Genomic DNA, 72,089 nt, shown 5'->3' on the forward strand with positions numbered 1-72,089 from the left:
TGGCCACAATACAGTCTGTGTGGGCCTGACACACACTGGCTTGCAACTGTGATTATATCACAGAAAAATATTAAATATAATTTTTTTTGATCTGCGAGGTATTTGTGAGTGACACCCTGTAACGGTATAAGTGGAGGACTAGCCACTAGCCAGTGGCCACAATACAGTCTGTGTGGGCCTGACACACACTGGCTTGCAACTGTGATTATATCACAGAAAAATATTAAATATAATTTTTTTTTATCTGCGAGGTATTTGTGAGTGAGTGACACCCTGTAACGGTATAAGTGGAGGCCTAGCCACTAGCCAGTGGCCACAATACAGTCTGTGTGGGCCTGACACACACTGGCTTGCAAATGTGATTAGATCACAGAATAATATTAAATAGAATTTTTTTTATCTGAAAGGTATTTGAGTGAGTGACACCCTGTAACGGTATAAGTGGAGGCCTAGCCAGTGGCCACAATACAGTCTGTGTGGGCCTGACACACACGGGCTTGCAACTGTGATTATATCACAGAAAAATATTAAACATAATTTTTTTTTATCTGCGAGGTATTTGTGAGTGAGTGACACCCTGTAACGGTATAAGTGGAGGCCTAGCCACTAGCCAGTGGCCACAATACAGTCTGTGTGGGCCTGACACACACTGGCTTGAAACTGTGATTAGATCACAGAAAAAGATTAAATAGATTTTTTTTTTTATCTGCGAGGTATTTTCTGTCACACCCTGTATGAATGGTGTGCACACAGTACTGTCTGTGACTGAGCCTGCAGCCTCTCACACACGGGCAGGCAACTGCAATATATATATATATATATATATATATATATAAAAAAATGCAGACTGATGTACCAGCCCTGAAAAGGGCTTTTTGGGGTGCTGTCAGGACACTGTCCTTACAGCAGATGAGTCTGTGGACACAGAACACTGCCCTAGCTAACGCTTTCCCTATTGAATCAGCAGCAGCTACACTGTCCCTCCTCTCACTGAGAATGCAGATTCCGAATGAATCTAAAATGGATGCTGTCCAGGAGGTGGGAGGGTCTGAGAGGGAGGGTCTGCTGCTGATTGGCTGGAATGTGTCTGCTGACTGTGAGGTACAGGGTCAAAGTTTACTCAATGATGATGTATAGGGGGCGGACCGAACATCGCATATGTTCGCCCGCCGCGGCGAACGCAAACAAGCTATGTTCGCCGGGAACTATTCGCCGGCGAACTATTCGGGCCATCTCTATAGGTTAGTCTTTCTAACATTCACGCTGCTCTTAAAATCTCTGTGTTTATGCACAATACTTTCATACCTTGATGATGGTGTCACTGAAGCTGTAGTATTGAACTCCAGAAAGTCGAGACTGGGGTCATTCCTCATCTGGGACTGTTCATCGATGAACCTACAGAAATGAATAAATGGGGGAAAAGTGACGTTATGCACTCTTTTGTACCTTGAGACTGATGCCGCCCACTTCTCTTGCAGGCTGTATGGTAACTTCACGACAATTGGGTTCACCCCATGGGCAGCCCCTCCCTCCCTCTATTGTATTATTTTCATTGGTGGCCAGTGTGCGCCCCCCCGGCCCCCCTCCCTCCCTCTATTGTATTATTTTCATTGGTGGCACAGTGTGCGGCCCCCCTCCCTCCCTCTATTGTATTATTTTCATTGGTGGCACAGTGTGCGGCCTCCCCTCTCCCCCCCGATCATTGGTGGCAGCGGAGAGTTCCGATCTGAGTCCCAGTTTAATCGCTGGGGCTCCGATCGGTAACCATGGCAACCAGGATGCTACTGCAGTCCTGGTTGCCATGGTTAATTAGCAATATTAGAAGCATTATACTTACCTGCTGCGCTGTCTGTGACCTGCCGGGAGCTCCTCCTACTGGTAAGTGACAGGTCTGTGCGGCGCATTGCTTAATGATCTGTCACTTACCAGTAGGAGGAGCTCCCGGCCGGTCACAGACAGCGTATTATGCTTCTAATATTGCTAAGTAACCATGGCAACCAGGACTGCAGTAGCGTCCTGGTTGCCATGGTTACCAATCGGAGCTCCAGCGATTAAACTGGGACTCCGATCAGAACTCTCCGCTGCCACCAATGATGGGGGGGGGGGTGAGGGGAGGCCGCACACTGTGCCACCAATGAAAATAATACAATAGAGGGAGGGAGGTGGGGCCGGGGGGGCCGCACACTGTGCCACCAATGAAAATAATACAATAGAGGGAGGGAGGGAGGGCTGCACTGGCCACCAATGAAACTGGGGAGGGAGGGGGGTCTGCCCCCTGCTGCCTGGCAGCCCCTGATCTCTTATAGTGGGCTATGATATGCACAATTAACCCTTTAGGTGCAGCACCTGAGGGGTTAATTGTGTGGATCACAGCCCCCTGTAAGAGATCGGGTGCTGCCAGGCAGCAGGGGGCAGTCATGTACACAGTTCGTAGTATATTCTAACTAGAAGCGTCCCCATCACTATGGGAACGCCTCTGTGTTAGAATATACTGTCAGATATGAGTTTTCACAAAGTGAAAACTCAGCTCTGAAAAAGCTTTTATGCAGACGGATCTTCGGATCCGTCTGTATGAAAGTAACCTACGGCCACGGATCACGGACGCGGATGCCAATCTTGTGTGCATCCATGTTCTTTCACGGACCCATTGACTTGAATGGGTCCGTGAACCGTTGTCCGTCAAAAAAATAGGACAGGTCCTATTTTTTTGACGGACAGGGAACACGGATCACGGCGGCTGATGAACAACGGTGCATTTTCCGAGTTTTCAACGGTCCCATTGAAATTTAATCACGGAAAACGGAACAACGGCCACGGATGCACACAACGGTCGTGTGCATGAGGCCTTAGGCTGTAAATGTTAACCTGCTGGTTCTTGGGTTTGATTCCTGCTATACATTTGGCCTAAAAAATAAAGCATTAAATTAAGGCAATTTTTTCTTGAGTTGTGTCAAGCTTTGCAGCAGTAGCCATTTTATTTCTCCAGACGCTCATGTCCTCTGCTCATGACTTTGGTGACTGTTTTCATATGTTAAACAAAAATCTGTTTCCGCCTTACAGAGTACAAGAGTTTTTACTGGCCCTCAAGAGGAAGTACAAGCTGTAATCCAGAATTTATAAAAACTTCTTTACTGTAAATTAATTAAAAGTGTGATGTAAGAGGAAAACTGTTCTTGGTGCCTACATGTTTCAAATACAAATATTCATAATCATGGCATATGACACAGCAGGCATGTAGAAACATCTAAATGGTTGTACATGATTCTACATGTCTGCTGTGATGTACGCCATGATTAAGAACATTTAAGTTATAAATGTGTAGGCGCCTGGAACAGTGTTTTCCTCTTGCATCATGCTTTTAATGAGCTTCGATTAAGTACTTTTTAACATATAATATTCAAATGAGAGAATATTTTTGTCATTTGACAATGTAACAAAAACTTTCATTGTAATTTCATTGTACTATTTTGCCCTTGATTAGAGCAGCATACTATACAAAACCCCCTAAATATTAACAATATGAACATAGAGAAGGAAATATGTATATCATGTAGGACTGCAGGAACCACTGGATTGGAGATATTAAAGGGGTTTTCCAAGACCCCAAACATGTTGGATAACATGAAGGATTGTTATAAAATAACAAAAGAACTACCTTTCTGCTCCCTCTCTATTCCAGCTCGGTAGACAGCACTGGAGTGGTAGCTCTGGAATAGAGGGGGAATGGATAGGTACAGCAAGTAAGTCTTCTGTTATTTTAGAACAATCCCTAATGTTATCTAAAATGTTTGAGGTCTCAGAAAACTCCTTCAAAGATATTTTACCACAGTCCAAGAAGTCCAATAGAAATGTTCATTACTAAGGACCATTTTATTTTCAGTTCACAATCTTAATTCAACCCTACCAGCATCCTTGACAGCAGCAGTGCTCATACCATACAGAAGGGGTACTAAAGTACTTTTTGTAAAGGTCCATATACCTGGATCTGCTGTAGGGTAAAGATCTGAGCGGAACAAATGTAAGGCGGGACAACACCAATGGATTGTATTCACTGCAGCAATCTGTGTATTACAATAAATCACATCTCTAATCCTGCTCAATCCCCTTTGTGCACCTAAACAGTAATGGAGCCCCCCTTAGTGTCCCCACACAGTAAGGATTCTCCTTTAGTGCCTCAACACAGTAATAATATCCCCTAGTGCAGGGCTCGACAAATCCCAGGCGCCAGGTCGCCATGGCGATCAGGAATTTTGTCCTGGCGCCTGGGTATTTGCCCCTGCTTGAAAATAGGCCCAGCACACTAGCAGCCGGGCGCAGTATCACTTTAAGTTTAGAGTAGACGCAGCGTCATGCAGAAGTCTGCGTCTACTAGGTCCGCCCCTCTCGCTTCCCGCCCCAGACTACATTGAAGAGAACCGCTACTGGCTCAGGCTGTCCTCGTCGTACCGCTCAGGCTCCTCATCGCTGCGGCACTTCTCCTCCTCCTCAGAACTGTGACTCTGCGACTGCAGGATGAAGTGAGCTGCTTGGGAGATGTCAGATGGAGACGGGGAGGTGCCGGAGAGGGACGGAGCAGGTAGGAGCCGCTGCTGTCATGGTGTCTGGGACGCCCCTTACCTTACACATGAGGGCAAATTCTACATATCTTGAGGTGCCATATACCCTCAGTCTCCCCTGACTCCCCCATATATGTATGAACAGTATGTGCTTTCAGTGGGGGGAGAGGAGAATAGCCAGTGGTGGTTATCTCCTGAGACAGCAAATGGATCAACCGCTAATATTTTGGGGGCGAGTCGTGAGGTCCCTATAGACATTGCTCCACTGAAAACACTGTATCTATGCAGTCCTTTAGCTCTGTGCACCCGAACGATGAGTGGGGGGCTGGATCCACAAACTGCATTTGGTATCATGCGCTCGGCGGAGCCTTGAATTTGGAGGTTATACTGGTCTCTAGTATGGAACCTCTTGGCCTCCCCACACTGCCAGACAGGCTCCATACGTTCCTGTTTGCAAAATTTTCTGCTTCTGAAAATCAGTTCCATTCGTTTGAATGGGGCAGCGAGCACATGGGTTTCTGCTTGCCCCATTTCAGATGAATGGAACTGATTTTCAATTACGGAAAATTCGGCAATTTGCAGCGTGTGGATTATGTTCAGATGTCGGATTTTGAGCGCAGGTTTCAGTGTAACTTGGCTAAAGCCACCTGTCATTGTTGCCAATAGGAGGCTGTGCTGCAGTTTCTATGTGGCCCGGGGTTTTGCCTCACGGTTTTTAAGACCCCGCCTAAAATGTACAGGCACCTCGTTTTTGGCACTGTACCCTCACAATAGAATTAACCCTATAGCAGATCCGCATGAAAACCCACAGCAGAAACCCAATCCGTGATGAAATCTACTGCGCATCTGACGGCAGAAACAGCTGCTGTGGGTTTTCACCCGGACCCACTGTAGGTTTAGCTCCATTTGAATGGAGCTAAACCGTGAGCATACTCCCACTGCGGCTTTGTGAGGGGTCCGTGCAGAGTGGCAAAAATCCTTGGCCACGTGAACTGTGGCGCAGCCTCGTATTGAAAACGGTGGGAGGCAATTTCAGCGCATGTTCAGTCCAGTTTTCAGCATCAGATCTGCGCCCCAAAATCCTTCTTCTGAACATGCCCTAATACGCGGGCGGCAAAGTAGGATGTGGTTAGTTATAATAATAAGGTAACCGGATTCGTCACAAACACATTTGTGTAAACACGTTCTGTGTAAGGAGGCAACGTGCAGCGTTTGGTTAACTTGGCTGCTGTTACGGCAGAGCAGACAAAACAAAACTGGCATAAGTTTGGAGCATTGATTGGGGAAATACTCATTTGTCTAGTCATCTTCAGTCAGCGAAAACCGAGCATGATGTCACTTCTGCAAATAGTTTGGGTATAAAACCAACACATTTTCCACAAACGTCTGATAGATTTTCTCCATGGAGAAATGTTAGTAATGTTGTGAACTGGTTATGGTGACTGGTGAGGTGCTGCCGCTATCCTTCATGGGTCATGTTATTTGGCACGGGGCAGCCACAGGGAGATGCTATACTGTACGGGGAGAAGGGGACCCACAAGGAGACGTTACTTATTAGTCCGATCAGTGGCGTTGCGAGGGGGGTGCGGTCCGCACCGGGTGACACCAGTCTGATGGGGTGTCACCCGCCGGCCGCCGGAGTTCTTCTTACTCACTAACAAGTACGTCGCCCCGGTGGTGAAGGGGGTGTGACTGCCTGGTGAGTAGCGCCGCGGCGGCTGCACTGCAGGAGCAGCCAGCAGGCCCAGGAATGGAGTCTGGAGCTAATGGATTGGGTGGTGAGTCACGTGACAGCAGTGACTCACTCACACAGCCAACCAGACCTGTCACTGCCGCGCCTGAGGGAGGAAGAGGTGTGGTAGGTAGCGCAGAGAACTCATATTGACTTTATATTTAAATGATTTAATTTAATACCCCATTATAGTATTTATTATATTTAGGGGGGGTTGGAGCCTCCAGGTCCAGCCAGGTTAAAGCTTGAACAGAAGGTGGAAATGCACTTTAATGCTCCATGACTCATGGAGCATTAAAGTGCATTTCCTGGAAATGCCGCAAACTACATAATGGAGGGCAGTGTGGGGGGCAAATTACTTAGTGGGGGGCAAATTACATAATGGAGGGCAGTGTGGGGGGCAAATGACTTAATGTGAGGCAGTGCGGGGGGGCATATTACTTAAAGGGGTTCTGCACTTTGTTTTAACTGATGATCTATCCTCTGGATAGACCATCAGCATCTGATCGGCGGGGGTCCGACACCCGGGACCCCCGCCGATCAGCTGTTTGAGAAGGCAGCGCCGCTATAGGGGAAGGGGCAGCTGTGCTGGGGAGAAAGATGGCTAGAAGGTTGGAGGAGTGTTTAAACTAGGGACTGGGGGGGAGGGAAATTACACTATAGGAGGGAAGATAGTGCAGATAGAGACCGGGGGCAAGGTAGTGGGACTGGGGGAGAAATGGAAGGAGGGACTAGAACAGTTCAGAAGGAAAGGTGTAGGGTAAAAAATATACATAAACCTCTCAAATGTATGTATACTAATGCCAGAAGCCTGACTAATAAAACTGGGGAGCTGGAATTAGTGATGTGTGAGGAGGACTATGACATAGTGGGAATAACTGAGACATGGCTGGCTGATAGCTATGACTGGGCAGTTCATGTACAAGGTTACAGTCTGTTTAGAAAGGATCATCAAAACCAGAGAGGGGGAGGGGTTTTCCTTTATGTAAAGACCTTTCTAAAGCCCACACTCCGGGAATATATAAGTGAGAGACATGAACATGTGGAGTCACTGTGGGTAGAGATACATGGAGCTAAAAACAACAATAAATTACTAATAGGAGTTTACTATAAACCACCTAATATATCAGAGTCCACAGAAAATCTACTACTAAGGGTCCATTCACACGTCCGTTTTCTGATCTGTTCCGTTTTTTTCTGGAACAGATCTGGACCAGATCTGGACCAATTAATTTTCAGTGGGTCCTGGAAAAAAACGGACAGCACAATGTGTGCTGTCCGTTTCCGTTGTTCCGTTCCGCATGTCCGTTTAAATATAAAACATGTCCTATTCTTTTCCTGAAAAATCGGATCCTGGTACAATACAAAGTCAATGGATCCGCAAAAAACGGAAGACATTCGGATGTCATTACGTATGTCATCCGTTTTATACGGAATCCGTTCCTGGAAATTACATTTTAATTTTATTTATTTTTTTTAAAGAAATCCAAACAACTTTATTTGCTTATTGAAATTTATACATGTTTACGTTTTTTGCGGATCCGCAAAAAACGGATGACATACGGATGACATATGGAAACATTTTCAGGAACAACGGATCCGCAAAAAACGGACCGAAAATCGGATTATAGAAAAATACTGACGTGTGAATGTAGCCTAAACGAGATAGACGAGGCAGCAAATCATAATGAGGTGGTTATTATGGGGGACTTCAACTACCCAGATATATAGACTGGGAAACTCAGACCTGTACATCTCATAAGGGAAACAGGTTCTTGGCAATAACCAAAGACAATTACCTCTCCCAACTGGTTCAGGCCCCGACTAGAGGGATGGCCATACTGGACTTAGTATTAACCAATAGGCCTGACAGAACAACAGACGTGCAGGTTGGTGGACACCTGGGAAATAGTGACCATAAAATAATAACCTTCCAATTATCATTAAAAATTTCTACAGGGAGGAACAAAAATACCAAACTTCAAAAAAGCTAAATTTAGCCAACTAAGGGTACTTTCACACTTGCGTTGTTTGATTCCGGCAGGCAGTTCCGTTGCCTGAACTGACTGCCTGATCAGGCAAACTGTATGCAAACGGATGTCATTTTTTCTGACTGATCAGGCATTTTTCAGACTGATCAGGATCCTGATCAGTCAGAAAAATGCCTGATCAGTCTGAAAAATGCATTGCAATACCGGATCCGTTTTTCCGGTGTCATCAGGCAAAACGGATCCGTTTTTTTTTTTTTTTTTCATTTTTAAAGGTCTGCGCATGCGCAGACCGGAAGGACGGATCCGGCATTCCGGTATTTTGAATGCCGGATCCGGCACTAATACATTCCTATGGAAAAAAATGCCGGATCCGGCATTCAGGCAAGTCTTCAGTTTTTTTCGCCGGAGATAAAACCGTAGCATGCTACGGTTTTCTCTTTTGCCTGATCAGTCAAAACGACTGAACTGAAGACATCCTGATGCAAACTGAACGGATTACTCTCCATTCAGAGTGCATGGGGATATGCCTGATCAGTTATTTTCCGGTATAGAGCCCCTGTGACGGAACTCTATGCCGGAAAAGAAAAACGCAAGTGTGAAAGTAGCCTAAGAGAGGCCATAGGCCTAACTAACTAGGACAGTCCTCAAAAATAAAAATACAGCCACAAAATGGGATATCTTTAAAAACATCTTAAAATCTCATTGTGAGAGGTACATACCGTATGGTAATAAAAGGTTAAGGAACAAAAAGAAACCAATGTGGATAAATAGAACTGTAAAGAAAGCAATAAATGACAAAAAGAAAGCATATAAATCACTAAAACAGAAGGGTAGCATGGAAGCACTGAAAAACTAAAAGGAAGAAAATAGAACATGTAAAACACAAATAAAAGCGGCCAAACTAGAGACCGAGAGATTAATTGCCAGAGTAAAACTAACCCTAAAATGTTCTTCAATTATATAAATGTTAAAAAGTATAAATCTGAAGGTGTCGGCCCTTTAAAGAGTAATGAGTGGGGAGTCGCAGAGAGCGACGAGGAGAAAGCAAAACTGTTAAATATTTTTTTCTCCAGTGTATTCACTGAGGAAAATAAACTGTCAGATGACATGCAGAATGTAAAAATAAATTCCCCATTAAAAGTGTCCTGTCTGACCCAGGAAGAAGTACATCAGCGACTTAAAAAGATTAAGATAGACAAATCGCCAGGATCGGATGGCATACACCCCCGTACCCTAAGGGAATTAAGTAATGTCATTGCCAGGCCCTTATTTCTGATATTTGCGGACTCTATACTGACAGGGAATGTCCCACAGGATTGGCGCATGGCAAATGTGAAGCCAATATTCAAAAAGGGTCCAAAAACAGAGCCTGGAAACTATAGGCCGGTAAGTTTAACATCTGTTGTGGGTAAACTGTTTGAAGGTTTTCGGAGAAATGCTATGTTAGAGCATCTCAATGGAAATAAGCAAATAACGCCATATCAGCATGGCTTCGTGAGGGATCGGTCATGCCAAACTAATTTAATCAGTTTCTATGAGGAGGTAAGTTCTAGACTTGACAGCGGCGAATCAATGGATGTCATATATCTGGACTTCTCCAAAGCATTTGACTCTGTACCACATAAAACGTTAGTATATAAAATGAGAATGCTCGGACTGGGAGAAAACGTCTGTATGTGGGTAAGTAACTGGCTCAATGATAGAAAACAGAGGGTGGTTATTAACGGTACACACTCAGATTGGATCACTGTCACTAGTGGGGTACCTCAGGGGTCAGTATTGGGCCCTATTCTCTTCAATATATTTATTAATGATCTTGTAGAAGGCTTTCACACTGAAGAGGACAGTATACTACTACAGAGGGATCTGGATAGATTGGAGGCTTGGGCAGATAAGTGGCAGATGAGGTTTAACACTGACAAATGTAAAGTTATGCACATGGGAAGGAATAATGCAAGTCACCCATACATACTAAATGCTAAAACACTCGGAAACACTGACATGGAAAAGGATCTAGGAATTTTAATAAACAGCAAACTAAGCTGCAAAAGCCAGTGTCAGGCAGCTGCTGCCAAGTCCAATAAGATAATGGGTTGCATCAGAAGGGGCATTGATGCCCGTGATAAGAACATAGTCCTACTAGTCCTATAAGAACATAGTCGCTCCTGTAAACAAGGCAGACATAGCAGAGCTGGAGAAGGTCCAGAGGAGGGCAACTAAAGTAATAACTGGAATGGGGCAACTACAGTACCCTGAAAGATTATCAAAATTAGGGTTATTCACTTTAGAAAAAAGACGACTGAGGGGAGATCTAATTAATATGTATAAATATATCAGGGGTCAGTACAGAGATCTATCCCATCATCTATTTATCCCCAGGACTGTGACTGTGACGAGGGGACATCCTCTGCGTCTAGAGGAAAGAAGGTTTGCACACAAACATAGAAAAGGATTCTTTACGGTAAGAGCAGTGAGACTATGGAACTCTCTGCCTGAGGAGGTGGTGATGGTGAGCACAATAAAGGAATTCAAGAGGGGCCTGGAGGTATTTCTGGAGCGTAATAATATTACAGGCTATAGCTACTAGAGAGGGGTCGTTGATCCAGGGAGTTATTCTGATTGCCTGATTGGAGTCGGGAAGGAATTTTTTATTCCCCTAAAGTGGGGAAAATTGGCTTCTACCTCACAGTTTTTTCTTTGCCTTCCTCTGGATCAACTTGCAGGATAACAGGCCGAACTGGATGGACAGATGTCTTTTTTCGGCCTTATGTACTATGTTACTATGCTACTATAGCAGCGCTGCGGCCTTCTCACTGTTTACCGCTGGCCCAGTGACATCACGACTAGTATCAACTGGCCTGGGCGCGGCTAAGCTCCTTTCAAGTGAACAGAGCTTGGCCCCGCCCACGTTAGTTGATACAAGTCGTGACCTCACTGGGCCAGCGGTAAACAGTGAGAAGGCCGCGGCGCTGCCTTCTCAAACAGCTGATCGGTGGGGGTCCCGCGTGTCGGACCCCCGCTGATCAGATGCTGATGATCTATCCAGAGGATAGATCATCTTTTAAAACAAAGTGCAGAACCCCTTTAATATGGGGCAGTGTGGGGGGGCATATAACTTAATGTGGGGCAGTGTAGGGGGGCATATTACTTAATGTGGGGCAGTGTAGGGGGGCATATTACTTATTGTGGGGCAGTGTAGGGGGCATATTTCTTAATGTGGGGCAGTGTAGGGGGGCATATTACTTAATGTGGGGCAGTGTAGGGGGGCATATTACTTAATGTGGGGCAGTGTGGGGGGCATATTACTTAATGTGGGGCAGTGTGGGGGGGCATATTACGTAATGTGGGGCAGTGTAGGGGGGCATATTACTTTATGTGGGGCAGTGTGGGGGGGCATATTACTTAATGTGGGGCAGTGTAGGGGGCAGTATTTCTAATTATGGCACTCTAGAAGGGAATTACTATTAGTGGGACTATGAGGAGCACTATTACTATAGGGGGCACTCATTTTCCTTCAGGATAGTATTTGGGGGTATTGGGGAGCACAGCGAGCAGCAGGATAACACTGTGGGGACTCCAGGTTGGGGGATGATGATAGAAAAGTGAGGACACTAAGATGTCCGTGTGTCACATTCTGCAGAGACAAGACACGGCTGAAAGAAGTGCCTGGACCAAATTGAGAAGATGATGACAGAGAAGATCTACATCGGAGGAGACGTCACCTGGGAGGCCCTGCATGTGAGAGGTATGTGCTGCGGTATAGTATAGTGTATTTATGTATGTGTACCATGTATATGGTGTATTTATGTGTATGTGTGTTGGATATATATGGTGTACTTGTCGTGACGCTGCGCGTCCGCTGTTGAGTAGGGAACCTGTTCTCAAAAATTTGATTCCGACCCCCCACCATTGTCGATCTGCCTGCTAGCACCCCCAACCCCCCCAAAAAAATCCCCCCCCCGTTGGCAATCTGTCTGCTTAGCCCCCCCTCCCACGTCAGCGGTCTGTTTACTATCCAAACCCCCCACCCGCGTTACCGCTTGGGTCGGTCGGCAGGCTCAGTGAAGGACGTGTAGGGATGTCAGTGGCGCCAGGGCGGAGCTTGATGGACGCCCCCTACGTGACTCGTCCCGGGAAGGGGTGACACCATTTTCTACTGCACCGGGTGACACCAGCCTTAGCAACGCCACTGGGTCCGATGTGACACGTGCAAGTTGATTCACTGATTTTGCATTTTTTTTTTATCTACTTTGGCATCTTAGAAAGTTAATGGGCAAAAGCCGAGAGGCAAATGTTTGTGTAAACCTGTGTGCATCTGTAAAGATACACATCAGGGTTACTAACAAGAAGGGGTGCAGTGCTTTTTTTTTAAAAAAAAAGGAAATTATTTTTTTGGAGACCATGCCGCTAAGTAATAACATACTAAAATGCAAACATCTTTCTTTGGGACTTCAGAAAATGAAAATAAGTTCAGATCATCAATGCAGCAAGAAAATGTTGGTGATTTGTTAATGATCAACATGAATGGACCATCTGTGAAGGAGTTTGATCCTGCAAAGGCTGTTGACCATTGGTACTTTAATTAAAAAAATACAAGGCATGTTCATGGCCACAAAAAGCCAAGTGAAAAAAAAAAGATCTATTTCATAAAAATAATCTGGTGTGTCACATCATAATATTTTCATTATCTTGTTAATGCCCATGTTGTTTGGTTCTAGACTTCTTTATATGTTAATTTAAGAGTAGAGTTGAGCGAACACCTGGATGTTCGGGTTCGAGAAGTTCGGCCGAACATCCCTGAAATGTTCGGGTTCGGGATCCGAACCCAACCCAAACTTCGTCCCGAACCCGAACCCCATTGAAGTCAATGGGGACCCAAACTTTTCGGCACTAAAAAGGATGTAAAACAGCCCAGGAAAGGGCTAGAGGGCTGCAAAAGGCAGCAAAATGTAGTTAAATCCCCTGCAAACAAATGTGGATAGAGAAATGAATAAAAATAAAAATAAAATAAATAAAAATTAACCAATATCAATTGGAGAGAGGTCCCATAGCAGAGAATCTGGCTTCATGTCAGCAGAGAATCAGTCTTCATGTCATAGCAGAGAATCAGGCTTCACGTCACCCACCACTGGAACAGTCCATTGTTAGATATTTAGGCCCCGGCACCCAGGCAGAGGAGAGAGGTCCCATAGCAGAGATTCAGGCTTGGGTGTGTCTGGTGTCTGCAGCTGAGGTGAAAGGGTGTGTCTGCTGCAGCTCCTGAACCTCCACAGCACAGGCCTCTCCGGGGAGTTTCCTACCATCTGCTCCCCAGGAGGAGTTCCAGGCTTGCGGGGGAGTGTGACACCTTTTCCCCCAGCCCAGGCCCTGCCTCTCCCTAGGGAGCTGGTGGGGTCCTGTGGCCATGAGCTCCCGGAAGGGTGCCCCTGCTCCCCGGCTTGGGTCGGAGGGGAGCATGGACGGGCGGCGACCGACTCTGAGCGATGGCGGCGAGGGGGTGAAAACATCTGGACGCGGTGGTAGCCAAGTCCCCCCTGAGGACCCGAAGACATCAAAAGGAAAAAGGCTACCAGCAGGAAGCCGAGAGGTGTCGTCCCAGGTAGGTTGGGGGTCTCGGTGGGAGGGAGAGAGTACCCTCACCTACAGCTCTCGTATAGCTGCCCACCTGCGAGAATACGATGAGCTGGGACGGCACCTCAAAGCCGTAAGGAAGGATCTGAAGGAGACGAGGGCCAGGTCCACTATCTCCTCTAATTCGAAGAGGCCCCCACTCAGAGAAAAAATTAGGGTCCTGAAAGAGGACCTGGAGGCCTCCCTGAAGCGGCAGGACCAGTTGCTTGAGGGCAGTGGGCCCTTCAGAGAAAAGTTATTAAACGGGGATCGATTTAGGGAGATGGAGGCTGCGAGGAGAGGGGAGCCGTGCGGGGGTGTGGAGAGCGAGGTGGAGGAGTTGGAAAACTCCAAATCTCTGGCATCCCAGGCAGGTCCCCAAACCTCGCAGTCTGAACCGGCCCTCCCGGTAACCCCAGTAACGGAGGCATACAGTGGCATTCCGCCAGAGCAAGAACAATTGCGCTTACCAGCATTGCCATCTTCGGATGAGGCATCAGCTATGGAGGGCAGCGATGAGGATGGTGGTCTGCTAAGAGAGATCCGGATGTTGGAGTCGCCCGCGGTGGACTTTCGGGGTTTTGCATTCGGAGAAGACCTGCTGGACGAGGACGAGAGCTGCGGCAAGAAGAAAAAGAACAAGAAGAACAAGAAAAAGAGTGAAGAAAACATCCAGACACGTTATGTCTATACACGCTTGGTGGGGGCTGAAAAGTCCTCACCAGGCGTGTATCCCGCTAAACTCCCTGGCTCGGCATCTGAGGTGGTGCCTGAGCGGAGGAGCGGGGAGATTGTGCAGCCCAAAATGGCGCAGGACGCCGTCCCTGCATGCGGAGGCAGGGAGGAGGTGCCGGCAGAAAGCGGGATCCGGCAGTCATCTGTTGAAAGTGGAGGGGGCGGGCAAAAACATCAGGAGGCCCCGCCCACCACTCTGCCAGCCGCTCCGTCCACTGCTCTGGCTACCGCCCTGCCTGCCGTTCAGGTATGTGGGGTGGTGCTGGAGCGGTGTGACGATGAGGTCACCGTCCCTCCTACCCACGGCGGTGATAGTTCTGGGTCCCCGCCTGCAGCTGCCAACGTGCGGCGGGGATCAAGGGAGGCGGCGGCGGTGAATGAAGAAGGAGGCGTGGCCAGGGGTGTGTCTGGACGCGCACCCGAAGCTGGGAGTACAGGTGCAGGCAGTAAGCGCCTGCGTATTGAAGAGTCGGGGGCCGGAGCTGCCGGGGAGGATATGACTACGGTGCTCCGGTCCACTAAGAAAGGTTGTGTTGCACCAGAACAGGTGGCCATGTACATTGCCACTGGACACGCCCCCTCTGTCTCGGCCTCCTCCTCCAGCGCTGAATTAAGTGCTGGGGAGGGGAGGAGTGTGATGATCACTGCCCAGGTCTCAAGGGCAGCAGGGGGGGGCTTGACCAGTGGCAATGAGGGTGGCAAGGAGCATAGTAGAGGAAAAAATAAGGCAAATAATAATAAAAAAAATAAAGGTAAAATGACACCTGCTGCACCTGCTGCACCATCTGTCCCAGCAGAGAGAAAGGGTGCATGTGAGCAGGGTAGTAGTAGGGGTGTTGGTGGAGGTGTTGCATCTGGTCCCAAAGGTGGGATGGATGCTGGGAGTCAGCGGACCGTCGCTGAGAAAGCGATGGCTGCGGCTCCTGGTGTCCGCCCTCCGGAGGGGTCCGGTGTGGTGTCTGGTGCTAGTGTAGTGGGGGGGGCCGGTTCGGTTGCCCCTCCTGCGGCCGTAACACCTGGCAGAAGTTATGCCAGTGTGGCTGCGGCCGTGGGGGGGGAGGGGCTATCCTCGTTGGCTTCCTCATTCCCAGGAGTCGCGGTTGGTGACTTGCAGCGGCGGCTCCTGGAGGCCCTGAAAAAGGGGGAGAGTTCAATGACAGTAGAGGGTGAGAAGGTGGACCTATCCTTATGGATAGACAGGCACGGCCTGCGAGCTTTCCGAGAGGAAAGGGGGGGCGAGACCACCTGGTCCCTGCCCACAACCGGCCCTGGGACCAGACGGAATGTAGTCTGTCTCAAGTGGAGAAGCAATGATGCCTGCCCTACGAGAAAGAGGGTGGTGGAGCTCCTGCTTGAGATGGGTTTCAGGGTGGCTGACATCTTCGCCCTGATACATCCCTATGGTTCCAGGGAGTTTGACATCAGCTTTGCCCGGCCGGAGGGCCTAGAGCTTTTCTGGTCCGGGTATGAGCTGGTAAAGAACTTACCGGATTGGAAGGGTTTTTTCGCTCAGGCGATAACCCGGCAGAACAACGTCAAGAAAGTGACCGTTTTGACCCGTAATGAATCGCTTTCTTGCGTTGATATTCTGACGTGGCTAAGTAGGTATGGGGACGTCCAGGGTGTACCATCGAAAAACCTGGACGAATTTGGCATTTGGTCGGGAGCCTGGACTTTCAATGTGAAGTTGAAATGTCTAGGAAGCACGGTTTCCCACATTCCATCCTCTGCCTTCATCGGCCGGGATAGGATTCTCGTTTTCTACAGGGGGCAGCCTAAGCTCTGTCACAAGTGTGGCAGCCCTTCACACTTCAGCGCCAGCTGCCAAGTGCAGAAGTGCGCGTTGTGTGGAGGGACAGGTCACCTTGCCGCATCTTGTGTGGAAATTAGGTGCAACTTGTGTGGTGTGCTCGGACACCCATTTAGTCGCTGTCCCCTCTCAGAGGTCAATGCGGCCCGAGCTCACGCAGGAGTGGGCCGGGAGGTCTCTTCGGCTGAGGCGGGTGCTGGCGGAGACAGTCGAGTTAAGGGGTCAGTGAAGACCAAGAGCGGTCCGTCCCGGCAGAGGCGGAGGGAGAGGCGCCAGGCGGAGAGGGAACAGAAGGAACCCCACCAAAATGGGGTGATGTCTGCCCCTCCCCAAGTGGCGGGCTCCCGTAGTTCGGAGACCCTAGGGGACAGGGAGCTAAGTGTGGAGATCAGGAGACTAGACCGGGCCGATGAGACCCAGTCTTCAAACTACGAAAGTGCAGAGGGTAGTGAGACTGGGTCTAATATCAATAGACGGAAACGGTTCTCAAAAAAAAAGAGCCCGACCAAAGTAGCCAGGGAAGGCGTAACTGGCTCCCCTCTTGAGCTCTCCAACCGGTATCTCACTTTGGATGAGACCTCTGCCTCCTCTTCATGCGGGGAGGAGGTAAGAAGTGGGGTACCGGGGGCGAAGGTGGGAGGGCTTCCAGGAGGCCCCGTGCCCCTCTCTGGTGTGGATGTAAGGTCCCCAGAAGAGGAGGCAAATCTGATTCCTGGAACTGAGAAAGACAGGGGCGGTACGCAAGAGGGAGCGGTGGTGACAGATGGAATGGACACCACCGTCTCTCTCAAAAGAGGACGCGCCGCCTTAGAGGATAGCCCCGGGAGGGGTAAGAGGGTCGGGAAGGAAGGAGGACATTCAGCTTAAACACCAAGTATGGCGGTACCCACTCAGCTGACACTGGCGACCATTAATGTCGCCAGCGTTAAATCTGATGCGGCTCGCTACACAGCCTTTGATTTTTTCAGCCGAGTTGAAGCTGATGTTTTATTTTTGCAGGAGACCAGACTGTCAAACTTGGCAGAAGTCCACAATGCGAAGAGGGAGTGGAGATCTGGGCCCTCCTTCTGGTCTCTTGCGGCTGAGTCGTATAGCGGAGTGGCGGTTCTTTTCACCGTACCGGTAGAATGCCGACGGGTGGTTGAGCTGGAAATGGGGAGGTGTTTGATCTTGGATATCCTCATGAAGGGACAGGAACTGCGCCTGATCAATATCTATGGGCCCCAGTCCAGGTGGGACAGGAAATGTCTCTTTATGAGGATCAAGCCTTTCCTTTTTACAAGCCGGCAAGTGGTCTTTGGTGGGGACTTTAACACCATCATAAGGTCCCAAGATAGGGGAGGCACCAGAAACCCGCTGGCTTATGATAGTATAGCTTTAAATAGCATAGCTAGTGAGGCTTGTCTGGTGGATGTCCACATTAGGCACACCCCAGACCACGGGGGTTTCACTTTCTATAGAGGAGATAGGATTAGGTCTAGAATAGACAGGTTTTTTTTGAAGGAGGAGGCTACTTTCTCGCCCTTGAGGGTTGTGGAGGTAGAATTCTCCGACCACTGTCTGATTATGTTCTCTCTGAATATTTCAGAATCCCCCCAAATGGGAAGAGGTTACTGGAAGCTGAATGCGGGAGTCCTGGAGGAAGCAGAGGTAAGACAATCCTTTGAGGACTTTCTTCAGAGTCAGGTAGCTTTGCTGGATCTCTGTGACACTAAGTCAGAGTGGTGGGAGATATTCAAAGACCGGGCCGCAAAATTCTTCCGCCAGCTCTCGAGCCTCAGGTCCCTGGACAGGTACCGCCTGTATCAGGGTCTGAGGAGGAAACTCGAAGATCTGGTCTCGACTGGAGGTAGCCGCGAGGATATCTCCAGGGTGAAATCTTTGCTCAAGAGGTGCCAGTATGATAGGCACACATCTTTAGTTTTTGAGAGGGACTTCGGGAGGTACCGCTCGCCCGACCCCTACAGAAACTGTAAGATGTCAGTGAAGAGTAAGTTAGTGACAGGACTGGTTGACAGTACGGGTTCCCTGAACAGGTCCAGATCAGGGATCCTGGAAGTCGTCAGATCCTTTTACTCGTGCCTCTTGGGAAAGAGGGATCTGGATCGGGACAAGATGTCGGATTTCCTGGCTGAAATCACCCCTGAGTCAGAAGCTCACCTCTCTTTTGACGGTTTGGTAGAAGAGATCAGGAAGGAGGAAGTTATCCTGGCGGTGGAAGGGTTAGCTCTGAAGAAGTCGCCAGGCCCGGATGGCTTAACATCCGAGTTTTATAAGACCTTTAAGGACTCTTTATGTCCCCTCTTGACTGAGGTATTCAATGAGTGTCTATCCTCGGGCACTCTGCCTCAGTCAATGAGGAGGTCAGCCCTGATCCTCCTATCAAAAGGTAAAGATCCGAGCCGTATTGAGAACTGGCGTCCCATAGCACTTCTCAATACGGACAGAAAGATTCTGGCCAAGATACTGTTTAACAGGCTGGTGAAATTTGCGCCTCAACTCCTTTCGGTGGCTCAGCATTGCTCGGTTCCAGGCCGCAGCACTTTTAGTGCTGTGCTCGGTGTCCGAGAGGCAGTGGAACAGAGTAGAGCAGGCCACTGGAGGGGGTACATGCTGTCCTTAGATCAAGCAAAGGCATTTGATCGGGTGAACCATGAGTACCTCTGGTCGGTCCTTCTGAAGTATGGCCTGCCGGGGGGGTTTGTCGATTGGTTAAAGATCTTGTATGCGGGGGCGGAGAGTTTCCCGCTTGTGAACGGTTGGTCTGGCTGCCCTTTTGAGGTTGGGTCCGGCGTTCGCCAGGGTTGTCCTTTGAGCCCGCTTTTATACGTGTTCGCGATTGATCCCTTTCTTAAGAGGGTCAATCGTGGACCGTTGGCGGGAGTCGGGATGGATCCGGCGGCGCCGGAAGCCACTCTGAGGTCAGTAGCGTACGCCGACGATGTCACCATTTTCGTGTCCTCGAAAGGGGAGGCGGAATATGTGATGTCTGAGGTGGATCGCTACTCGGAAGCATCCGGGTCCATGATCAACCGGGATAAGTGTGAGAGTCTCTGGCTGGGAGGGGGTGATCCAGCTTTTGATCTCCCGGACACCCTCCCAGGGCCCCAGTCGTCAGCCAAAGTCCTAGGCATCCATTTCGGTCATGGGGATTATCCCACTCAAAATTGGGACGACAGGCTTAAGATCGCCGCTCAGAAGGTCGACCAGTGGAAGGGCTGGTCTTTGACCCTCAGGGAAAGGGTGCACCTGATCAAGGCTTTCCTGCTCCCTCTGCTTATCTATTTGGGCAGTGTGTGTATCTTGCCAGAGCCTCTCTGGACTCGGGTTTACAGTCTGTTCTTCCAGCTCTTATGGGGGAATAGACTGAACCTGATCAAGAGGGAGGTGACTTACCGCACAAGGAGATTAGGGGGGTTATCTATGGTCAACCCCGTGGTGTTTCTTGTAAACACATTTGTTAAAGTAAATCTGGCGAACCTCTGGATGGAGAGGGCTTCTCCGTGGGTAGTCTCCTGCCGGGGGTGGTTTCGGCCTTTCTTCCAGGAATGGGAGACAGGAGGGCAAGTGAAGGACTTGCGTACGCCTCACGGATATCTTCCGGCTTACGTCACCCCGATTCTGAAGGTAATCCGCCGGTGGGGTTTGGAGGTAGGGGAAATCAGGACTCTGTCAAGGAGGTCCCTTGACGAGAGGGTCTTGTTGTCCCACTTCCAGAAGCCCCTGGCCCTCAAGGATTGCCCAAGCCGGGATCTAGACAAGGGGTTACAGTTGCTAAATTCTGCAAGGATCCCCTTGAAGTTTTGGGACTTGGCTTGGCGCTGCTTTCACGGGAGGCTGTATGTAAGGGACAATCTGAAGTACAGGAACTCTGATGAAAGGGGTTGTCCCCGGGAGGAGTGCGGCTCCATACTGGAAAGTATGGAGCACTTCCTGCTCCAGTGTCCCTTTAATACAGAGGTGTACAAACGGGTGGGAGCTTCCATTGGCTGGCCTAGGCTAGCCAGCCTCTCCTATGCGGAGTGGGCCTATGGAGTGCTCAGAGACCTGGGCAGAAGGGACCTGTGCACATGTTTTTTAGTTAGCATAGTGGTTAGGTACTACACGTGGAACGCACGGTGTTTAGTTTCAACAAGGCAGAAAGTCCTCCCAGTGGATGAGGTGTGTAGGAACATTCTGGGAGACCTGGTGAAGGTACGTTCTCTCGAGTACGAAAGACTGGGTACCAGCAGGGCCTCTCTCCTCTGGAGAGGTTTTGCTTTTAGCGTACCATAGCCTAGTAGTACTCTTCCTGGTGGTGGGCTGATACTCTCACCCTAGATTTTTGTTTTGGATAAAGTGTATGGTTTTTAAAAGGCTTGCAAAGGCTGAACTTGGTCCTTCGGGAGTGGTTATGTGTGGTTATAGTAATGTTTATTGTATGGTATATTGTATATATTGTGTATATTATGTTGAAGGATAGGGTAAGCGGGGGTTAGTTAGTTAGGTTGGGTGGGTTAGGGTGAGGGGGGGGACACTTACAAAGTGTGGGGAGGCCTACATCCAGTCCTGGACTACGCGGACATGGGAGGACATGGGGCGAGGGCTGGATGTGGGTGGTGGAGGTAGGGCTGGCCTCGGACTATGCGGACATGCAGAGGACATGAGGCGGAGGTCAGTCCTGGGGGTTTTAGTTTTAGTTTAGGATAGGGAATGGCTAGGGACAGGTTAGGTTAGGGTAAGTTTGTAGTTTGTAGTTTTGTTTATATATTTATAAAAAAAAAAAAAAAATTTTAAATTAAAAAAAAAAATATATATATTTTTTTTTGCTTAGGGGCAAGTTGCCTGGAGTTGAGTTACGGCGAAGTAGCCATATTTTCGTTTGAGTTTGATTTTATTCTGTGTTTTATTTCAATTTCTTTGGGTTAGGTTATTTCGGCCGAACCGGCTGGGTAAGTTTTATTTATTTTAGGTTATTTATTGTAGGTTATTTATTGTAGATTGTAGGTTTGTAGTTTTATGTGTAGGTATGAATGTGTGTGTGAATGTGGCTGGGGCAGCTGGAATGCTGTCTATGTTTAAGTTTTGTATGTCTGTACTTGTAATTATTTATGTAGCGTTTTGTAATTTTATAATAAAAAAGAGTTCCCATAACAGAGATTCAGGCTTCATGTCAGCAGAGAATCAGTCTTCATGTCATAGCAGAGAATCATGCTTCACGTCACCCAACATTGGAACAGTCCATTGTCATATAATTTAGGCCCCGGCACCCAGACAGAGGAGAGAGGTTCCATAACATAGAATCTGGCTTCATGTCAGCAGAGAATCAGTCTTCATGTCATAGCAGAGAATCAGGCTTCATGTCACCCACCACTGGAACAGGCCACTGTCAGATATTTTTAGGCCCCGGCACCCAGACAGAGGAGAGGTTCATTCAACTTTGGGTTGCCCCGCAATATAATGGTAAAATGAAAATAAAAATAGGATTGAATGAGGAAGTGCCCTGGAGTACAATAATATATGGTTAAGGGGAGGTAGTTAATGTCTAATCTGCACAAGGGATGGACAGGTCCAGTAGGATCCATGCCTGGTTCATTTTTATGAACGTCAGCTTGTCCACATTGGCTGTAGACAGGCGGCTGCGTTTGTCTGTAATGACGCCCCCTGCCGTGCTGAATACACGTTCAGACAAAATGCTGGCCGCCGGGCAGGCCAGCACCTCCAAGGCATAAAAGGCTAGCTCTGGCCACGTGGACAATTTGGAGACCCAGAAGTTGAATGGGGCCGAACCATCAGTCAGTACGTGGAGGGGTGTGCACACGTACTGTTCCACCATGTTAGTGAAATGTTGCCTCCTGCTAACACATTCCGTATCAGGTGGTGGTGCAGTTAGCTGTGGCGTGGTGACAAAACTTTTCCACATCTCTGCCATGCTAACCCTGCCCTCAGAGGAGCTGGCCGTGACACAGCTGCGTTGGCGACCTCTTGCTCCTCCTCTGCCTTCGCCTTGGGCTTCCACTTGTTCCCCTGTGACATTTGGGAATGCTCTCAGTAGCGCGTCTACCAACGTGCGCTTGTACTCGCGCATCTTCCTATCACGCTCCAGTGTAGGAAGTAAGGTGGGCACATTGTCTTTGTACCGGGGATCCGGCAGGGTGGCAACCCAGTAGTCCGCACACGTTAAAATGTGGGCAACTCTGCTGTCGTTGCGCAGGCACTGCAGCATGTAGTCGCTCATGTGTGCCAGGCTGCCCAGAGGTAAGGACAAGCTGTCCTCTGTGGGAGGCGTATCGTCATCGTCCTGCGTTTCCCCCCAGCCACACACCAGTGATGGGCCCGAGCTGCGTTGGGTGCCACCCCGCTGTGAACATGCTTCATCCTCCTCCTCCTCCTCCTCATCCTCGTCCTCCTCGTCCTCCAGTAGTGGGCCCTGTCTGGCCACATTTGTACCTGGCCTCTGCTGTTGCAAAAAACCTCCCTCTGAGTCACTTCGAAGAGACTGGCCTGAAAGTGCTAAAAATGACCCCTCTTCCTCCTCCTCCTCCTGGGCCACCTCCTCTTCCATCATCGCCCTAAGTGTTTTCTCAAGGAGACATAGAAGTGGTATTGTAATGCTGATAACGGCGTCATTGCCACTGGCCATGTTGGTGGAGTACTCGAAACAGCGCAACAGGGCACACAGGTCTCGCATGGAGGCCCAGTCATTGGTGGTGAAGTGGTGCTGTTCCGCAGTGCGACTGACCCGTGCGTGCTGCAGCTGAAACTCCACTATGGCCTGCTGCTGCTCGCACAGTCTGTCCAGCATGTGCAAGGTGGAGTTCCACCTGGTGGGCACGTCGCATATGAGGCGGTGAGCGGGAAGGCCGAAGTTCCGCTGTAGCGCAGACAGGCGAGCAGCGGCAGGATGTGAACGCCGGAAGTGTGAACAGACGGCCCGCACTTTATGCAGCAGCTCTGACATGTCGGGGTAGTTGTGAATGAACTTCTGCACCACCAAATTCAGCACATGCGCCAGGCAAGGGATGTGCGTCAAACCGGCTAGTCCCAGAGCTGCAACGAGATTTCGCCCATTATCGCACACCACCAGGCCGGGCTTGAGGCTCACCGGCAGCAACCACTCGTCGGTCTGTTGTTCTATACCCCGCCACAACTCCTGTGCGGTGTGGGGCCTGTCCCCCAAACATATGAGTTTCAGAATGGCCTGCTGACGTTTACCCCGTGCTGTGCTGAAGTTGGTGGTGAAGGTGTGTGGCTGACTGGATGAGCAGGTGGAAGAAGAGGAGGAGGAAGCTGAGAAGGAGGAGGAGGAGACAGGAGGCAAAGAATGTTGCCCTGCGATCCTTGGCGGCGGAAGGACGTTCGCCAAACAGCTCTCCGCCTGGGGCCCAGCCGCCACTACATTTACCCAGTGTGCAGTTAGGGAGATATAGCGTCCCTGGCCGTGCTTACTGGTCCACGTATCTGTGGTTAGGTGGACCTTGCCACAGATGGCGTTGCGCAGTGCACACTTGATTTTATCGGATACTTGGTTGTGCAGGGAAGGCTCGGCTCTCTTGGAGAAGTAGTGCCGGCTGGGAACAACATACTGTGGGACAGCAAGCGACATGAGCTGTTTGAAGCTGTCTGTGTCCACCAGCCTAAATGACAGCATTTCATAGGCCAGTAGTTTAGAAATGCTGGCATTCAGGGCCAGGGATCGAGGGTGGCTAGGTGGGAATTTACGCTTTCTCTCAAATGTTTGTGAGATGGAGAGCTGAACTGTCACGAGTTGGAGGTCCCAGGAGAGACCACCGCGTTGTCAAGCAATAAACGGAAATCAGGTACAGACACATAAGAGTTTATTGCACAAACAGAAACATGGAAAGCAGCACAGATAAAACATGAGCTCTATGTACCGTCAGCACAGTGGGAGAAAACCCCCACTGCACCACTGTCTAGTAATACTCCAGAGGGGCGTAACTAAGCAACTCCTGGTTTTCACTAGAGCCCTAGATGGTAGGGTTAGACTTAGCCGCAGGAAGTTGCCAGGGTCCACTCTGGATCGTGACCTAGACAGTGACAGCAGGAGCGAATGGACAACAGGTACCAGAAGGTACTGACGGCACATAGGCATACATAACATACAGGCAAATACAAAACAGAGCAACTAATGATACAAGCAGGAGTTCACGCAAGGGAGCAGGAGTGGCAATAAGCAGAGAAGGACTTGCTCCACCAGTAGTAAACTGCATGGCCTTGTCATGCCACTCTGCTGCAAAGGCTTGCTGAACACAGATATAAGAATGCACACAAAGTAACTAAAACATAACTGGCAGAAACAGATAACAGAAAGACAGGAAAGAGGACATCAGAGAACATAAATGAACAAGTAGGGAAACCCACAGAGCACAGGCAGACAGACACGGATCCCATGGGTCAGCAGCATGGGAGACAGAGTACAAACCAGGAGCAGGACAAGACAACACACACCAGGAGAGCTGACACAGAACTGAGGAAACCTTAGCCTTATATACAGGTGCCATGGGTGCAGCAGAGAGACCACACCCATGGAGCAGACAGAGGATTAACTTCTAATAGGAACACAGGGGAGTTAACCCATACAGAACCACAAATAGCACACAGAAACTGAGCTGCAGCAAGAGCATAGACAGAAGGTCACAGCCAGAGGTAACGACTGTGACACTCCCACCCCTCAAAGCCCCCCCCTCCCCCCCAAACAGAAAACGGGAGGAAGTGGGGCAACAAACCAAACAGAACCAGGCAAGGGGACAGAAATCAAAGGGGTGACGAGGTACAAGGGCAGGAACACATACGACGACCGCAACCAGCCCAACCCCTGAAAACCAGCCTACACGGAGGGTACGCAGCCAGTACGCCAGGGGAAGATAGCCAGCCAACACGGCATACACGTCAAGTGAACCGCACCATGAAGATACCTCCCCCTCCACTCTCCCTCCGGAGAATGACATGTCTGCCAAGAACTAATTGGCCAGACATGCAGACACCCCCTTCCGGAGGATTGGGACCAGGAACAGGAACCAGACAGGAATACAAAGAAATTCGGAATCAAAGGGGTACAGAGGTACACACGCAGAACACATAAGACGACCGCAGCCAGCATGCAGCCCCTAGCAACCAGCCTACCCGGTAAACGCAGCCAGTACGCCAAGAGGAATGCAGCCAGCCTACACGACCACAAAGGTCATGGTGAACTGCGGTGTGCTAACACCTCCCCCTCCACTCTCCCTCCGGAGAATGGCATGTCTGCCAAGAACTGATTGGTCAGACATGCTGACACCCCCTTCCGGAGGCCCAGGACCAGAAGCAGATGCCTGCACCGATAACGGAAAACACGGCCGTAGGCAGAACTGCAAGCTAAAAGGCTACACCGGACGTCGCCCCTGGCAACCAGCATACACAGAAAACACCGCAGCCAGTAAACCAAGGCAACCAAATCCGATACCTAAAGGCAGCATACAGAGGGAAATACAGAATGCACACACACCACAGATAAGCAGAAAACAGAACAAAAAAAACTCTGTGAAAGTTCACTTGTTCATTCTGTCACGAGTTGGAGGTCCCAGGAGAGACCACCGCGTCGTCAAGCAATAAACAGAAATCAGGTACAGACACATAAGAGTTTATTGCACAAACAGAAACATGGAAAGCAGCACAGATAAAACATGAGCTCTATGTACCGTCAGCACAGTGGGAGAAAACCCCCACTGCGCCACTGTCTAGTAATACTCCAGAGGGGCGTAACTAAGCAACTCCTGGTTTTCACTAGAGCCCTAGATGGTAGGGTTAGACTTAGCCGCAGGCAGTTGCCAGGGTCCACTCTGGAGCGTGACCTAGACAGTGACAGCAGGAGCGAATGGACAACAGGTACCAGAAGGTACTGACGGCACATAGGCATACATAACATACAGGCAAATACAAAACAGAGCAACTAATGATACAAACAGGAGTTCACGCAAGGGAGCAGGAGTGGCAATAAGCAGAGAAGGACTTGCTCCACCAGTAGTAAACTGCATGGCCTTGTCATGCCACTCTGCTGCAAAGGCTTGCTGAAAACAGATATAAGAATACACACAAAGTAACTAAAACATAACTGGCAGAAACAGATAACAGAAAGACAGGAAAGAGGACATCAGAGAACATAAATGAACAAGTAGGGAAACCCACAGAGCACAGGCAGACAGACACGGATCCCATGGGTCAGCAGCATGGGAGACAGAGTACAAACCAGGAGCAGGACAAGACAACACACACCAGGAGAGCTGACACAGAACTGAGGAAACCTTAGCCTTATATACAGGTTCCATGGGTGCAGCAGAGAGACCACACCCATGGAGCAGACAGAGGATTAACTCCTAATAGGAACACAGGGGATTTAACCCATACAGAACCACAAATAGCACACAGAAACTGAGCTGCAGCAAGAGCATAGACAGAAGGTCACAGCCAGAGGTAACGACTGTGACATGAACGCTGCCGTGTGACATGGTTGAGATGCTTGGTGACGCAGGTGGTGGTGTTGGTGGTACATCCCATGTTTGCTGGGCGGCAGGTGCCAACGTTCCTCCAGAGGCGGAGGAAGAGGCCGAAGCGGCAGCAGCAGAAGAGGCCGAGGCGGCAGCAGCAGAAGAGGCCGAGGCGGCAGCAGCAGAAGAGGTAGCAGGGGGAGACTGAGTGACTACCTTGTTTTTAAGGTGTTTACTCCACTGCAGTTCATGCTTTGCATGCAGGTGCCTGGTCATGCAGGTTGTGCTAAGGTTCAGAACGTTAATGCTTCGCTTCAGGCTCTGATGGCACAGCGTGCAAACCACTCGGGTCTTGTCGACAGCACATTGTTTGAAGAAGTGCCATGCCAGGGAACTCCTTGAAGCTGCCTTTGGGGTGCTCGGTCCCAGATGGCGGCGGTCAGTAGCAGGCGGAGTCTCTTGGCGGCGGGTGTTCTGCTTTTGCCCACTGGTCCCTCTTTTGCTACGCTGTTGGCTCGGTCTCACCACTTCCTCTTCCTCCGAACTGTGAAAGTCAGTGGCACGACATTCATTCCATGTGGGGTCTAGGACCTCATCGTCCCTTGCATCGTCTTCCACTGCCTCTTCCTCCGAACTGTGAAAGTCAGTGGCACGACCTTCATTCCATGTGGGGTCTAGGACCTCATCGTCCCCTGCATCGTCTTCCACCCAGTCTTGATCCCTGACCTCCTGTTCAGTCTGCACACTGCAGAAAGACTCAGCAGTTGGCACCTGTGTTTCGTCATCATCAGAGACGTGCTGAGGTGGTATTCCCATGTCCTCATCATCAGGAAACATAAGTGGTTGTGCGTTAGTGCATTCTATCTCTTCCACCCCTGGGGAAGGGCTAGGTGGATGCCCTTGGGAAACCCTGCCAGCAGAGTCTTCAAACAGCATAAGAGACTGCTGCATAACTTGAGGCTCAGACAGTTTCCCTGATATGCATGGGGGTGATGTGACAGACTGATGGGCTTGGTTTTCATGCGCCATCTGTGCGCTTTCTGCAGAAGACTGGGTGGGAGATAATGTGAATGTGCTGGATCCACTGTCGGCCACCCAATTGACTAATGCCTGTACCTGCTCAGGCCTTACCATCCTTAGAACGGCATTGGGCCCCACCAAATATCGCTGTAAATTCTGCTGGCTACTGGGACCCGAGGTAGTTGGTTCACTAGGATGTGTGGCTGTGGCAGAATGGCCACGTCCTCTCCCAGCACCAGAGGGTCCACTAACACCACCACGACCATGTCCGCGTCTGCGTCCCTTACTAGATGTTTTCCTCATTGTTACCGTTCATCACAATAAGAAAAATATTATTTGGCCCAATGTATTGAATTCAAATTCAGGCCTTTTTTTACAGACACCTAACACTATCTGGCTATCTATTTAGGTACCCTATTACACTAATACAGGCACAGCAGTAATGACAGATTTAGCTGAATATAAATTTGAGGCCTATTATTTAGGCGCTCGGTGACAGGTATACGTTTACAGACAGAATTAGACTTGGATATGCACAGTAGCGTGTGTGTGAAGTTATTGAGAATGACCCTATCAGCACCTTGAATCTAATATACCCTTTTAGGGATAGATTTAAAGTAGGCCTGATACAGCAGAAACCTCTAATTTAGGAAATTGCTAGGTTGGGAATTGTATTTCAAACCAGAACAAATACTGTGCTTTGACGGACACAATATAACTTAACCAGCTACAGCAATAGCCAGAGATTTAGCTGAATATAAATTTGAGGCCTATTATTTAGGCGCTCGGTGACAGGTATACGTTTACAGACAGAATTAGACTTGGATATGCACAGTAGCGTGTGTGTGAAGTTATTGAGAATGACCCTATCAGCACCTTGAATCTAATATACCCTTTTAGGGATAGATTTAAAGTAGGCCTGATACAGCAGAAACCTCTAATTTAGGAAATTGCTAGGTTGGGAATTGTATTTCAAACCAGAACAAATACTGTGCTTTGACGGACACAATATAACTTAACCAGCTACAGCAATAGCCAGAGATTTAGCTGAATATAAATTTGAGGCCTATTATTTAGGTGCTGGGTGACAGGTATACGTTTACGGACAGAATTAGACTTGGATATGCACAGTAGCGTGTGTGTGAAGTTATTGAGAATGACCCTATCAGCACCTTGAATCTAATATACTCTTTTAGGGATAGATTTAAAGTAGGCCTGATACAGCAGAAACCACTAATTTAGGAAATTGCTAGGTTGGGAATTGTATTTCAAACCAGAACAAAAACTGTGCTTTGACGGACACAATATAACTTAACCAGCTACAGCAATAGCCAGAGATTTAGCTGAATATAAATTTGAGGCCTATTATTTAGGTGCTGGGTGACAGGTATACGTTTACGGACAGAATTAGACTTGGATATGCACAGTAGCGTGTGTGTGAAGTTATTGAGAATGACCCTATCAGCACCTTGAATCTAATATACTCTTTTAGGGATAGATTTAAAGTAGGCCTGATACAGCAGAAACCACTAATTTAGGAAATTGCTAGGTTGGGAATTGTATTTCAAACCAGAACAAAAACTGTGCTTTGACGGACACAATATAACTTAACCAGCTACAGCAATAGCCAGAGATTTACCTGAATATAAATTTGAGGCCTATTATTTAGGCGCTGGGTGACAGGTATACGTTTACGGACAGAATTAGACTTGGATCTGCACAGTAGCGTGTGTGTGAAGTTATTGAGAATGACCCTATCAGCACCTTGAATCTAATATACCCTTTTAGGGATAGATTTAAATAACCACACTATTGATGGTTAAATGGACTTGGTGGCAGCTTGCCCCTGATGTAGGATATAGCCAAAAAATAACCACACTATTGATGGTTAAATGGACTTGGTGGCAGCTTGCCCCTGATGTAGGATATAGCAAAAAATAACCAAACTATTGATGGTTAAATGGACTTGGTGGCAGCTTGTGCTGGCGCACCACAAGCCACAAAATGGCCGCCGATCACCCCAGAAAAAAGTGACTGAAAAACGCTCTGGGCAGCCTAAAAACAGTGAGCAATTGAATAGCAGCAGTTCAATGATCCACAGCTGTAGATCGATCACTGAATGAAGTCTTTTGGAGGAGTTAATCACTGCCTAATCTCGTTCTAACGTCGCAGCTGCAACCTCTCCCTACACTTGTAACAGCAGAGTGACGTGCAGCGCTACGTGACCCAAGCTTATATAGAGGCTGGGTCACATGCTGCACTGGCCAATCACAGCCATGCCAATAGTAGGCATGGCTGTGATGGCCTCTTGGGGCAAGTAGTATGACGCTTGTTGATTGGCTGCTTTGCAGCCTTTCAAAAAGCGCCAAGAAAGCGCCGAACAACGAACCCGAACCCGGACTTTTACGAAAATGTTCGGGTTCGGGTCCGTGTCACGGACACCCCAAAATTCGGTACGAACCCGAACTATACAGTTCGGGTTCGCTCATCCCTATTTAAGAGGTGTTATTTTTGTCACTGAAAATAAGGCTTTATAAGGTAAAAATAAACGGCTCCTAATTTTTTAGCTGGCTCCTAGATTCCAAGGAAATTTGTCAAGCCCTGCCCTAGTGTTATCTTGTAATAGATATCCCCCCAGACAGTAAAGATGCCGCTTAGTGCCCTTTAAACTGTAAGGTTGCTGTTTATTCTCCTAGACCAGGGTTGCACAACCTTTCCTGACTGGGGGCCACATAGTCAGAATAAACCAATTCTGAGGGCCGAAAATAAAAGGAAATTAAAGGGGTATTACCAACTGACATACAGTATTCATAGTATATTGAACATACAGTATATACTATCAATGTCTAGTTACACTTCCAGGACTCCCATTGTATGGGAGAATACATGAAAGATACATGTGAGCAGTCACAAGACATAGACATACATGTCTGTTACCAGATGGTTGGGGCTGCACAAAATGGTATAAAGGGCCACATGTGGCCCCTGGGCTGCAGGTTGTGTACCCCTGTCCTAGACAGTATGATGCTCCTTAGTGCTTCCCCACACATGTTGAACCTTCACAAATTTGTATGCCCCTTTAGTGCCCCATATGCAGAAGGATGCCCCTAAGTACCCCCCTCAGAGCAGGGTGATCCTTAGATGCCCCCACAAAGTGTGATGCACCTTTAGTCCCCATGACACAGTATAATGGTCCTTAGTTCCTCATGACAAAGTATGATGTCCCAAAATACTCCCTAAAAGTATGATTCCCTAATTCCCCTTCTCAAAGTAGAATGTACCAAAGTGCCCCTCACACAGCAGGATGATATCTTATTGACCCCCATATAGCATGATGCCACTTAAGTGACCCCACACAGAATGAGGCCCTCTTAAGTGCCGCCCCCACAGAGTTATGCCCTTTAAAGGAGTTATCCCATGATTAAGGTAAGAAATGTAAATCGGACATCATATAGTACATGACAATCTCTTTCTAACAAAGGTAGAACCAACCCTGTACCTCACATGGATCAAGCGATCTCCCCATTCATTGCTCCAATTGCTGTCCTAGATTTTATGCTTGCAGCTTAGTGGGTATGTCCTCTCTCAGTGGGCATGTCCTTTTGCTTCAGTGGTGGCAGCTGAAGGAGGGAACTTAAAATGTGAGCGAACCTCAGTGGCGTGGACAGAGAAGTTAGAAAAAGAACAAGCAGCAGGTGTCGCTATAAAGATAGATTTTATTGACTAACTATTGAACTATTGAATGGCTATGCTACATTTTGAATTACAAGCGATTACAATATGATTCTCATCCAGGTGCTGTTTTGAAAAATGTAGAATATCTTTCATGAGACAGCCCCCTTAGGTGCTCCCCTCACAGAATGATGCCCCCCATTTCAATGCTCATTTATCCCACATTCCCCAGTAAACAAAGTGGAGCATGTCTGCTGTGGTCGGTGTTGTGGCTGTCTGTGCTCAGCGCAGCTGGGGTGATAATGCCACTGCAGAGGAACCACCTCTTTTTAGAAACCACCAGTTTTAATGTTTCCATTTTTGTAATGGAAAACGGAAAAATTAAAGCCAAAGGGGTTAAATGAAATCTGTAATTTTAGGGTATTCTTCTAAGTCAGTGTCTATGTAACTATGTTTTTATATTATTATTTTTCTAATATGATTGTATATATAATAATGTAAATAATAAGGTGTATTTAAAGAGCATGGTTGCATCCCATAGCTACGCATAAGTAAGGGGGCATGACCCTCTGAAACTTTGCACGGTATGGGATAGAATTCAGCTCAGTATTCAAAGATAAAATAAAAAGTCTGAAAGTACAGATCATGCTTCTAGAGAGTGAGTATTCATATTTTCTCACCATAAATTGTTGATATACGGCTGACTAGTTTGTGCTGGACTGTGAATGCGCAGTTGGAGTGAGGCCCCAAGTCAGACCATGATTGTTGGTCCACGTGGGAGCTGTTTACATACTTCAATGGCTATGGGGGGTGTCACAGTGATCCTACCTGGATCTGGCACTCCAAGGTCAGGCTGCATAGCGGGCTACACAGAAACAGTGGCGGATTATAATTGGGGCGTTTGGGTCTGTAGCCCCGGGCCCACAAACTACGGCGGGGCACGGGAGCACATAGTTCCCTGCCCCCCGATCACCGCTATAGGCTTCAGGCCTGGTAGGCCTGAAGCCTATGCGGTAGTAAAATCCCGGCGCAGGCGGGCTTGATGACGTCATCACGCACCTGTGCCCGGACGCAGCACACTTACGTGTGTGAGCAGCGCGCCTGCCTACCATCTACGAGTGAGGCCCGACTGGGACACAGGTAAGTATTAGCTTTTCTTTTTTTCTTTTTGTGTGCCAACTTTGGGGGACATTACTGGGGGCACAGGAGAATATTACTGAAGGGACATTGGGGGTAAAACTACTACATAAGGACAAATTACTAGTGTGGGGGAAATTAATACTGTGGGGAACAATTAATACTGTGGGGGCAGTGTGGGGGACAATTAATACCATGGGGGGAATTAATATTGTGGGGGAAGTGTGGGGGACAAATTAATACTGTGGGGCAGTGCGGGGGCAAACTACTATATGGGGGTAGTGTGGGGGATGTGGCTATTGGGTAGGAACTATAGGGGCATTTCTATTACAAGGACATATTAGGGGACATTATTTTTCAGGGACACTATACAGGTATTATTACCTGGAGCACAATATAGGATGTTATTATTACTGCGGCACTCTAGGGGACATTATAATTGCTGTGGACATTATAGGGACATTTGGGGGTCATTTACCAAACTGGTGTAACGTAGAACTGGCTTAGTTGTCCATACCAACCAGATTCCACTTTTAATTTTGGACAGCTCCTTTTCAAAATGAAAGGTGGAATCTGATTAGTTGCTATGGGCAACTAAACCAGTTGTACTTTACACCTGTTGCGGTGGGGAGTGGGGGAAATTCCCCATCGTATGATAATGGGTATGCGGGGAAGAAGCTAGGCCAGGATAAGGGAGCAGGTCACCTCCTAAAGCATCCCTAATCCTTGCCCTAACTCCTCACCGTATTAGCAGACCTGGATAGTAGGACGGCTCATAGGCAGGATACCTAGGACCCTGAGTTGCTCGATAATCCCTCACATAGGAGCAGGGGAGAGACTACCTGTTCTTCCTAGACACGGATGAACAGGAGTCAACCGGCCTAAGTGAAACGGCAGGTAAGTATCCAGTGGTGGGGATAACCACTGAACCAAGAACCCAGGAAGGCATGGTAACTTACGTGCCGCAGCTGCTGGACACCAAGGTGAACTGGAACCCATGCAACCATACTGCAATCCGAACACCATACCGGACTCAGTACGTACTGACACACATAGGTACCAGCACTCCAGCAAAAGCTCACTGTCTTGACTTTTGGTTCCCCCTCCGAGGAACCATGAGATCCCCTTCCGGAGGCCACAACAGACAAACAGGGGAACATCTAGCATCCATGCCGGACAGAATACACCAAACACTGACCAGACACGAAATAACAACTAGACGTACAACAACCCCAGAAGATATACCCACACCAAACAAAAAACAGGTAAAAAGGTAGGGGAACATGGAGGATAGAATGGGAAGACATCGCTGGAGACATCGGTGTCCCACTAGGTGGCCCTCACACTGGAAGATGGAACATCCAGACAAAGAGCATGACTCCAGCACACACCAAGGCTGGCGTACAACTGACTCTTGGCCGTAAGCCACAGGTATAAGAAGCACCTAGTGACCACACCCAGCAAGCTAGCTAACCCCTCCAGCACCAGACAGAGGAGGAACCAGGAGAAGGTGAGAAAAGCACATACAAGCCGACATCAACGCATTGCCCCAGGCAATCGGCACGCACAGCAACGTGTCACGCACACAACACTGAGGCCGTAACAACACCAGTTTGATAAATGACCCCAATTATGAGAAATCTAACATGTCTGTGTAACAAACTCTGTAGAGACGAGATGCGGCTGAAAGAATTAGTCATGGCGTTCTGGGGCAAACGGAGGAGAAGAGAAAAGAGAAGATCTACATGACAGGAGATGTCACTGGAAGTAAGAGGTATGTGGTGCTGTATCCTATTATATGTAGAGCTGGCTCACTACTCATCTTCTCCTCCAAGTCTTTTTTAAATTATAATTTACCGTATTTTTCGCTTTATAAGACGCACTTTTTCCCCTCAAAATGGGGGGACGAAGTCAATGCGTCTTATAAAGCGAACGTGCTCAGAAATATGGCCGTCACATTGCAGGCTGTTGTCTAGAGACGCACCTCCAGTGTTAATAATGTGAGGCAGCGCCCTCTAGTAGCAAGTGTGGGGCGGGCCGCGGTCATTGAAGCTAAATGCCGCCATCACGCATGATTAATAGGACGTGTGAGCGTTAGTCTGCTGTTGCTTAGCAGCACTGACACTGTTCTGTCCTCCGAACTACACCTCCCTCCCCTACTGTGACGCGCTACGGCACTGCTGCCCTGTATGTTGAGCTGATTGGTGGTGAGCACGGCGGGAACTGCTGCTCTGCCGCCTCCACCAATCAGTTTAGTCAGTTACCAACTGCTCGGCACTACTGAACCTCCGGCACCCCAGGTCAGCACTGCTTTCCCCTGGGGCTACTGGGCTGTCTCTACCTGAGACTTGGTGAGTGACAGCCTGGATATAAAGAAGGGGAGCTCAAGGGCCGACCTGGACAAATACGTATTACATATGGCTATAACCTCTCCTCATCTATAGGAATGCACCCATGTACTGCAGTACATGGGTGCACTCTTTAGGATGAGGGGGGTTATAGTCACATTTATTTTTAAACACTGTCCAGGAGCTGTACTATTATTGGCCTAAGTGTTTGCATTAAATGTGACTATCATCCCCCTCATTCATAGGAATACACCCATGTGCAGCAGTGCATGGAGAATTTCTATGGATGAGGGGGGTTATAGTCACATTTAATATTAACACTGTCCAGGGACTGTACCATAATTGACCTGTGTATATTAAATGTGACCATAAGCCCCCTCATCTATAGGAACACACCCATGTACTGCAGTACATGGGTGCATTCAAATGGATGAGGGGGGTTATAACACAGGTGAATTGTGATACACTGGACATTGTTTATATTATATGACTATAACCCCCTTCATCCATAGGTATGCACCTATGTACTGCACATGTTTTAGCCCACCTTTTGGTTGAAAATATTTTTTTATTATTTTCCTCCTCTAAACCTGGGGTGCGTCTTACACTCAGGTGCGTCTTATAAAGTGAAAAATACAGTATGTATTTTAAATTTGGCAAGTAAAAATTTAATTTGGCTCCTAAATTTTTCAGTTTAGGAGCCAATGGCTCCTGGGTATTTTCGCAGTCCTTTGTAACACTACAGATAGCATAAGGTAAAATGGTTCTCTGGAATTTATATATTGATGGCCTATCCTCAGGATAGGTCATCAGTATGAGATTGTTGGGGGTCTGACTCCTGGCACCCTAGCCAATAAGCTGTTTGAGGAGACCGCGATGTTCCAGTAAGCACCGCAGCCTCTTTGCTCAGCGCTCTCATTTGATAGCACTGTGCTTGGTATTGCAGCTCAGCCCCAATCGGATGGAACTGAGCTGCACATAGGACATGTAACAATGAATGTGATGTCATGTGGCCTAGGAAGAGACTGTGGAGCTCACGAAGCACCGCAGCCTCTTCATATAGAAAACAAAAACTAAACTAAAATGAAGATAGGGGCCTGAGTTGGGTAGACAGCCCCAGGCCCATCATGCACTTAATCCGCACCTGCACAGAAAGTTTGTAATTAGTAGGAACAGAAATGTGTAGGGTCCAGACTTTGGTGTAAGTTGAGTTGATTTACTCAATACTAGAATTAATGGGTAGCAGCTCATACAGAATCACAGTAGCTCTTGGCTCCAGCAGGTTTTACGGTGCCCTGACAGGTGAACTGCGTTCTTTTCTCTATTACTGCTGTGCTGAACCAAAGTGGCTCCAATTGCCCTGAAAATTGGTATAAAACACCCTCTAGTCTCCATGGAGGATTTTTTAAAATTAATTTTTAGGATTGTTTAATTTATTTTTTTTACCTCCCCCCCACAATGACAGCAACAATAAATCATGTTTGAGTGACACTGACATACAGTACATAGCAATGGGTAATAGCTTGTTTGACAGCATTAACATACAGCATGTTTTACCTCCTTTGCGACCTCCACTGTATATAAATAGAATAAGTCGCATCTTTAAACATGGTGCCCGCTCGTGCGTGCAGTGGGCGCCATAATCACCAAATTTCTGCTGTTGCTGCAGAGACCCGCAGCACATGTATGCGATCAGCCATAAGGCTGATCACATACATTTCACCCCTCAGATGCCGTGGTCAAATGTGACCACAGCATTTGACCAGTCTGCAGGCCTAAGCTGCAAGCTCCCGCTTCCATAATAGCATTCCAAGGCTGGGATTAGAGGAATATTCCAATACAGGCCACTAGGTGGCAGCACTGTATTGTTATATTGAAAATGAAGTGTTCAATGATGGCTATAAAGCCATCAATGAACACAATGGGCAGTCTAATGATTGCCAGTTATGGTCACTCAGGGTGACTTAAAAAAAAGTTTTAAAAACGGTAAACAAAAGTTTTTAAAAATATTTTAAAAAAATAATACTTTCGCCATCTTTTGTCACTTCAACTCCCTCTAAAAAATCATCAAAAAGTCACACTTCAAAATGACATCACTGAAAAGTACAGATCGCCCTGCAAAAACTGAGCCCCCACACAGCTCTGTACGCATAACTACAAAAAAGTTATAAGGGTCAGAATATGGTGATAAAAAAATATCCATTCACCCGTAAAATAAGCCCTCATAAGTCAATGTGAACGGAAAAATAAAAAAGTTAAGACTCTGGGAAGGCGGGGAGTGAAAAACGTAAACGGAAAATCGCCTGGTTCTCTAAGGGTTAAAGCACACCACACTGTCACGTGTTATGCTTTTCCATATTCCAAAGCTTCTAAAAATTGCCCCTCCTTGGAAGCGGATGATGTTTAAACACACATGGTGTTATGGGATAAAAAAAATAAAAAACTTTTAAAAAGCGGTTTGAGGGATCAAGCGTCCAAAAATTAAGCTCTGACAGGGTTAGAATGCCTGCCTATATGACATGCACAAGTGTTGCTTGTCAGAAGGAAGAAAACAATTTCTTGTTTTGAACGAGTCTAGTAAAATTCTCCCTTTTAATTGGAAGCAGCAACATACAGCAGCAGCTGAGGTGGCGGTAGCAGCAGCAGCAGTCATATAGTATATGTTGGCAAGCAGGCAGCTGTACAATGGAGGCAGCAATAGCCTTGCGGAACATCATGGTAGGCAAAGAAGGCACCAGTGGCGTAAAGACAGCAGTGGAATGATGGAGGTAGCAGCCATACAGAACATAAAGGTCGGCAGAACGCAGAAGTGGCATGATGTCGGTGGTGGCGTGATGGTGGTTGCAGCAGCAGCCTAAAAGAACATGATGGTCGACAGGACACAGCAGTTGCATGATGGAGGCAGCAGCAGCTGTCCAGAACATAATGGTTGGCCGGCAGCAGTGACTTGATAGTGGCAGTGCATGATGGAGGCAGCACCAGCAGCCATTTAGAACATAATGGTCGGTAGGCTGCAGCAGTGGCATTATGGCGGCTGTGGTATGATGGAGGCAGCAGCAGCCATACAGAACATGATGGTCGGCAGGACACAGTAGTGGCATGATAACAGCACCGGCATTATGGAGGCCAGCAAGCAGCAAGATGGGGACCGTCAGCAAGGCCAGATCTTTTCATCGGCCTCAGTCGGAAGAGTGTGAAAATCCTCCCCAATCCAGGTTTGGTTCATTTTGACAACTTGGGGCCCTTGAACACAGAAAATCCTCTCCGAGGTGAGACTGAAGGGTGGGCAAGATATAAGAAAGAGAGCAAACTGTGCCAATTCGGGCTAGTTTCTTTAAGAACTGTGAATCTGTGGAATAGACTACCTCCGGACGTGGTCACAACAGGAACAGTGGACAGTTTTAAAAAGGGTTTAGATGAATTCTTAAAAGTAAATGACATTAATGCTTATGAAAATGTGTAGAAATCTGAGTCTCGCTTTCTTCTGGGATTCACGTCCCCACCTACGGTACTTTATCCCTTTGTTGAACTTGATGAACTTATGTATTTTTCCAACCGTATTAACTAAAGTATGTAACTATAATTTCATTCAAGTCTGCATGCCCAGAAATCCATGGGGTCAGGGAATAGGGTATGCACCAGAGACTGGCAAGAGTGTACATGTAGGCTTGAACCTGGGCATTGAGTTGGGAGTAGTGTTGATAGAGCATGCTCGGCCGAATACCGCATGTGCTCGAGCGCGATACTCGAGTCTCCTCCCCGCACGTTTGTTGGCTGCTACGTAGCCAATAAACATGCAGGTAAGTACTGCCACTCACTGTAATGCCATAGCCATATTGGTTACTGGCATTACAGTGATTGGCTGGCCGGAACGCGTCATCGGGTGCTATAGCGTGGTTCGGCTCAGTGTTAGTCAGGGAGAGCTGTGCTGTAGAAGGGACAGATAGTGTAGGGAATTGATTCAATTGAAAAAAATTTTTTTGTTAGGCAGGGTTGGTGTTAGAGATCCAAAAGTCCTTTTAAGGACTATTGTTATGTCTGGCAGCAATATATATTTTTTAGCGCAACCTGCGCTAAATTACGTGCAATTCTTTGGCTGCTGCATTACCGCCGCGACATTACCTGCGCAACATCTCCAGTATAACGTTAGCGCATCCGAAATATCAGTGACATTCAGTCTAATTTATTTGCGCATACGCTTACAAAACCTGCACTACTATACGTGTGACATACTTGCAAGCATATATACCATTTAATATGCAGAAGGCGAGTAGTAAAGGAAGGAGAAGTGGCCCGTGCTGCTGATGGTGCACGCAGAGGCCGTGGCCCTGTGCACGGTGAAACTGTGCCTGCTGCCAGAGCACAAGAAACACACTCATCCACGATACCTAGCTTCATGTCCCAGTTTGCAGGGCGGCCCAGAACACCACTCTCGACGTCACACCAGTGCGACCAGTTGGTCGGTTGTACTGCAGCAGATAATGCTTCCAGTCGGTTAAGCACCACCCTGTCTTCCACAAAGTCCAGTCTCAGTAGCCAAGAGTCTGGTCAACAGAATCCTCACCCTGATCCATGGTGAGTCCTGGCAAACAAGCGATCCCACACTCGGATATTCAGAGGAGCTCTTTTCAGCGCCATTCCTTGATTTGGCCCTCTCGCCAAGGCCATTTGAAGAGGGACATGAGGAGATCCTGTGCCCTGATTCCCAAACTCTTGAGCATCCACAGTCAGAAAAAGATGACGGTTGGGAATGGCAATTAGTGTTTCACGAGGTGGATGATGATAATGAGACACAGTTGCAATAAGTCAACCGCAATTAGTGTCTCAAGAGGTTGATGATGAGGATGAGACACAGTTGTCAATAAGTGAGGTTCTTGTTAGGTCAATAAGTCAGGAGGATGACCAGAGTGAGGAAGTGGAGGTGGTGGACGATGAAATCTCTGACGCAAACTGGGAAGGTGGCAAGCCGAGCGAGGACAGCAGTACAGAGGGGGGGGGGATCTGCAGCACCGCAACAGGCTGGAAGAGGCAGTGGGGTGGCAAAAGGGAGAAGACGGACCACACCAAACAGGCCCGCAACTGTTCCCCAGAGCACCCCCTTGCATAAATCTCCATTGCCAAAGGGGTAGGTGTTCCACAGTCTGGCTCTTTTTTGAGGAAAGTGCAGACGATAAAAGAATTGTGCCGTACCAAAATGAGCAGGGGCGTGAACACTAGCAACCTCACCACCACCAGCATGATCCGCCACATGGCATCAAAGCACTCTAATAGGTGGGCCAAATGCCTGGGTCCACAATCAGTGTCTGCGGGTCACACCACTGCCTCCCTTCCCCTGTGTTACTTGCCGTCCAATCCCCTGTCCAAGACGCAGGCCTGGATGCCTCCCGCCTTGTACCTGGACCTTCAGCCTCCCACCCTGCACTATCAGCTAGCACATCCACTTCTGTGTCCCAGCGCAGCGTACAGATGTCCATACCCCAGGCTTTGGAACGATAGCGCAAATACCCAGCCACCCACCCAAAGGCCATAGCACTAAATGCGCACCTTTCCAAATTTCTGGTCCTGGAAATATTGCAATTTAGGCTTGTGAACACAGAGGCTTTCCACAGCCTGATGGCGGTGGCTGTCCCTCGTTACTCAGTCCCCAGCTGCCCCTATTTTGCCTGGTGTGCCGTCCCCGCCTTACACCAGCATGTGTCCCGTAACATCACTCGTGCCATGACCAATGCAGTTATTGGGAAGGTCCACTTAGCGACTGACACATGGACAAGTGCTTGTGGCCAGGGATGCTACATTTCCCTGACGGCACACTGAGTGAACGTTGTGGAGGCCGGAAGCAAGTCGTACCCTGGGATGGCACAGGTTCTACCGACGTCAAGGATTGCTGGGCCCTACTTCCATCAGGATTTCCGCTACCACCTACATTAGTGGCTGCAACCCCCCCTTCTCTTCCTCCACTTCCACCTCTGAATTGTCATCTTGCAGCACCAGTCAGCCATCAGTCAGTAGCTGGAAGCAGTGTCGCACTGCAGTGGGGAAGCAGTAACAGGCCATGCTGAAACTTATTTGCTTAAGTGACAAACAGCACACCGCCGCAGAGCTGCATCAGGGTATAGGGGACCAGACTGAGCTGTGGCTCTCGCCACTTAACCTACAGCCAGACATGGTTGTGTCTGATAATGGCCGTAACTTGGTGGTGGATTTGGAGCTCGGCAAGCTCACACACATAGCATGCCTAGCCCATGTGTTCAACTTAGTGGCTCGGTGGTTTCTCAAAACCTACCCCAATTTGCCTGAGCTATTGGTGAAGGTTAGAGTTGAGCGGACACCTGGATGTTCGGGTTCGACGGGTTCGGCCGAACTTCAGAAAAAAGTTCGAGTTCGAGACCCGAACTTGACCCCGAACCTGAACCCCATTGAAGGCAATGGGGACCTGAACTTTTGAGCACTAAAATGGTTGTAAAAATGTCATGGAAAGGGCTAGAGGGCTGCAAATGTCATCAAAATGTGGTTAAGAGCATGGCAAGTGCTCTGCAAACAAATGTGGATAGGGAAATGACTTTAAATAACATAAAATACGTAAAAATAAAAAATAATAATCTTGATCTAGGAGGACGAGGTCCATATGGAGTAGGAGGTTGAGGAGGCGGTGGATGTAGCGGTGTAGGTGGAAGTGGCGGTGGATGAGGAGGAGGTAGCCTACACTGCTTTTTGGTTTAAAATTTTATTTTATTTTTTAAATTAGGGTACACCCCAAAACATTGGGAAATATAACCCTCTAGTCGTGCTAAACACACGTTCAGACAATACACTGGCTGCAGGGCAGGCCAGCACCTCCAAGGGGTAAAGGGCATGCTCAGGCTATGTGCCCAATTTGGAGACCCAGAAGTTGCAGGGGCTGACCCCTTTCAGTCAGTTCGTGTAGGCGTGTGCATACTTACTGCCCCACCATGTCGCACGTCCCCGTGATGTTCACGATCCAATTTGATATCTGCTCTATCAACTTCCGATGTTCTTTTATGCGCCTACCATGGTGATCATGGGTGGTGGGGAATCAGGGTTCCAGGGCAGAGAGGGAGCATGAGAAAAAGAGACCAAATTTAAGGGAGATAAATTTATTAAATTTTGGGATCGAGCAGGAATGTGGGAAAAGCTATTGAGGCGCAAATGTTGTACGAATTACAGGAGCCCAAATGTGGGCCAAAAGAGTCAAGCGGAAATGTGGGAAAATCTATTAAGGCGCAAATGTTGTACAAATTACAGAAGCCCAAATGTGGGCCAAAAGAGTCAAGCGGAAATGTGGGAAAAGCTATTGAGGTGAAAATGTTGGCCAAAAGAGTATAGCGGAAATGTGGGACAAATTATTGAAGTGCAAATGTGGTACAACTTGTTTAAGTTTAAGCATTGAATCAAAGGAGGTGGCGCACATCAATTAAAGAAGCATTTCAGAAATTTTATTCCCTGTCACCTTTGCAGAGCAGGGGTTTATTCACGTCTAAAATTGTATAATGTCAACCCAAGAATGTAACAGAAAAATTACAGAAATGTATTAACCTGTCTCCTTGGTAGAGCAGAGGTCTATGACAGAAAAAAATTGTTTATTGTCACCCGAATATGTAAAATAAAAATTATTGAAATATATTAGAGGAGAGGAGGGGTATATTACACCCAAAAATTTTTGAATTTCACCCGAAAATGTAACTGACAAATGTTATTTTTTTTTTTACCGGTCTACCTGGTATAGCAGTGGTACTTCACACCCAAAAATTGTTGAATTTCACCAGAAAATGTAACTGACAATTATTTTTTTTTTTCCGGTCTACTACTGTAGGTATAGCAGTGGCACTTCACACCCAAAAATTGTTAAATTTCACCAGAAAATGTAACTGACAATTATTTTTATTTTTTTTACCGGTCTACTAGGTATAGCAGTGGTACTTCATACCCAAAAATTGTTGAATTTCAACTGAAAATGTAACTGATATTTTTTTTTTTTATCGGCCTACTAGATATAGCAGTAGTACATCACACCCAAAAATTGTTGAATTTCACCCCAAAATGTAACAGACAAATGATTTTTTTTTTTTTACCTGTCTACTAAGTATAGCAGTTGTTTATGACACCCAAAAATTGGTGAATTTCACCAGAAAATGTAACTGACAATTTATTTATTTTTAACCGAAATTATTTTTAACCGAAATTATAGATTTTTTTTTATCTGTCTACTAGGTATTTTTTGGTACATCACACCCAAAAATTGGTGAATTTCACCCAAAAATGTAACAGGCAAATTATGGACTTTTTTTTACCTGTCTACTAGGTATAGCAGTGGTACTATACACCCAAAAATTTGTGAATTTCACCCGAAAATGTAAATGACAATTTTTTTTTTTAACCTGTCTAATAGGTATAGCAGTGGTACTATACCCCCAAAAATTGGTGAATTTTACCAGGAAATGTAACTGACAATTTTTTATTTTATTTTACCGGTCTACTAGGTATAGCAGTGGTACTATACACCCAAAAATTGGTGCATTTCACCAGAAAATGTAACTGACAATATATATATTTTTTTTTAACGGTCTACTAGGTATGGCAGTGGTACTATACACACAAAAATTAGTGAATTTCGCCAGAAAATGTAACTGACAAAGTAGTGAAATGATATAAAATAAAATACGTACAAATAAAAAAAAAAAATTAGATTTATGAGGTGGAGTTCCATATGGAGTAGGAGTTTGAGGAGGCGGTGGGCGTAGCGGTGTTGGTCGAAGCGGCGGTGGAGAAGGACGAGGTAGTCAACACAGGTTTTTGGTTTTAATTTTATTTTTTAAAATTAGGGTACACTCTAAAAGAGTGTGAAATATCCAAAATACAATAATGAGCAATTGCGCTGCAGTATAACAATGGCAGGTTAGTGCCGGTATACATGTCTATTCTGCACAAGGTACGGACAAGTCCTGAGGGATCCATGCCTGGTTCATTTTAACAAACTTGAGCTTGTCCACATTGGTTGTGGACAGGTGGCTGCGCTTGTCTGTGATGACGCCCCCTGCCGTGCTAAACACACGTTCAAATAATACACTGGCTGCAGGGCAGGCCAGCACCTCCAAGGCGTAAAGAGCAAGCTCAGGCCATGTGCCCAATTTGGAGACCCAGAAGTTGAAGGGGGCAGACCCGTCATTCAGTACGTGTAGGCGTGTACACACATACTGCTCCACCATGTTGGTGAAATGCTGCCTCCTGCTAAGACGTTCCATATCAGCTGGTAATGCTGGATGGTGTGGCGTGCTGACAAAGCTTTTCCATTTCGGCCATGTTAACCCTGCCTTTTGAGGTGCTGGCGGTGCCCCAGCTGCGTTGGCGACCTCTTCCTCATCCTCTGCCTTTGCCTTGTGCATCCACTGTGCCCCCGCTGTCAGGTGGGAATGCCACCAGCAGCGCGTCTACCAGCGTGTGCTTGTACTCGCGCATCTTACGATCACGCTCCAGTGAGGGAATTAAGAATGGTACATTGTCCTTGTAACGGGGATCCAGCAGCGTGGCCACCCAGTAATCAGCACAAGTTAGAATGTGGGCAACTCGGCGGTCGTTGCGGAGACACTGCAGCATGTAATCGCTCATGTGTGCCAGGCTGCCCAGAGGCAACGAAAAGCTGTCCTTTATGGGAGGTGTATCGTCTGTGTCCTCTGTATCCCCCCAGCCACGCACCAGTGATGGCCATGAGCTGGTCTGGGTGCCACCCTGCTGTGAACATGGTTCCTCCTCCTCCATCTCCTCCTCCTCATCCTTCACCTCGTCATCCTCCAGAACTGTGCCCTGGCTGGACAATTGTGTACCTTGGGTTTGTGGGTGCAGGAACCCACCCTCGGAGCCACTTGTGAATGACTGGCCGGAAACCCTACGAAATGATCGCTCTTCTTCCTCCTCCTCCTGTGCCTCATAATCTTCCATCATCGCCAGCAGCATTTTTTCAAGGAGGCATAGAAGTGGGATAGTAACGCTGAGAACGGCGTTATCGGCACTGGCCATGTTGGTGGAGAACTCGAAACAGCGCAACAATGAACGCAGGTCTCGCATGGAGGCCCAGTCATTGGTGGTGAAGTGGTGCTGTTCCGCCGAGCGACTCACCCGTGCGTGCTGCAGCTGGAACTCCACTATCGCCTGCTGCTGCTCGCATTGGTCTGGCCAGCATGTGCAAGGTGGAGTTCCACCTTGTGGGCACGTCGCATATGAGGCGGTGAGCGGGAAGACCGAAGTCACGCTGCAGCGCTGACAGGCAAGCAGCAGCAGGGTGAGAACGCCGAAAGCGCGCAGAGACGGCCTGCACTTTATGCAGCAGCTTTGACATATCGGGGTAATTTTTAAGGAATCTCTGCACCACCAAATTCAGCACAAATGCGCCAGGCAAGAGATGTCCCAGAGCTGCTACGAGATTTCGCCCATTATCGCATACCACCAGGCCGGGCTTGAGGCTGACCTGCACAAACCACTCATCGGTCTGTTGTTCAAGGTTCGTCCACAGCTCCTGCGCGGTGTGGGGTTTGTCCCCCAAACAAATAAGTTTTAAAACTGCCTGCTGCCGTTTACCCCTGGCTGTGCTGAAGTTGGTGGTGAAGGTGTTACGCTGACCGGATGAGGAGCTGGTAGAGGATGAGGAAGCAGAGTAGGAGGAGGAAGCAACAGGAGGCAAACTGAAGCACCCTGCAATCCTCGGTGGTGGAAGGACATGCGCCAAACTGCTATCCGCCTCAGGCCCAGCCGCCACTGCCTTTACCCAGTGTGCTGCTATGGAGATATAACGTCCCTGACCGTGCTTACTGGTCCACGTATCCGTAGTCAGGTGCACCTTGCCACAGATGGCCTTGCGCAGTGACCACTTGATTTTGTCCCCTACTTGGTTGTGCAGGGAAGGGATGGCTCTCCTGGAAAAGTAGTGGCGGCTGGGCACGACGTACTGTGGGAAAGCCACCGCCATAAGGCCTTTAAAACTATCCGTCTGCACCAGACGGAATGACAGCATTTCAAAGGTCAGTAATTTAGAAATGCTGGCATTCAGGGCTAGGGATCGCGGGTGGGTAGGGGGATACTTCCTCTCCCTCTCCAGTGTTTGGAAGATGGAGAGCTGAACGCTTCTGTGGGACACTGCTGAGATGCTTGGTGACCCAGGTGTTGGTGTTGCTGGCAGATCCTCTGTTTGCGGGGTGGCAGGTGGCACTGTCACTCCAGAGGTGGATGAAGAGGCCGAGACTGCAGCACAAGAGGAAGCAGGAGCCAGAGACCTTTCTTGGTTTTTGAGGTGTCTACTCCACTGCAGCTCGTGCTTTGCACTTAAATGCCTGGTCATGCAGGTTGTGCTCAGGTTGAGAACGTTTATGCCTCGCTTCAGGCTCTTATTGCACAGCGTGCAAACCACTTGTGTCTTGTCGTCAGCACATTGTCTGAAGAACTGCCATGCCAGGAAACTCCTTGGAGCTGGCTTTGGTGTGCTCGGTCACTTGCTGCGGTGGGCAGTAGCAGGTGTACTGTCTAGAGGACGGCCGCTCCGCTTTTGTACCCTGCTCCCTCTTCTGCTGTGCTGGTGGCTCTGTGCGACCACCGCCTCTTCCTCCAAACTACATAGGTCACTCACATGACCTTGATTCCATGTGGGGTCGAGGACCTCATCGTCCTTCACATCATCTTCCACCCTGTCTTCACCCCTGCCTTCCTTGTCGGTCTGCGCACTTTCGAAAGCCCCAGCAGTTGGCACCTGTGTTTTGTCATCATCCGAGACGTGCTGCGATGGTCCTCCCATGTACTCATCTTGAAAGATAAGTGGTTGGGCATTGGTGCACTCAATCTCTTCCACTTCTGGGGCAGGGCTAGGTGGATGGCCCTGGGAAACCCTGCTAACAGAGCCATCAAAAAGCAGAAGACACTGCTGCATGACTTGGGGCTCAGACTGCTTGGCTGATTTGCAAGGGGGTGAGGTGAAAGACTGATGGACATCGGCTGCAGGTGCCAACTGTGGTCTTTCAGCAGGAGACTGGGTGGGAGACAATGTGAAGGAACTGGATCCACTGTCAGCAACCCAATCTACTATCGCCTGTACTTGTTCAGTCCTCACTATTCGTAGAGGCGCATTAGGTCCGACCAAATACCGCTGCAGGTTTTGTCGCCTGCTTTCACCTGAGGAAGGGTTTTCCCTTGTGCGTGTGGCTGGTACAGATCGACCACGTCCTCTCCCTGCAGCAGGAGCTCCACCAGCAGCACCACGACCTGGGCCACGTTCATTATTTGACGCTCTCCTCATATTTCTCGATTTTAGGATCTAGAATATAATGACAGAATGTAAAGGGTGTTTCTCACACGGCCTGAACCAGACTAGGCCTCAATTAAATATTTGTTTGCCCAAAATGGTTGTATTTCAAATACCTGAATGAAACCCCTGTATTTAAAGGGTGTATCTCACACGGCCTGACCCACAGTAGGCCTCAATTAAAGATTTATTTGCCTAAAATGGCTGTATGTCAAATACCTGAATTAAACCCCTGAAGAATATAAGCCCTGTATATACTGGGTGTATCTCACACAGCCTGACCCACAGTAGGCCTGAATTAAAGATTTGTGCACGAAATGGCGGTATTTCAAATATCTGAATATAACCCAAATGTATAAAGGGTGTATCTCACAATGACATATGCAGCAAAGGTTGCCAAATAAACTTTTTTTTGCCCAAACGGGTGTTTGTTTAATAACTGAATATGGCAGCAGTATATAACCCTGGAATTTCAAATGTCAAGATGCTGCAAGGCCTGAAATATTGTGTATTTTACCCCAAAAAGGGTGCTTTATTAATGTAAGAATATAAGCTCTGTATATACAGGGTGTATCTCACACGGCCTGACCCACAGTAGGCCTCAATTAAAGATTTGTGCACCAAATGGCGGTATTTCAAATATCTGAATATAACCCCTGTATATACAGGGTTTATCTCACAAGCCCTGATCCACACTAGGCCGCAATTAAATTTGTTGGCCAAAAATGGCTGTATTTCAAATACTTGAATAGAACCCCTGAATTTAAAGGGTGTATCTCACACCCCCTGATCCACACTAGGAGGCTATCAAAGAATTGTGCCCAAAATGGCTTTATTTCAAATAACTGAATAGAAAGACAGTATGTGAAGGCGGTATCTCACAATGACATCTGCAGCAAAGGCTGCCAACTAAATTTTTTTTTCCCAAACAGGTGTTTGTTTAATAACTGAATATGACAGCAGTATATAACCCTGTAATTTCCCACGTGCTGATGCTGCAAGGCTTGAAAATAGTGTTTTTTGGCAAAAAAGTGTGTTTTTAAAACCCCAGAAAATGATGGCTGTATTTCTAGCTTAAATTGCACACTGACTAATCCAGATGTTGTATATTGCAAAAAAAGAGTTTTTTTGGCAACAGAATATAAAAGCTGTATATACTAAACTTGAATTTAACACTTGCAAATCAGAAAAATACAGTTTTTTGTCAAAAAAGTGTGTTTTTAAAACCCCAGAAAATGATAGGTGTATTTCCAGCTTAAATTGCACACTGACTAATCCAGATGTTGTATTTTGCCAAAAAATAGTTTTTTGGGTAACAGAATATGAAAGCTGTATATATTAAATTTGAATTTAACACTTGCAGATCAGGAAAATAGTGTTTTTTGGCAAAAAAGTGTGTTTTTAAAACCCCAGAAAACAATGGCTGTATTTCTAGCTTAAATTGCACACTGACTAATCCAGATGTTGTATATTGCCAAAAAAGCATTTTTTTGGTAACAGAATATGAAAGCTGTATATATTAAACTTGAATTTAACGCTTGCAGATCTGTAAAATAGTGGTTTTTGGCACAAAGTGTTTTTTTTAAAAACCCAGAAAATGATGGCTGTATTTCTAGCTTAAATTAAAGCTCAGATGCAGTGCTAGTTCACTGAGTTTGCATAAAATGGCCGCCGCCGCCCTAACTGACTTATTAAAGTTATTTTTTTTCGGTCACTGGGCTCGGCAGGATAAAAAAAGTTGTGCCCTGCACCCACAAAACACAATGTATGTAGATCGCTGAGTTAGATTCAGATATTGAGCAAAGATTCAGTCCTATTCTCTCCCTGAAATCACCAGCAGCATCCTCTCCCTAAGCACAGCAGAGTGACGTGCAGCGCTACGTGACTCCAGCTTATATAGAGGCTGGGTCACATGCTACACTGGCCAATCACAGCCATGCCATTAGTAGGCATGGCTGTGATGGCTTCTAAGGTCAGACAGTTAACCGCTTGTTGGTTGGCTGCTCCGCAGCCTTTCAAAAAGCGCCAAGAAAGCACCGAACACCGAACCCGAACTTTTACTGAAATGTTCTGGTTCAGGTCTGGGGTCCAAAAATCCTAAAGTTCGGTACGAACCCAAACTTTACAGTTTGGGTTCGCTCAACCCTAGTGAAGGTGCAATGTGTGTGTGCCCATTTCCGAAAGTCATCTACAACTGCCGCCGGTCTGGCAACATTGGGAAATATAACCCTCTAGTCATGCTAAACACACGTTCAGACAATACACTGGCTGCAGGGCAGGCCAGCACCTCCAAGGGGTAAAGGGCATGCTCAGGCTATGTGCCCAATTTGGAGACCCAGAAGTTGCAGGGGCTGACCCCTTTCAGTCAGTTCGTGTAGGCGTGTGCATACTTACTGCCCCACCATGTCGCACGTCCCCGTGATGTTCACGATCCAATTTGATATCTGCTCTATCAACTTCCGATGTTCTTTTATGCGCCTACCATGGTGATCATGGGTGGTGGGGAATCAGGGTTCCAGGGCAGAGAGGGAGCATGAGAAAAAGAGACCAAATTTAAGGGAGATAAATTTATTAAATTTTGGGATCGAGCAGGAATGTGGGAAAAGCTATTGAGGCGCAAATGTTGTACAAATTACAGGAGCCCAAATGTGGGCCAAAAGAGTCAAGCGGAAATGTGGGAAAAGCTATTAAGGCGCAAATGTTGTACAAATTACAGAAGCCCAAATGTGGGCCAAAAGAGTCAAGCGGAAATGTGGGAAAAGCTATTGAGGTGAAAATGTTGGCCAAAAGAGTATAGCGGAAATGTGGGACAAATTATTGAAGTGCAAATGTGGTACAACTTGTTTAAGTTTAAGCATTGAATCAAAGGAGGTGGCGCACATCAATTAAAGAAGCATTTCAGAAATTTTATTCCCTGTCACCTTTGCAGAGCAGGGGTTTATTCACGTCTAAAATTGTATAATGTCAACCCAAGAATGTAACAGAAAAATTACAGAAATGTATTAACCTGTCTCCTTGGTAGAGCAGAGGTCTATGACAGAAAAAAATTGTTTATTGTCACCCGAATATGTAAAATAAAAATTATTGAAATTTATTAGAGGAGAGGAGGGGTATATTACACCCAAAAATTTTTGAATTTCACCCGAAAATGTAACTGACAAATGTTATATTTTTTTTTACCGGTCTACTAGGTATAGCAGTGGTACTTCACACCCAAAAATTGTTGAATTTCACCAGAAAATGTAACTGACAATTATTTTTTTTTTTACCGGTCTACTAGGTATAGCAGTGGTACATCACACCCAAAAATTGTTGAATTTCAACTGAAAATGTAACTGATATTTTTTTTTTTTATCGGCCTACTAGATATAGCAGTAGTACATCACACCCAAAAATTGTTGAATTTCACCCCAAAATGTAACAGACAAATGCTTTTTTTTTTTTATCTGTCTACTAGGTATAGCAGTTGTTTATGACGCCCAAAAATTGGTGAATTTCACCCCAAAATCTAACAGACAAATTATTATATTTTTTTTACCTGTCTACTAGGTATAGCAGTGGAACTTCACACCCAAAAATTGTTGAATTTCAACTGAAAATGTATATGACAATTTTTTTTAATTTTTTAATTTTTTTTTTTAATTGGCCTACTAGGTATAGCAGTGGTACATCACACCCAAAAATCGGTGATTTTCACCCGAAAATGTAACAGCCAAATTATAGAATTTTTTTTACCTGTCTACTAGGTATTTTTTGGTACATCACACCCAAAATTTGGTGAATTTCACCCGAAAATGTAACAGGCAAATTATGGACTTTTTTTTACCTGTCTACTAGGTATAGCAGTGGTACTATACACCCAAAAATTTGTGAATTTCACCCGAAAATGTAAATGACAATTTTTTTTTTTAACCTGTCTAATAGGTACAGCAGTGGTACTATACCCCCAAAAATTGGTGAATTTCACCAGGAAATGTAACTGACAATTTTTTTTTTTTTTTACCGGTCTACTAGGTATAGCAGTGGTACTATACACCCAAAAATTGGTGAATTTCACCAGAAAATGTAACTGACAATATATCAAATTTTTTTTAACGGTCTACAAGGTATGGCAGTGGTACTATACACACAAAAATTGGTGAATTTCACCTGAAAATGTAAATGACAATTCATTTATTTTTTAAACGGTCTACTAGGTATAGCAGTGGTACTATACACCCAAAAATTTGTTAATTTCACCAGAAAATGTAACTGACAAAGTAGTGAAATGATATAAAATAAAATACGTACAAATAAAAAAAAAATTTGATTTATGAGGTGGAGTTCCATATGGAGTAGGAGTTTGAGGAGGCGGTGGGCGTAGCGGTGTTGGTTGAAGCGGCGGTGGAGAAGGACGAGGTAGTCAACACAGGTTTTTGGTTTTAATTTTATTTTTTAAAATTAGGGTACACTCTAAAAGAGTGTGAAATATCCAAAATACAATAATGAGCAATTGCGCTGCAGTATAACAATGGCAGGTTAGTGCCGGTATACATGTCTATTCTGCACAAGGTACGGACAAGTCCTGAGGGATCCATGCCTGGTTCATTTTAACAAACGTGAGCTTGTCCACATTGGCTGTGGACAGGTGGCTGCGCTTGTCTGTGATGACGCCCCCTGCCGTGCTAAACACACGTTCAGATAATACACTGGCTGCAGGGCAGGCCAGCACCTCCAAGGCGTAAAGAGCAAGCTCAGGCCATGTGCCCAATTTGGAGACCCAGAAGTTGAATGGGGCAGACCCGTCATTCAGTACGTGTAGGCGTGTACACACATACTGCTCCACCATGTTGGTGAAATGCTGCCTCCTGCTAAGACGTTCCATATCAGCTGGTGGTGCTGTTTGGTGTGGCGTGCTGACAAAGCTTTTCCACATTTCGGCCATGTTAACCCTGCCTTCTGAGGTGCTGGCGGTGCCCCAGCTGCGTTGGCGACCTCTTCCTCATCCTCTGCCTTCGCCTTGTGCATCCACTGTGCCCCCGCTGTCAGGTGGGAATGCCACCAGCAGCGCGTCTACCAGCGTGTGCTTGTACTCGCGCATCTTACGATCACGCTCCAGTGAGGGAATTAAGGATGGTACATTGTCCTTGTAACGGCCACCCAGTAATCAGCACAAGTTAGAATGTGGGCAACTCGGCGGTCGTTGCGGAGACACTGCAGCATGTAATCGCTCATGTGTGCCAGGCTGCCCAGAGGCAACGAAAAGCTGTCCTTTATGGGAGGTGTATCGTCTGTGTCCTCTGTATCCCCCCAGCCACGCACCAGTGATGGCCATGAGCTGGTCTGGGTGCCACCCTGCTGTGAACATGGTTCCTCCTCCTCCATCTCCTCCTCCTCATCCTTCACCTCGTCATCCTCCAGAACTGTGCCCTGGCTGGACAATTGTGTACCTTGGGTTTGTGGGTGCAGGAACCCACACTCGGAGCCACTTGTGAATGACTGGCCGGAAACCCTACGAAATGATCGCTCTTCTTCCTCCTCCTCCTGTGCCTCATAATCTTCCATCATCGCCAGCAGCATTTTTTCAAGGAGGCATAGAAGTGGGATAGTAACGCTGAGAACGGCGTTATCGGCACTGGCCATGTTGGTGGAGAACTCGAAACAGCGCAACAATGAACACAGGTCTCGCATGGAGGCCCAGTCATTGGTGGTGAAGTGGTGCTGTTCCGCCGAGCGACTCACCCGTGCGTGCTGCAGCTAGAACTCCACTATCGCCTGCTGCTGCTCGCATTGGTCTGGCCAGCATGTGCAAGGTGGAGTTCCACCTTGTGGGCACGTCGCATATGAGGCGGTGAGCGGGAAGACCGAAGTCACGCTGCAGCGCTGACAGGCAAGCAGCAGCAGGGTGAGAACGCCGAAAGCGCGCAGAGACGGCCTGCACTTTATGCAGCAGCTTTGACATATCGGGGTAATTTTTAAGGAATCTCTGCACCACCAAATTCAGCACAAATGCGCCAGGCAAGAGATGTCCCAGAGCTGCTACGAGATTTCGCCCATTATCGCATACCACCAGGCCGGGCTTGAGGCTGACCTGCACAAACCACTCATCGGTCTGTTGTTCAAGGTTCGTCCACAGCTCCTGCGCGGTGTGGGGTTTGTCCCCCAAACAAATAAGTTTTAAAACTGCCTGCTGCCGTTTATCCCTGGCTGTGCTGAAGTTGGTGGTGAAGGTGTTACGCTGACCGGATGAGGAGCTGGTAGAGGATGAGGAAGCAGAGTAGGAGGAGGAAGCAACAGGAGGCAAACTGAAGCACCCTGCAATCCTCGGTGGTGGAAGGACATGCGCCAAACTGCTATCCGCCTCAGGCCCAGCCGCCACTGCCTTTACCCAGTGTGCTGCTATGGAGATATAACGTCCCTGACCGTGCTTACTGGTCCACGTATCCGTAGTCAGGTGCACCTTGCCACAGATGGCCTTGCGCAGTGACCACCTGATTTTGTCCCCTACTTGGTTGTGCAGGGAAGGGATGGCTCTCCTGGAAAAGTAGTGGCGGCTGGGCACGACGTACTGTGGGAAAGCCACCGCCATAAGGCCTTTAAAACTATCCGTCTCCACCAGACGGAATGACAGCATTTCAAAGGTCAGTAATTTAGAAATGCTGGCATTCAGGGCTAGGGATCGCGGGTGGGTAGGGGGGTACTTCTCCCTCTCCCTCTGCTGAGATGCTTGGTGACCCAGGTGTTGGTGTTGCTGGCAGATCCTCTGTTTGCGGGGTGGCAGGTGGCACTGTCACTCCAGAGGTGGATGAAGAGGCCGAGACTGCAGCACAAGAGGAAGCAGGAGCCAGAGACCTTTCTTGGTTTTTGAGGTGTCTACTCCACTGCAGCTCGTGCTTTGCACTTAAATGCCTGGTCATGCAGGTTGTGCTCAGGTTGAGAACGTTTATGCCTCGCTTCAGGCTCTTATTGCACAGCGTGCAAACCACTTGTGTCTTGTCGTCAGCACATTGTCTGAAGAACTGCCATGCCAGGAAACTCCTTGGAGCTGGCTTTGGTGTGCTCGGTCGCTTGCTGCGGTGGGCAGTAGCAGGTGTACTGTCTAGAGGACGGCCGCTCCGCTTTTGTACCCTGCTCCCTCTTCTGCTGTGCTGGTGGCTCTGTGCGACCACCGCCTCTTCCTCCAAACTACATAGGTCACTCACATGACCTTGATTCCATGTGGGGTCGAGGACCTCATCGTCCTTCACATCATCTTCCACCCTGTCTTCACCCCTGCCTTCCTTGTCGGTCTGCGCACTTTCGAAAGCCCCAGCAGTTGGCACCTGTGTTTTGTCATCATCCGAGACGTGCTGCGATGGTCCTCCCATGTACTCATCTTGAAAGATAAGTGGTTGGGCATTGGTGCACTCAATCTCTTCCACTTCTGGGGCAGGGCTAGGTGGATGGCCCTGGGAAACCCTGCTAACAGAGCCATCAAAAAGCAGAAGACACTGCTGCATGACTTGGGGCTCAGACTGCTTGGCTGATTTGCAAGGGGGTGAGGTGAAAGACTGATGGACATCGGCTGCAGGTGCCAACTGTGGTCTTTCAGCAGGAGACTGGGTGGGAGACAATGTGAAGGAACTGGATCCACTGTCAGCAACCCAATCTACTATCACCTGTACTTGTTCAGTCCTCACTATTCGTAGAGGCGCATTAGGTCCGACCAAATACCGCTGCAGGTTTTGTCGCCTACTTGCACCTGAGGAAGGGTTTTCCCTTGTGCGTGTGGCTGGTACAGATCGACCACGTCCTCTCCCTGCAGCAGGAGCTCCACCAGCAGCACCACGATCTGGGCCACGTCCCTTATTTGACGCTCTCCTCATATTTCTCGATTTTAGGATCTAGAATATAACGACAGTATGTAAAGGGTGTTTCTCACACGGCCTGAACCAGACTAGGCCTCAATTAAATATTTGTTTGCCCAAAATGGCTGTATTTCAAATACCTGAATGAAACCCCTGTATTTAAAGGGTGTATCTCACACGGCCTGACCCACAGTAGGCCTCAATTAAAGATTTATTTGCCCAAAATTGCTGTATTTCAAATACCTGAATCAAACCCCTATATTTAAAGGGTGTATCTCACACGGCCTGACCCACAGTAGGCCTCAATTAAATATTTCTTTGCCTAAAATGGCTGTATGTCAAATACCTGAATTAAACCCCTGTATTTAAAGGGTGTATCTCACACGGCCTGACCCATAGTAGGCCTCAATTAAAGATTTGTTTGCCTAAAATGGCTGTATTTCAAATACCTGAATCAAACCCCTGTATTTAAAGGGTGTATCTCACACGGCCTGACCCACAGTAGGCCTGAATTAAAGATTTGTGCACGAAATGGCGGTATTTCAAATATCTGAATATAACCCAAATGTATAAAGGGTATATCCCACAAAGACATATGCAGCAAAGGCTGCCAAATAAACTTTTTTTGCCCAAACGGGTGTTTGTTTAATAACTGAATATGGCAGAAGTATTTAACCCAGGAATTTCAAACGTCAAGATGCTGCAAGGCCTAAAATATTGTGTATTTTGCCCCAAAAAGGGTCTTTTATTAATAGAAGAATATAAGCCCTGTATATACTGGGTGTATCTCACACAGCCTGACCCACAGTAAGCCTGAATTAAAGATTTGTGCACGAAATGGCGGTATTTCAAATATCTGAATATAACCCAAATGTATAAAGGGTGTATCTCACAATGACATATGCAGCAAAGGTTGCCAAATAAACTTTTTTTTGCCCAAACGGGTGTTTGTTTAATAACTGAATATGGCAGCAGTATATAACCCTGGAATTTCAAATGTTAAGATGCTGCAAGGCCTGAAATATTGTGTATTTTACCCCAAAAAGGGTGCTTTATTAATGTAAGAATATAAGCTCTGTATATACAGGGTGTATCTCACACGGCCTGACCCACAGTAGGCCTCAATTAAAGATTTGTGCACCAAATGGCGGTATTTCAAATATCTGAATATAACCCCTGTATATACAGGGTTTATCTCACAAGCCCTGATCCACACTAGGCCGCAATTAAATTTGTTGGCCCAAAATGGCTGTATTTCAAATACTTGAATAGAACCCCTGAATTTAAAGGGTGTATCTCACACCCCCTGATCCACACTAGGACGCTATCAAAGAATTGTGCCCAAAATGGCTTTATTTCAAATAACTGAATAGAAAGACAGTATGTAAAGGGGGTATCTCACAATGACATCTGCAGCAAAGGCTGCCAACTAATTTTTTTTTTCCCAAACAGGTGTTTGTTTAATAACTGAATATGACAGCAGTATATAACCCTGTAATTTCACACGTGCTGATGCTGCAAGGCTTGAAAATAGTGTTTTTTGGCAAAAAAGTGTGTTTTTAAAACCCCAGAAAATGATGGCTGTATTTCTAGCTTAAATTGCACACTGACTAATCCAAATGTTGTATATTGCAAAAAAAGTGTTTTTTTGGTAACAGAATATGAAAGCTGTATATATTAAACTTGAATTTAACACTTGCAAATCAGAAAAATACAGTTTTTTGGCAAAAAAGTGTGTTTTTAAAACCCCAGAAAATGTTAGGTGTATTTCTAGCTTAAATTGCACACTGACTAATCCAGATGTTGTATTTTGCCAAAAAAGCATTTTTTTGGTAACAGAATATGAAAGCTGTATATATTAAACTTGAATTTAACGCTTGCAGATCTGGAAAATAGTGGTTTTTGGCACAAAGTGTTTTTTTTTAAAACCCAGAAAATGATGGCTGTATTTCTAGCTTAAATTAAAGCTCCGATGCAGTGCTAGTGCACTGAGTTTGCATAAAATGGCCGCCGCCGCCCTAACTGACTTATTAAAGTTATTTTTTTTCGGTCACTGGGCACGGCAGGATAAAAAAGTTGTGCCCTGCACCCACAAAACACAATGTATGTAGATCGCTGAGTTAGATTCAGATATTGAGCAAAGATTCAGTCCTATTCTCTCCCTGAAATCACCAGCAGCATCCTCTCCCTAAGCACAGCAGAGTGACGTGCAGCGGTACGCGACTCCAGCTTATATAGAGGCTGGGTCACATGCTACACTGGCCAATCACAGCCATGCCATTAGTAGGCATGGCTGTGATGGCTTCTAAGGTCAGACAGTTAACCGCTTGTTGGTTGGCTGCTCTGCAGCCTTTCAAAAAGCGCCAAGAAAGCGCCGAACACCGAACCCGAACTTTTACTGAAATGTTCTGGTTCAGGTCTGGGGTCCAAAAATCCTAAAGTTCGGTACGAACCCAAACTTTACAGTTCGGGTTCGCTCAACCCTAGTGAAGGTGCAATGTGTGTGTGCCCATTTCCGAAAGTCATCTACAACTGCCGCCGGTCTGGTAACGCTGCAGCAGCGCTTGCAATTGCCAGCTCAGCGACTGTTCTGCGACGTGAGCACGCACTGGAACTCCACGTTCCACATGTTGGCCAGGCTTTGTGAGCAGCAGAGGGCAGTAGATGTCTACAGAACCTGTTATATTAAACTCTTATACAAGTAGAGCCCCCCAACAGAGTGAACAGGGTGTCAGCAGTAAGTTTGTGTTGACGTCACTGATTATTTTGCCCTTCCTCTGATCCGTCCGAACAATAACCCCCAAAATACGCATTCTGTCTGTGGAGCATCCGCTTTCACTTGGTCAGCATTTGGTCAGTAATCCATAAGTATTGCTAATGCCAAAAAAACAGGAGTGGATCCAAAATAGAAATGACATGTGAATGGAATATTTGAATGTCTTCTGTGTTTTGTAACCAGTCCCGCTTTTGGCTACCAATATACAAGCCAATTCTGATGGGACCACACATTACAGCTGCTACACAGACAGGATCCGTTGTGCGTCTCATTTTTCCTTCCTTCTGACAGATCAGAAGAAGGGTCAAATTAATGATGATGTCAGCCAGGCCGAAAGGCAAAACAGTGGTCCAATTATGAAGTGGGGAGGGTGGAAACAGCATGAGAAGTCCACAGAGTGGCCCTATGACATAGTGTTGAGGTGGAAGCAGCATGAGGAGACCACAGAGTGGCCCAATGACAGAATCTGGAGGTGGCAGCAGCATGAGGAGACCACAGAGTGTCAGGGTGACATAGTGTAGAGGTGGCAGCAGCATGAGGAAACCACAGAGTGGCAAGGTGACATAGTGTTGAGGTGGCAGCAGCATGAGGAGACCACAGAGTGACCCGGTGACAGAGTGGGGAGGTGGGTGGCAATAACAATACCCGCTGATGATGGTGGGTGTAAAAAGGAGCACTTGGCATCAGATGTGTGGCAACAGGCGGGTCGCAGCATCAGAATAGTAGCTGAGGCAGGTATCCAGAAGAAACCGGTCTCTTTTGTCAAAGTGTTGGTGTGGCAACATGGATGACCTAGTCTGATGCATCAGGCATTGGTGGGTGGAAATCCTGGCTGATCCACGCCTGATTCATCTTGACAAAGGTCAGTCTCTCCACATGCGAGTTCTTCTTGGGGTAACTATGGCCCCCGATGCACTAAACACCCGCTCTGATGTCAACACTATGTCACCACAGAGTGGCAAAGTGACATAGTGTTGAGGTGGCAGCAGCATGAGGAGACCACAGAGTGGCAGGGTGACATAGTGTAGAGGTGGCAGCAGCATGAGGAGACCACAGAGTGACCCGGTGACAGAGTGGGGAGGTGGGTGGCAATAACAATACCCGCTGATGATGGTGGGTGTAAAAAGGAGCACTTGGCATAAGATGTGTGGCAACAGGCGGGTCGCAGCATCAGAATAGTAGCTGAGGCAGGTATCCAGAAGAAACCGGTCTCTTTTGTCAAAGTGTTGGTGTGGCAACATGGATGACCTAGTCTGTTGCATCAGGCATTGGTGGGTGGAAATCCTGGCTGATACACGCCTGATTCATCTTGACAAAGGTCAGTCTCTCCACATGCGAGTTCTTCTTGGGGTAACTATCGCCCCCGATGCACTAAACACCCGCTCTGATGTCACACTACTGGCCGGGCAGGACAGCTTTTCCAGGGCAAACTGTGCCAGTTGTGACCACAAATCCAGTTTGGCTGCCCAGTAGTCCAGTGGTGCTTCAATGACGGCTGGCAGGTTGCACTCCAAGTATGCCAGCACCTGCTGGTTCAGGTTCTGCTCTATGTCTACCTGCTGCTGCTAGTGAGTAGTTTCTTCACTAGGCGGGTGAAGAAAGCTGCTCATCAGCGACTCTAGACTCAAGTTGCTGCTGATGGAGCTGGAACTGCTCCTACCCCCCCACCCTGCCACAGCTGCCATGGCAGAGGAACGTGAGAGCAGAGGGCCCCCCCCCCCCACAGCTCAGACCTCCGAGAGGATGGACGATGGCGCAGATAGGCAGCGGCCAACTGACTACATAGGATGTCTCTATAGTAGTTCAGTTTGTCCTCCCTCTCAGCAGGTGTAAAAATGGCCCCCATTTTGGACTGGTAGCGAGGGTCCAACAAGGTGGAGAGCCAGAAGTCATCCCTCTGCCGAATGCTTACAATTCAGCTATCACTATGAAAGCAAGTGAGCATGCATTGGGTCATTTGTGCAAGTAACTAGGAGGGTCTCCCTGCCTCCATCCCCACTGCATCTGCCATGGTGTGTCTGGGTCCTCTGCCTCCTCTTCCTTATTGCCCTGTAGCTCCTCTGGCTGCTCCTGCTCCTCCTCCCCTGTCACCTGTGTATAAAAACCACCCATTTCACTACACATTGCTTGAGGTCCAATGTCCTCCTCCAGTTCAGCCCCCACAGGGCTCATGTGGCCGTGAGATCTAGGTGTCACATCTCCAGTCCCCTGACCAGCTAGATTTACCAGCATCTGTTCCAGGACGTGAAGCAGTGGAATGACATCGTTCATCCCGTAGTCCTGGCGACTGAAAAATAAATTGGCCTCCTCAAAGAGCCTGAGCAAACGGCAGGTGTCAGGCATGAGCTGCCACTGGCTGACATCGAAAGGTACACAGGGGAGTACTCCTGTTCACTTGGATCATCAAGAAATCATTTATGGCCTTTCTCTGTTCGTTCAGTTGGTCCAACATATGGAGGGTGGAATTCCAACGGGTGGAAACATCGCATATCAGCCTATGATGGGGGATGCCGTTCTGCTGCTGCAGCTCAAGGAGGGTGTGCTTTGCGGTGTACGAATGGCTGAAGTGCATGCAAAGTTTCCTTGCCATTTTTAGGATGTCTTGCAGATGGGTGGAAGACTTCAGGAAACGCTTGACAACCAGATTGAACAAGTGTGCCATGCAGGGTGCATGGCTCAGCCCTCCTTGATGCAGCGCCAACACCATGTTCTTCCCGTTGTTGGTCACCATGGTTCTGATTTTGAGTTGTCGCAGAGAAAGCCAGGATTCAATTTATTGATCAAGGACACGGAGCAGTTCCTCCCCTGTGTGACTTTGTTCGCCCAGGCAAACGAGGTGCAGAACAGTGTGACACCGACGTGCCCTGCACATGTGGTATGCTGGAAAGGCACTGTAAAATGTTCCTGCAGTGGAGGATGAGGAGGCAGAGGTGGACATTGTCGCAGGACCAACAGCGTAAGAACGTGGATGCAGAAGCTGCATCACCTGGCCAAGTTGCTGGTGTGGCTGTACAGGAACCACATTCACCCAGTGGGCTGTAAAAGACATGCATTGTCCCTGACCATAGCTACAGCTCCACACATCGGCGCTGCCGTGCATTTTGGCAGACACCGACAGGCTCAAGGACTGGCCCACCTTCTGTTCTACATGTGTGTGCAGGGCTGGTACTGCCTTTTTGGCAAAGAAATGACGGCTTGGGACTCTCCACCACTTGGAAAGGGAGGGACTGCAGCACCAGCAACTTGGACAGGAGCACGTTCAGCTTCTGCGCCTTTGGATGAGTGCACGCATACTGTTGTCTCTTGGCAATCGCTTCGGTGATTGATTGCTGGCGGAATGAGTGATGAGGAGTAGGAGGACGAGGAGCAGGAGCATCAGGACCGGTAGATGATGAGAAGGACAGACAGCTTCCTTCAGCTGAGGTTTTGGAGTCTTGACTGCCTGAAATCGGCTGCATGCCACTGGGTGATGCAGCGGTTGCTGCAGCAGGCTGGACCCCCACATCGGAGCCACGGTTCTCCCAGGCCACTTTATGGTGATGCTGCTTATGTTGACGCAGGGCTGTGGCACCCTGGCCACGCTTCACCTTCTGCACACATATTCTACATATGTTCCCCTCCTCCGGCAGCTTAACAAACGGCAAATACTTTTTTGGGCCAGTGATACACACCAAAAAAGGGCTTTAGAGCATATAACTGCACAGCTGAACGGCAAATAGGCCCTTTTTTTTCTCTATTTATACACGGCATAAAAAGATTTAGAACAGATAACTGCAACGCTGAGCGGCAAATATATATTTTTCTTTTTACACTAATACACGCCTCAAAAGGCTTTAGAATAGATAACTGCACTGCTAAGCGGTAAATATATTTTTTCTTTTTACGCTAATACATGTCACAAAAGGCTTTACAACAAATAACTGCACCGCTGAGCGGCAAATATATTTTTTCATTTTACGCTAATACATATCACAAAAGGCTTTACAACAGATAACTGCACCGCTGACTGGCATATATATTTTACTTTTGCCACTAATAGGCTACTTTCACACCTGCGTTAGGTGCGGATCTGTCTGGTATCTGCACAGACAGATCAACACCTATAAATACAAACGCTGGTATCTGTTCAGTACGGATCCGTCTGCATAACTTAGTAAAAAAAAAAATCTAAGTGTATGGCCTCATGCACACGACCGTTCTTTTTTGCGGTCCGCAAAACGGATTTCCGTTGTTCCGTGACCGTTTTTTCTTCCGTGGGTTTTCCTTGATTTTTGGAGGATCCACGGACATGAAAAAAAAGTCATTTTGGTGCCAGCCTGGCCGTGCGGAGCCAAACGGATCCGTCCTGACTTACAATGCAAGTCAATGGGGACGGATCCGTTTGACGTTGACACAATATGGTGCAATTGCAAATGGATCCGTCCCCCATTGACTTTCAATGTAAAGTCAGGAGTCCCTATTATACCATCGGATCTGAGTTTTCTCCAATCCGATGGTATATTTTAACTTGAAGCGTCCCCATCACCATGGGAACGCCTCTATGTTAGAATATACCATCGGATTTGAGTTAGATCGTGAAACTCCTGAGGCACCTGAGGGGTTAATTGTGCGTATCACAGCCCCCTGTAAGAGATCGGGTGCTGCCAGGCAGCAGGGGGCAGTCATGTACACAGTTCGTAGTATATTCTAACTTGAAGCGACCCCATCACTATGGGAATGCCTCTGTGTTAGAATATACTGTCGGATCTGAGTTTTCACGAAGTGAAAACTCAGATCTAAAAGCTTTTATGCAGATGGATCAGCGGATCCGTCTGTGTGAAAGTAGCCTACAGACACGGATGACGGACGCGGATGACAATCTTGTGTGCATCCGTGTTTTTTCACAGACCCATTGACTTGAATGGGTCCGTGAACCGTTGTCCGTCAAAAAAATAGGACAGGTCACGGATGCGGCTGCAAAACGGTGCATTTTCAGATTTTTCCACGGACCTATTGAAAGTCAATGGGTCCACAAAAAAAAAACGGAAAACGGAACCACGGCCGCGGATACACACAATGGTCGTGTGCATGAGGCCTAAGTCAAACGGATCCGTCCTGACTTACATTGAAAGTCAATGGGGGATGGATCCGTTTACAATTGCACCATATTTGTGTCAATGTAAACGGATCCGTCCCCATTGACTTACATTGTAAGTCAGGACGGATCCGTTCGGCTCCGCACCGCCAGGCGGACACCAAAACACTGCGAGCAGCGTTTTGGTGTCCGCCTCCAGAGCGGAATGGTGGCGGAACAGAGTCAAACTGATGCATTTTGAACGGATCCGCATCCATTCAGAATGCATTGGGGCTAAACTGATCCGTTTAGGGCCGCTTGTGAGAGCCTTGAAACGGATCTCAGAGGTTGACCCAGAAACGGCAGTGTGAAAGTAGCCTTACACTGAAAGTCAATGGGAGGCGGATCCGTTTTTAATTGCACCATATTGTGTCAGTAAAAACGGATCCATCCTCATTGACTTACATTGTAAGTCAGGACGGATCCGTTTGGCTCCGCATCGTCAGGCGGGCATCAAAACGCTGCAAGCAGCGTTTTGGTGTCCGCCTCCAGAGTGTAATGGAGGCTGAACGGAGGCAAACTGATGCATTCTGAACGGATCCGCATCCATTCAGAATGCATTGGAGCTAAACTGATCCGTTTTGGGCCGCTTGTGAGAGCCCTGAAATGGATCTCAAGTGGACCCAGAAACGCCAGTGTGAAAGTAGCCTAAGAAGCCCTTTTTTTCCACTAATACAAGCCAAAAAATGCTTTAGAACATATAGCTGCACCGCACTTGGATTGTATCAAACAGCACTTGCACCCTAATAAGAATGGTTTGCTAGAATTACAGAGCTGTATAATGGCAATTAGGATCCCCAGTCAGTACTGCAAGGTGTGATAAGAATGTTCCTATTACCCAGGCTGTAGCTTCCCCTACTGAACCCTTTTCAACATAAATGCTGCGGAATAATTCCTCCCTATCCTTTCCCTACACCTTGAATAATCTTTCCCTGCACTTGTAAATCGTTTTTTTAGCACAATGACGTTTTTTCTAACACTGTCCCTAGCACCTGCAGACGTCTCTCCCTGAACTAACTACACTGGTAAATGGCAGAATCTAAGATGGCTACCCCTATTTATAGGGCTGTGACATCACAGGGCTGGCTTCTGATTAGCTGCATGCATGGCATTATGGGTGATCCCGCCTTCCCAGAGTTCTTTTCTCCATGTCCTCATATGTGCAGCAGCCATTTTATGAAAAAATGTGATTCGTGAAATTTGGTTCTCTCATCTCTAGTAGTGACAGCCGAATTGTCAGCATTCAGCAGAGGGATGACTTCTGGCTCTCCACCTTGTTGGACCCTCGCTACCAGTCCAAAATGGGGGCCATTTTTACACCCGCTGAGAGGGAGGACAAACTGAACTACTATAGAGACATCCTATGTAGTCAGTTGGCCGCTGTCTATCTGCGCCATCGTTCATCCTCTCGGAGGTCTGAGCTGTGGGAGGGGGGGGGGCCCTCTGCTCTCATGTTCCGCTGCCATGGCTGCTGTGGCAGCGTGGGGGGGTAGGAGCAGTTCCAGCTCCATCAGCAGCAACTTGAGTCTAGAGTCGCTGATGAGCAGCTTTCTTCACCCGCCTAGTGAAGAAACTACTCACCAGCAGCAGCAGGTAGACATAGAGCAAAACCTGAACCAGCAGGTGGTGGCATACTTGCAGTGCATCCTGCCAGCCATCATTGAAGGTCCGCTGGACTACTGGGTAGCCAAACTGGATTTGTGGTCACAACTGGCACAGTTTGCCCTGGAAAAGCTGTCCTGCCCGGCCAGTAGTGTGACATCAGAGAGGTTGTTTAGTGTGGTGGTGGCCATAGTTACCCCAAGAAGAACTTGCCTGTCCACCCAAAATGTGGAGAGACTGACCTTTGTCAAGATGAATCAGGCGTGGATCAGCCAGGATTTCCAACCACCAATGCCTGATGAATCAGACTAGTTCATCCATGGTGCCACACCAACGCTTTGACAAAAGAGACCGGTTTCTTCTGGCTATCTGCCTCAGCTACTATTCTGATGCTGCCACACATCTGATGCCAACTGCTCCTTCTTTCACCTACCATCTTGAGCTGGTACTAATATTGCCACCCACCTCCACACTCTGTCAATGGGTTACTCTGTGGTCTCCTGATGCTGCTGCCACCTCACCACTCAGGTCTCCTGATGCTGCTGCTGCCACCTCCACACTGTCATTGTACCACCCTGTGGCCTCCTTCTGATGCTGCTGCCGCCACCTCCACACTTTGTCATTGTGCCACTCTGTGGCCTCCTGATGCTGCTGCTGCTACCTCCACACTGTCATTGTGCCACTCTGTGGCCTCTGATCCTAATGCTGCTGCCACCTTCAAACTCTGTCATTGGTCCACTGTGTGGTATCCTCATGCTGCTTCCACCTCACCACTATGTCATAGGGTTACTATTTGGACTTCTCATGCTGTTTCCACCCTCTCCAATTCATGACTGGGCCACTATTTTGCCTTTCGGCCTGGCTTTTGGAACAGCTATAAGGCCTGCATGACATAGTCCCTATTTTGCTTCAGAATTGACTTGGTGATCTGGTAGCCAAAAGCAGGAGTGGGTACAAAACACAGAGGACATGAAAATATTCCATTCACATGTCATCTCTGTTTTGGATCCACTTCTGTTTTTTTTTTTGCTTTAGTAATACTGATGGATTACTGACCAAATGCTGACCAAGTGAAGGCGGGTGCTCCACAGACAGGATTTTTTTGGGTTTATTGTTCTGACGGATCAGAGGAAGGGCAAAATAATCAGTGACGTCAACACAAACTTACTGCTGACACCCACTCCACCCCGTCGGGGAGGCTCTACTTGTATAAGCGTTTAATAGAACAGGTTCTGTATAAATCTACGTGGAATCAGTGAATTGGTGTAAAAGGAGTGCGCTCTTTCATGCTATAGTAGAATCTTGGGCCTCTGCACAGTTCTTTATACCTGGCACTAACATTGACCTGTATGGTTGAGTTCACACTTGAGTTATTTGGTCAGTTTTGGCCCTGTAACTGCCCAAATAAGTGAAGTGTGCAGTGATTCTAAGAGAGACGCCTGTCATCTACATGTCATACTGACTCACAGTATTGTTTCACTAAGACAGCAGACTCCCTATGCGTGTTACTGCAAGGCACAGTGTTATACAGCCAGGAAATTTGCCACAAATAAATTTGGATCGAACCGAATTTTTCAGGAAAATTTGGCAAACCGGCCGAATCTAATTTTTGAGAAATTTGCTTATGTCTAGTAATCACCTATATGCTTATTTTTAATAAATTAAACAATCCCCCCCAAAATTGGAACTTTATGAAGACAGAAATAAATAGAAACGGATTGAGACATGCCTCCTAATATCATGTAATCACTCACAGATAATGTTGTGCACTACCCTGTGTATTGGTGTAGTAATCACCTATATGCTGGTTTGAATAAATTCAATAACCACCCCCCCCCCCAAAAAAAAAGAAAAAGAAATGGAACTGTGTGGAGATAGAAATAAACGGATTTAGCACTAATATTACTTTATGAATCACTGATGTTTCCCTGCATATTTTATGTTTTTTTTTTAAACTTAAATAGAAAAACAAAAAATTATATTAACTGTGTAAGACACCCTGACACAGAATTCAGACTGTTATTTCAGATGTTTTCACTGAGATTTAAAATGCTAGATCGATGGTAGAACACGTGATGGACAGTTTTGCGTTTATTCCTCCTCCCCTCTCTCCCCCAAAAAAGGATTTCTGTTAAAATTGGAAAAAAAATTAAATAATATCCTTTCAGGTAGCTGCTTTTGGGGTTTGTAGCATCTGCAGTTGTGCAAACTTTCTTCTTTGTAATTGTAGCCTTTCCATTCACTGTCCCTGCCAGTATAATACAAGCTTGGTTTTGTTTTTTACTGTCCCTGACTCCCTAAGATAATTTTTCTGGCAGACACAGTAAGATCCAACTACCCTTAATTACAGCCCAACACAGAATGATGTTCTGCTCATTCAGGATGGGCAAACTGCGGCTCTCCAGCTGTTGTAAAACTACAACTCCCAGTATGCCCAGTCTGCCTACATCTATCAGCCTACAGCAGGGCTTGATGGGATTTGTAGTTTTACCACAGCTGGAGAGCCACAGTTTGCCCATCACTGAGCTAGGTCACCTCCTTGCCTACTACAGCACTGATTGGCTCATCCAGGCTGTCTGTCGGCCTTGGAGCCAATCAGGGCAAGCCTTCCCCCCACTTCCGCTCTGGGTCATTAGAGCACCCTCCTTCTTCCTCTCTAGTGCTTTTTTCCTACCAAGATATGCAATAAAAAAGCACTGCACGCTGTTTTTCTGGATTCGTCCTCAACTAACCTGAAAAGGTTCGGGTGTGTCTGCAAGAAGGAAAATTGCAAATGTTTGTAATGAACCCAGTTTGCTACGAAATGGTTCTCTCATCTTTAGTCTATTCCTTTGCCAGAACAGGCTACTGTATTTATGTGCTGGAACTAAGAATGCCTGTCAATTAGCCCAAATTGGGCTAATTGACAGGCAACTATCCAGAATAAACTCATATAAAATGTTATATTGTTGAGTAGGGGTGACAACTTCATTTGCAGACAACAATAATCCCCTATGTATGCAGACAAGTCATTGCTACTACAATCGTTTGTCCTCATACAGAAAACTTCATGGTGGTTTGGATCACATGGAGAATGAAAAGAGAAATGCTGTACAATTTGGATTACTGTACAATTGGAAAAGACATCAACTTTTGGTAACTGGATGTTATTGTTTCTTCCGCCTCTGAGTGTGTCTGCCAGAACTGTATCCACTGTGTCTGATCTGCATGGCAATGATGTGGAACAATTTTTGCTTGTAAAGCAATAACCCCCACATACTCTTAGCATTTCCAGTTGTAAAAGTGGAAGATATCCAGCATAAAATCTAGTAACTTTATTTTGGACACATAAAAAAGAAGATTTTAAATCCAAGTTGTCCAAGTTGTTTTAAGCACCCTAAACATGGTGGAGAATTTCATTTTCCTTTGTGTCTCAAATTAAGTTTTTGGATTTTGTTCCTGAGTGCTGGATGCTTTCCACTTTGGCAGGTGGCTTTGTACCTGGGATCCAAAAGAATTTTGGAACAATGATTGGATTGTTTGTCAAAGGGCATCTGTCAGCAGATTTGTAGCTATGAAACTGACTGACCTGTTGCATGTGCACTTGGCAGCTGAAGACATCTGTGTTGATCTCATGTTCATACTGTATGTGCTTGCATTGCTGAGAAAAATTATTATCTCATTGGGACAGTAACTTTATATATTTTTGTTATACTATTGTTATTGATATGGCACACTTTGTATTATACTTTTAAATAATACTAATAAAAGTTACCTTTTACTTTTGCATGTATTGATAGCTATAGCTATGTATATACAGAATATATATATTATATATCATAGTACCCTATGATAGAGTTTGTTAGGTAGGACTGGGTGAGTGTAGTTATGCATTGGGTGTAGTTAGAGGAGTGGCTTAGTGTAAAAAAAGTTGCGTAACTACCCTCTCTTTATGTAAATTTGGATGGGTTGGGGTGGGGGCGAAAAAATTAATCCTTGACCCGGGTGCAGGAAAGCCTAGCTATACTTGTGATTTCAGTGGAGATTCATTATAGGAAATATGTAATTTAGTAAATTTTTGGTCTGTTAAAACCATATAGTGACACATGTCCTTTTTTTTCTAATGTTTTTATTTTGGTTGGAGTATTTTATTTCTATTTCCTAAACATGACTATGAGGGCTGTCATCTTGCCTGAGCTGTTCTTAACAGCATTTAGAGATATACTTTATAGTATCTACACAGGCCTTGGACAGGAGGGGACCTCAATGAATTTTTTTGGGAGAGTTTTCTAGGTATGCTCCGTGACCTGTGCAGAGATATACTTTATAGCATCTATACGGGCCTTGGACAGAAGGGGACCTCAATAAATTTTATGGGAGAGTTTTTTAGGTATGCTCCGTGACCTGTGCAGAGGAAAATTTTCCTATTGTGGATGGTGGGTCTTGTTGTGTCTATCTATCTATCTATCTATCTATCTATCTATCTATCTATCTATCTATCTATCTATCTATCTATCTATCTAATACAATAAACAAAGAGTAGCAGCAGCACAGTCAGTAATGAAGTTGGGTGCAATCCCTCCTGGATTTCAGGCATAAATCCATAGACAATATGCAATTGGGGAAATAAGCGGGTCTAACACCCTTTACAGATACTGGAGTGCTGCCTCATCGTTTGTTTTTTGGATGTTTGGATATCTATCTATTCTATCTATCTATCTATGTACGGTATATACACTACTCACAAAAAATGTGGGATATTTGGCTTTCGGGTGAAATTTAATGAAAATGTAAAAAGTTCATGCTACAATGATATTATATCATGAAAGTAGCGAATTTAAGTAGAAGCATACAATCGTGAGTTCCTCATCTCAAACAATTTATGGAAACAAAAGCCAACAACAGTGGTGGGTATACTCCCACAAAATATGTAAATGTCTCAAAACCTTGTCATGTGGCCTTGAGCATCAATTACAGCTTGACAATGACGTCTCATGCTGTTCACAAGTCAACTTATTGTCTGCTGAGGCAAGGCATCCCACTCTTCTTGAAGGGCGAACCTCAGGTCATTGAGGTTCTGGGGTACAGAGTTACGAGCCTCTACATGACGACTCAGCTAATTCCATATGTTTTCAAGGGGTTTCAGCTCTGATGTAGTGCAGGCCACTTCATTTGAGGTACCCCAGTCTCCTGCAGCCGTTCCCTAATGATGTGACCTCGATGAGCTGATGCACGGTCTTCCATGAAGATTAAATTAGGCCTGTTTTGTTCATGTACAATGACTGGATTAATGATATTATTCAAGTAATATGGGCTTGTCAGTGCACCATTCACAAAGTGTTGGGCAGTTCTGTATTGACTAGACACACCTGCCCACACTGTAACACCACCACCACCAAAGGCTTTTCTGGTGACAAAAGTGACTGATGCATAGGGCTTTCTTTGGTGTCTCCAACATCGTTGGTGGCCATCATTTCTGCTCAGAGTGAATCAATGTGCCTGGTGGTGTGGTCAGGTAACCTTGCAGGTCATCTAGCATGCAGACCACACTGATATAAATGCTTTTGAATGGTCTGAGGTGACACTTGGGTGTCTTTCATCTCCCTTTAAATATGCCTGGAGTTGTGTGGCATTCTTCATCCAGTTCCGCAGGGCATTGTTGACAATGAAGTGGTCATCAGTGTGGGGTGTGGTCAAAGGATGTCCACTTTGCCATTTCATGCTCCGATGTATTTTATTGCGCAGGGCAAGTTTTTTTTTGTTTATATTATTACAATGCTAGGCTAGGGCAGTGCTAAATCCTGTTTATTAGTGCGTAGTCAGCTCATTAGTGACGTAAGTGGGCTTACTGCTAGGCGGAAGTCTCTGTCTAGCTTTCCCCATTTAGAGCCTGGGATGTCACCGGATAAAAAAAAAAAAATGCCTTTTGCCTGCGCAATTCAGTGCAGGGTAAATGAGAGCATCTTAGCATTTCATGCCAGGGAGGCTTTCTGAGTGAAAATGGGGATATGTCTGGGTTCAGCTCTGAACCTGGACAACCCTTTTAAATATCAATGTGGACACGCCACACATCCCAGGCTTCTTACTTTCACTTTGTAACACATGTAGCTGCCAATTGGAAAAAAAAAATTCAGAGGGGAAATTCATATAAGTCAATGGATTCAATACTTTCAATACACTGTATATAAGTGTAGTCTCCTCTTGGATATTTACATGAGTACTATATTGATTGACTTAATACAGAAGATTGTTTGCATTTTAAAATTTGTGGAATAATAGAAATATAATGTACATATTTCAGCGGTCTTTTTATTTTATTTTTAGATATCTGATCTGGACTTGTGAACACTATAAATTAGAAAGAAATGCTACTGTAGAAAGCCATACATTTCTTTATTAAACATTATATATAATAAATAGCAATTCAAAATAAATATTTGTCTTAAATCATACAGTCATATGTTAAAAAAATTATGCTAATAGACAATTAGAACATTGGATGACAATTTACAGTAATATTCAAGGCAAAAAGTTCTTCTCTATCCAGTGGAACAAAATGTTCAGTTCCCCAATAGCCTTAATAGGAGCATTTGTTGCAGATATCTGTTAAAAATAAGTGAACACATACTTATGGTGAATTTAAAGAATCATACTATTGATATTATCAAAGACAATATCGTTTCATTTTTTTTTTTGCAACAAATGTGAAACTTACTTTAAAATAATCCTCTTTAAATTGTTTCATAATTGTATGTGACTGCTGACCACAAGGGCATCTCAGATCAGTATGCTGTTATTGAGAGAAAGGAATTAGAATCAATTAAAAGTTATTTTAGTAAGTAAAACAAGATCATGTAATATAAGTGATAAAATGAGGTTCATAGAAAAGGCCAAGAGTAAAAAAAAAAGTTATTATTCACAGACATAAAACATCTCTTTCATAGTAATCTTTGTCATCATCAAGGTCTAATAGGTTGAGGATCGACTTATAAGAAATAGACCCTAGTGGCAAGACATTGGCTCCAAAGTAGTTGTGTTGGACCCTGCTGTATTAGGAGTCCATTAAAACTTCTTAAGTACCAGTACTGTACATATATAGTGGAAAGAGAGGTTTTAAATAATGCGCCTGGATCTAATGACCAGCAATAACACTAATATCAGACATTTAATCCTTTAGATGCCGTGGTCAAATGTGACAACGGCATCTAAATGCTGAAAAACCGGAATCACATGCTTCTGGGTCAGGAATGGCTCCCTCATGCGGCATTCGGGGAAACCATTCTTCACTCTGGTGAACCTGGTCTCTCTGAGAAGACCCATCATATCAGAGCTGTAGGTCCTATAGAGGCCTGCAGGTAGCAGGCCTCCATAGGGTGACTGCAAATGGAGCTTAGATTGTAGTTGCATTGAATTACAGT

At 46.8% G+C, this 72,089-nt stretch overlaps 1 protein-coding gene across 1 annotated transcript in view; it reads right to left on the reverse strand.

Annotated features, from left to right (window-relative positions):
- Positions 1–71,190: 71,190 nt before the first annotated feature.
- The window catches only part of LOC120993701 (interleukin-19-like), a 4,141-nt gene continuing 3,242 nt past the window's right edge, over positions 71,191–72,089 (reverse strand). Inside the window, exons 4-5 of the mRNA XM_040422175.1 lie at positions 71,387–71,461; positions 71,191–71,274 (exon numbers count right to left, since the gene is read on the reverse strand). Of these exons, the coding sequence (XP_040278109.1) occupies positions 71,191–71,274; positions 71,387–71,461 (159 nt within the window). The remainder of the gene's footprint in view (positions 71,275–71,386; positions 71,462–72,089) is intronic.

This window comes from Bufo bufo, chromosome 3, assembly GCF_905171765.1.
Source record: "Bufo bufo chromosome 3, aBufBuf1.1, whole genome shotgun sequence".
Lineage (NCBI taxonomy): Eukaryota > Metazoa > Chordata > Amphibia > Anura > Bufonidae > Bufo > Bufo bufo.